At 39.4% G+C, this 72089-nt stretch overlaps 3 protein-coding genes across 5 annotated transcripts in view; 2 read left to right on the forward strand and 1 right to left on the reverse strand.

Annotated features, from left to right (window-relative positions):
- The window catches only part of ctnnd2a (catenin (cadherin-associated protein), delta 2a), a 452693-nt gene extending 439267 nt beyond the window's left edge, over nt 1–13426 (forward strand). For all 3 annotated transcript variants that reach the window (XM_072689814.1, XM_072689834.1, XM_072689825.1), the window contains 3 exons: nt 4517–4648; nt 7242–7318; nt 11281–13426. In XM_072689814.1, coding sequence (XP_072545915.1) covers nt 4517–4648; nt 7242–7318; nt 11281–11541 — 470 coding nt within the window. In that variant the 3' untranslated portion in view covers nt 11542–13426. The remainder of the gene's footprint in view (nt 1–4516; nt 4649–7241; nt 7319–11280) is intronic.
- Nucleotides 13427–34393: 20967 nt separating this feature from the next.
- Nucleotides 34394–59915, forward strand: dap (death-associated protein). Its single transcript, XM_072658045.1, has 4 exons — nt 34394–34602; nt 35382–35484; nt 52562–52604; nt 59345–59915. Exons 1-4 carry the CDS (start codon nt 34548–34550, stop codon nt 59462–59464), a joined length of 321 nt encoding a protein of 106 aa, XP_072514146.1. The 5' UTR covers nt 34394–34547; the 3' UTR covers nt 59465–59915.
- A 3546-nt stretch (nt 59916–63461) lies between these two features.
- Nucleotides 63462–72089, reverse strand: part of ankrd33ba (ankyrin repeat domain 33ba) — a 24423-nt gene continuing 15795 nt past the window's right edge. Inside the window, exons 2-4 of the mRNA XM_072658059.1 lie at nt 70919–71048; nt 67410–67550; nt 63462–65724 (exon numbers count right to left, since the gene is read on the reverse strand). Coding sequence (XP_072514160.1) covers nt 64877–65724; nt 67410–67550; nt 70919–71048 — 1119 coding nt within the window. The 3' untranslated portion in view covers nt 63462–64876. The remainder of the gene's footprint in view (nt 65725–67409; nt 67551–70918; nt 71049–72089) is intronic.

Here is a 72089-nt window from a genome sequence, read left to right on the forward strand (position 1 = left end):
AGAGTAGCATAACTCAGTTATGCTTACTAGAAGAATAGGATTAACAATAGCTAAATTGAAGAGAGAAAGAGTTGGAGATGGTGATCATCCAAAATCCTAATGCTCTTGTTACTAAATGCAATCAAATGCTCACAGCAATGCTCCAACATCTAGTAGAAACCATTTCATGGACAGTAGGGACAGTTACTCTTACAAAAGCAGGACAAACTCCTTTTAAATACTTTTGATTTAAAAACATTCCAAAGTAATAAATGAGCAGGTGTCCCAATACTTTTGTCCTGACAAAAGAAACAAAGAAACAAATTGACATACACTATATGTTCATATGTTTGTGAACACAATGGATACATTTATCTACTTTAAGTTGCATCCATTGTTGACACAGATGTGCAAATGCATATACAGCTTGTATCGCCAGTAGAATAGGACTCTCTGGAGCAAATACTCACCCTATTGATACTAGAGGGGTCAATATATCAATATGTATCAATAATATCCAAGGCAAGTACTACAGGTGTATAGGTGCTTTTCACATGTACAATTACTGACTGCAGTCCATCTGTTTCTGCCACTTTCTACCAAATCCTTAAACAGCAAGGACCCCCTGCCCTGCACATTTTAGTGTGTACCCTGCTCCCAACACACCCGATCCAACTAATCAGCCAACTAATTAACAAGCACCTCCTGAGTTGCAGGTGGTGTGTTAGAGCAGAAAACCACTAGAATGTGCAGGACAGCGTGTCCTCCAGGACCAGGGTTAGGCAGGACCGCCACATATTCTTTGGGTGGTGGGCCATTTTCAGCATGGCAATGACACCAACGTATAGTGTTCCACTTATCTGTCCGAGCCAATGGAAGCACTTTCTGGCTCCGGCATCCCTTTTCTAAAGATAGCAAAAGCTTTAATTACTCTCATTACAGACTCCCATTGGAAGTTTTGACAGCTTAAAAGCTGTGTGTCAATAGTCTTTGGGTCCTACAGTTGAAAGATTTTGAAAACATGCCAAGACGTGGCATGAAAAGTTAAAGAAGACTCTGTGGCTGCACTGCGACGCGTATCTCTGGTGGTATTTGTTTAAAACATCACACCATTGAAGGCCATTAATTACTGATTAGTCCCCCGTCTGCAGCGCAGGAACGGAGAGGTGCATTAATATTGCATCTGTAGATTTATCATCTTCAGATGGCTGTGGAACAAGACAAAGTGAAACCTTTTCAGACGCAACACCATCCAATGCAGAAACATACATCGGTCACGGACACATAATGTCGCTTTCTTGGAGCAACTGCGAGCACCGGCATGTCTGGAGATATGTAGTGGTTTCATTTTCGGCATTTGTCAGGTTGTTTTGTGGCTTCAAATGAAGACAACTGCATCACAGCACAGGCCACAGATGGAGTAAATGTGTTTAGATCGGCATTCCTCTGAAATGTCGTTTTGTCGTTTTCTGGGCACGCTCAATCTTGGGACATAACGATAGAGATATGAAATCCATCAGAAGAGCGTTCTCAAAGCTCTCTGCGGAAAGAGCTCTCTTAGCTTCTCCTTAATGAAGATAATCATTTCTATGCATATTTATGCAAAATGAAATGTTTGTTGATGAACTGTATGTGTTACACATGAAATTCTAGATATGTATGCAAGCCTGGAAGAGACACTTAATGGTTTATGTAATTAGCAACGTATAGTAAGTATATAATTAGAATGCTAATGTTGGGCTTAGGAAGGGCCTCCTAGATGAAATCTTGGTACGTCTAACTGCACAGAAAGGGTATGGTATTGCAGGAGAGTGTATGTGTGTCACAGCTGGGCCCTGGTCAAAGAGCTGTCTGCAATACAGGTGTGTGATAGAGATTTGTGTGCTAAATCCCACTCTGCTGGGCACAAAGGTCTTTCATGGCTGAGTCGATGAGCCCTGGAGCACCTTTGAGCATTGGAGATATTGTGCCCATGTGCACTCCTCAGTAGAAAGCTGCAGGGTGACCGCTACTGATCCGGTTAGCACTGGAGCTGGTAGAGGATTGGCATCCAAAGGGGGTCTCTCAGTGGGCTGGGTTCTCAGTGTTCTGCATGCCAGTGCCACTGGCTGGATAGTATGGCTCGTCAAGTATGACAGTTGTGTCACCAATACAGCTTTAATGAAGCTAAAAGGTTTGTTTTTATAGTTAAACATTAAAGCAACAATATGTAACATTTTATCTTAAAATAAGAATCATGTTGATGCTTCACTGACTGGAAGAGTAGGGCGCATAGTGTCTTTTGTTGCTCCTCTGGGCTCAGCACTGGAGGAACTGCACTATGTATCTCAAAAGAACTGCGTAACCTGATTCCTATTTGTGTACCATATGGTAATATTACTGTACTACAGCGGTACACGTGACTCGTGCCCTTTAGGGGTGTCTCAAGGCGCCCAGGAGCAAGAAATGTGAATTTTCCATAGTGTTGCTTTAAATAGACTTTAATAGGCCTGACCTATATAATAAGTTAAAAGAGGAAAAGGGGTTGGTAACTAATGACATTGGGTGGTAATACATAGATTTATCTGATCATCATATGGTAATTAATTAATGGTACTTTTAGTTAAAAACAGGGCTCACATTCTCATGAGTGTTATTAGTGTCAAACATGATCTTGTCAGTTCTGGTAATACATAAGCCTTTAATAACAACTAACATTAACCCTTTATTAAGCCATTTATTAAATCATTAGTTGTTCCAACTAATGTTAGTTGTCATAACACTTGCTAAATAAAAGAAGCTTTTATTACAACCAACACTTCTTGTAATAAAGTGTGTCAGTTGTTATGAAAGGCTTGTGTAGGTCTCATAGAGCGTTAGAAATAATCTTCAGCTAAATGTTACCTTAGCTCTCTGTTGTGAAATTTCTTAAGCTCAAATAAACTACAGCATTTCGACATTTTCAGTGCTTTACAGGTGGGGTTTTAACTTGTTTTATTAGTTAAATGATAAATTGGTCTTACTGGACAGATACAATTTATTGTTAAATTAGCTAGAGATTAGGGCTTTTGTAATTAATGCATTAAAAATGCATTAGTGCAGTAAATTGTTAAGCAAACTAATTGTCTTAACGCCATTAATACATTTTCTTAGTTTGACCCTTCTCACCATCTGTAGTAGTGCAGGCTGAAACCCAGCTACTCAAGAACTATATATTGCTTTGGTAAAATATACAATCGTATCTCCTCTCTTTCAAATACAGCTTTTAAAAGAACTTTAAAGCAGTACCATCTACACCTGGCCAGGGCTTGTGGGTGGATGGATAGAGATAAATGAATAAAATCAATGAGCCAAAGCAACAGCAAAGTAACAGAAGCAGTAAAGCTCCTGTTCCCTTTGCGAGTCTCCACTGTAGCAAGATGGGCTGTATGAATGAAGCTACAATCACAATCACAGACTGTATATACAGTCGTTGATTGGAACGTGAAGCCACTGTTGCTCTCACTGGATGCCGGCAGGGGTGCTTCTAGGGATTTTGAGCACCATGAAAATATATTACACTGGGCCCCACACCTCTAATAACTCAGAAATAAAAAAGCAGAAATATTAAATTAATACATTTTTGGGCCCCTGTCAGTCACAGGCCCTTAGAATCACCCTAATATTATCCCTTGTATGGCGCCCCTGGATGGCAGAGATGGAAACTGTGTTCACACAATAAAATAATGTTCATGAATACATTAGAATAATAAATACTTCCTAAGAAGGCCCACGTATATGGCTATAACAAAATATGCTGTTTTTAAACATAAATGCATGCGATTAATCATGATTAACTACACAAAACAGTAAACAGTGCAATTAATCGCAACAGATTCCACCAAAGAATGTAAGCAACTCTGATTATTTAAACAAAATAATATGATTAATAGCAGTTAACTTTACAAAACCATGTGAATTCTCATGACTAACTAAACACTAAACTAATTTTTTTTTATTAATAGCAATGAGCTACATAAAATGCAGTTCATCTTTAATGATTTATTTTATCCAATTCACAGTCCTACAGTACTGCGAGGGCATTTTCGAAGTGATAGATCAATGAGTACACTAGTTAAGATTTTCATATATTGGAGTATTTTCTGATGATGATGAAAATTCTGCGGTAAAATTTGGCCATCTGTGTTCCATCTGTGTGTGTTTTTCTTTATTGACAGTGTGCCAGTGGCTGCATTTAACCTTAAAGTACATTTTGCATGTACACATCTTTTGTGGGAATTACAAAGACTGGATCTGGCTGTTGTACCGACCTGTCGGAAATCGCGTTCCTGTTGGCATGCTAAACAGCAGTGCTAATGAAGAATAATGATGCACACCTCTTGATGTCTTTCATCTAACTCAGTGACGAGGAAGAAAGAGGGGATGGAGAAAGAGAGAGAGATAAAAGCTCACAAAGAGACGGACAAAGAGAGTTACAATACAGAGTCGTGTGACTCCAGATGCTCATGGAGAATGGCGTATGTGTGTGTGTGTGTGTGTGTGATGTGCTGATTTACAGCGAGCGCCCCCGCCTCACCCAGAGAGATGATCAGCCTCAAGGAGAGGAAGACAGACTACGAGTCCACTGGAACCAATGCTAGTTTCCATGGAAACAAAGGCGAGCATACATCCAGGAAAGACGCCATGGCAGGTAGGGCTGCTCTGGGGAGGAGGTGGGAGGAGGAAAAAAGAGGAGAGGAGAGGAGGGGGGGAGACATGGAGCATCAGCTACAGCCCTGAGGACCTGACTCCTCTAATAATTCTTTTACCTCATTAGACTGATGCTTTGCATCTAGCTTTGATTTCAGTCTTAGTACCGACGGTGCTGCACTGAAAAAGTGCTGCATTGAATTTACTTATCATTTCCACATGAACAAATTGCATTACATCAACATGTGTTTGTTGTTCACTTTACCTGCTGTTGGCAGTAACTATATGGGGTGTAATATGTTGTATTAATGTAGAAAAGATGCACACATTTGAATTAAGTCAGTTCAATGCATAACTGTTCTCTCCTCGTACAGCATGAGCAGTGCAAAAATGAATGTCTGTATTTTTCCCTTTCAGTTTAACCATGTTGATGCTCTTTCACTGCCCGAGTTAACCTTTGGAAGTCTAATGTTAGCATTGTCCTCTTGTTATACTCTTTAAATGACAAAATCAATATAATGTAAGTTATGCAATTGATACGAGTGGACAAAGTACATACTCTACAAACTACACTTAAATGAAAGTAAAGGTCGAAATCTTGCTCTTAGGTGAAAGTATGGCTCAGACTCTTTGCCTAAAGTGAAATTATGGGTCAGAATCTTTATCTTTAGTAATATTATGGATTTAAATATTGCACGTAGGTAAAAATATGGGTCAGAGTCTTGCTCTTAGGTAAACAAAATTGTAACCAAGTAAAAGTACAAGTGTCTAATTTCAATAATACTCAAGTTCAGATCTCCTTAAATAATGCTTAAGTATAGTAACAAACTACAGATATACAGAGTACATTCCACCATACACTCTTAAAATAAGGTTCAACAGATGGGTATTTGAGTTAGTTAATGAGTTTGTCAGTTAGATCATGAGTTAATTAGTAAGTTAGTTAGTTAGTCAGTTAGATAATGCATTAGTCAATTAGTCAGTTAATTGATCAGACAGCTAGTCTGTTAGTTAGACAGTGATTTAATCAGCTAGTTGGATAGTAAGTTAGTTAATGCATTCACCAGTTAGTTTGTCTGTTAGATAATGAGATAATCAGTTACTTAATCGGCCAGTTGCTTAATCCACTGATTAGTTAGTAAGTTTGTTCATTAGTTCACCAGTTGGCTAGTCTATTAATTAGGTTGTCAGTTAGTCAGTTAGCAAGTTCATTAGTTAGTCAGTTGGATAATGCATTAGTCAGTTAGCCAGATATTTGATCCGACAGTTAGTCTGTTAGTTAGTCAGTAAGTTAATCACTTAGTTGGTTGGTTAGTTAGTAAGTTAATTAATGTGTTCACCAATTAGTTTGTCTGTTAGAAAATCAGTTCCTTAATCAGTCAGTTTCTTAATCAGTTAGTTAGTAAGTTCATTAGTTCACCCGTTGGCTAGTCTATTAATTAGGTAGTCAGTAAATCAGTTAGTTAGTTAGTAAGTTAATTAGTTAGTCAGTTGGATAATGCATGGATAATGCATTAGTCAGTTAGTCGGTTAATAGATCTGACAGCTAGTCTGTTAGTTAGTTAATTGGTTAGTTGGTTGGTTAGTTAGTAAGTTTGTTAATGTGTTCACCAGTTAGTTTGTCTGTTAGATAATGAGATAATCAGTCCCTTAATCAGTCCCTTAATCAGTCAGTTGCTTAATCCGTTAGTAAGTACATTAGTTCACCAGATGGTTAGTCTATTAATTAGGTAGTCAGTTAATCAGTTAGTTAGTTAGCTAGATGGTTTCAATTTGTCTGTTAGTTATTTAGAAGCCAGGTCAGCGAGGTTCTTCACATCTAAAAAAAGATTTTATGAGTTATAAGTGTTAAGTAGCAGACTACTATATCTTATCTAAATTTCGAGGCTGTATTATCTTTGAAAATCAGGTTGGAGCAGTACTGGCCAAACATTAAGGTGCTTAAATCAGTTTGTGAGACAAAAACATAAATAAAAGGTACATCCCAAAATGGAAGTTGAAAATGTTCAGGGTTAAACTGGTTCTACATTTCTACAAAACGTCTTTCATGTGTGAATCTTTTAAAAGCTGTATAACAACTAGCTTCGTATATAAAGGTGAAGAGGGACACAAAATGCTGCAGCTTCTACTGCCGTTGGGCTCAAACGGTTTGAGATCTTTGTGTGTACGATGTCATCACTTCCTGCATGTTTGATCTGTGCTGCAGTAGCTGCTGGCTCTATAGGTGTTAGCTTGAAGCACAGCAGGTTTTTTGCCAGTAATCTGGTTGTCCCTTTGAACTCAGGGTGATGCTAATTATGTTTTAGCAGCCCCTGAATATGCTCTATAGTGCAGGTGGCACTGTGCCGTCACATTTCAGAAGTTTTCTTTCCTTTTGTCAAACTCCTGTGTGTAACACACATACACACACACACACACACACACACACACACACACACACACAGAGGATGTTTTTATTTCACTCTTGCACAAGTCAAAGTAAAGAAATGCCTTGTTCTTGCTCGTTTTGTTGTTGCCTTTGCAAAAAAAAAAAAAAAAGAAAGCAATTCTCAGCCCACCTACTCTTTTCCTTTCTCCTGAAATCTTCCCCACAGTTCAAGTCTCCTGTGGAACCTCCACTCTGTTCCGCAACTCGTATGTGACTCCAAATGAAGAGATCAAACACAACCAGGTAAGCATGACTTCAGCTGAACGGGGTCACCTGCAGAATAAAACTAAATGTTAAATAAACCTTTGTGTTAAAACAGTATGTATTTAAATCCTTATAAAAAGATATAGAAGTTGACCTGGACCAATAATCAGCTTGGACCAATGTTTAGCTGTCCTGTGTAGCAAAGGTTTAGGTCTCACTTTATTTGGATAGCATACATTATAGATTATCTACTGATGTCCAAATTGTTTGCAAACTTGGTAGATACTTTGTGTTTTTCTGTCCACACAGTCTGTAGACTGGGAAATTAGGCTTGTGCAGCAGTTTCATAGATAGCACACAGGCAGAATGAGCCTGGAACTGCTACAAAAGATTAAGTACAACAAGCCTATTTGTCTTTTTGGGGTCTCAAGGCAATAATCAAGTGTAATCAATGTGACAGATACTGATAATTCAACAACTGAGACTGTAAAAGACGTGTGCATGAATTTTAGTTAATGTTACTGTAGTCCGTCTTTTTCAACCAGCCAGTGCATTGTATCACTTTCCCAAATTGATAACCCAATTTCAGTGAATTATCTCAAATTAGCTCCAAATATCAGACCCAGGTGTGCTCATTTGTCCTGGTTCAATGATGATGCTTTCAAATTCCACCAATCATTTCTCATATTGAGATGACTCGAGATTCTAACAGGCTAATTACCTCCAAGGTTCAGAACGCTCTGCTTGTTTTCATGAACAGGCAGCCCAAGGTCTCGTATCACACTGCGTCACGCCTCGTGATCTCGTGAATATTTAATCTCACACCCACACCATCCCTGCACAATATGAAAGTGGTGAAATGAGACACAAAACAATCGTCAAGGTCCTTTTTCTTTAAGTTTAATGAAGCTGGCACCACAGAGCCAAACGTTGCAAATTAGCGTAATTAATGTATGTTGTCAGGAGGAGAGACAGCTGTCCATCTTGCTAACTATGAGCTTACTGACAGGAACAAGGCTGCAGACTGATTATCCTTGCTAAAGCCAGTCAGATGTTGTTTAGAAGACTGTGTAGGCTGTGGACCTATGATAATGAAGACCAGCCACATGCTTTCACTGCCTGTTCTTAGTCAGTTCTCTGGCTGTATACATACTTAAAAATATATAGTGCCATGCATGTTGGAAAACATCCACTTTTTGCCTTCCTGGAAAAACTTTCAGTAAAGGTTTCCTACTTTTTTTGTTTTGCCTGAAATCCACTCATGACATACTTTACAAACAGTGCTTTCCCAAAGTCACAGAAAACAACATTAAAACCGTTTTTCAGGGCTCAGTTTTTCAAAAGCATCATTTGGCCATTTAAAAATCCTGTTTGTGGTAAGATACTTTTTAGAACTCAGCCTGAGACAGTAAGCCTTTACTTACAAGTGAGAAAAACACTAATATTAAAATTAATACAAATCTACATGACCATAAAAAAAAGTGATTTGATGTGTGGGAGTGTGTTAGCCTAACCTCTAAACCTTTTCTAACAGGAATGCTTACAGTTTCTATCCAATACCAAGTTCATCTAATCAAGCCATAATTATATAATTAACTATATGCTGGTAAACTGAATTTCCCTCTCCTATACTGAAATGAAAGAATTAGTGAAGTAGTGAAGTATATGCATGTGTGTTTGTTCAATTTATTGGTCTAATAAAAAAAACAACACATAACACCTATATATCTTATCTATTCAGCCCACAATAATTTAGCCCTGCCCGTCAACAATGAATTATAAGAACCTTTTTCCTCTGCTTTATAAATGATGCCTGGTACAGGGCAGACAATCAGAACACAAAAATAATAACACATAACAAATGTTCACTCTCTATTCCATACAACCCATCTATGCTAAGCTACACAACCAGCATTAATCAGCATCATTAATCAGTAACATCTAGGGAGCTGCTGGTGGGACTGAACTACTCCATACACTGGCTTGAATACCCAAAGAAGTCAGCAACCAATCTTGTGTTCTTTTAAGGAGATATAAAATATCAGCTACTTAAAAAAAACAAGAATGTTTTAACTTTTTATTAAATGTAGGCCTGTTATTTATTATAGAGTCATATATAGTGTTTTTACAAGCAGGAAGATGAATGCATTTAAACAACTTTCTTAAGTGTGTATTCACTTTACACACAACAGTGTCACAAAAATTGTGACAAACAACTGTGAAATCAAATGTAGACTGTATGGACTGGTGAGAGTGAACAGTGTACTTTAACAATGTAAAGAGGATATATTACATATCTCCAAGTATCGTATCATTATAAGAAAGAGAAAACTCCGTTTTCAATAAAGGCCCTTTAAATAATATTTTTTATATGTGAGGCACATCATTTACACACTCACATTTAGCAGACTCATAGTCTCCACAAGAGGGTGCTGTTAACACCCAGATTTTGGTTCTTCACATCAGTAACACTGTGTGTCTGTTTCTAAATGTGTAGGTCTAAAGACCCATCACATATGTAATTATTCTATACCAATATAGTTCTTCCTACAACCGTACATTCACCCCATAAACCGTAGCTTATTTAGATGTGGTAGTGCTATTTGAAGATGTTCATAATGACATTGCTTTGCTCCTTAGCTTCGCTTTGCTTAGTGTTTTACTGAATTTTTCAGATTCCTCTGGCCTTGTTCGAGACCGGCCCGTATGTTAGTTCATATGACAGGGATGGCTACCCAGACTGACAGCTGCAGCCAGTCGGGCCTCTGATAAGCCTGGCACTCACACGCACGTCTGCTACTTTCTCCACTGAGCATGACGCGCTGCATCTTTTCCAATTAGTCACATCTCATTTTTCTAGCCCAACATGAACCAAGTCTCAGATACCAACACCAACAGTCTTCCAAAGCCAGTGCAAAAGGAGGATGAGATACAGTATGATAATATGATCCACAAATCAGTGAGGGCGACTGACACTGCTTTGAGTCTTAGCTGTGTAAAGTATTGTGGACTGAAGTGAGAACAGCATGTGTCTATTCAGTAATGAGCTGATATCATGGAGAAATTCATTTTTTTATATTTTTAAAGGGCCCATATAATTAAAAAAAGAAATGTTGTCACATGTGTCTCTAGGTTCATACAGTCCAAACAGGGAATATAGGCAATTCATCAGTTCTGTGATATCATGAAAAAGCAATGCATCTACATATAACCAGTTTGACCGCCACCCATTCACGCTAAAGCTATTAGGAGTGTTTCTGCCTGTACTGCCTTTTCTAATCAAAATACAATTCAGACAGTCAGAATATGTCCTTTACATAAATCAGCCTTTAATACGGCCTGTATAATTCTACAGAGAGGTGGGAAAAAGGTCATCGGAAATGAATGGTGACCATTTCTGATGCAGAAACACACAAACGCTTTCATATGTAGAGCTATCACAAGTTTCAAAATGTACCATTCTCTCTCCAGTTTGTAAATGGAAACTAAGCTACAAAAGCTACGCGCTGTTTATCGAATCATGTTTACAGCAGTTTTACCCAGTGATACTATACATTTCAGACTGTACTATGTTTTGAATGAGGCACAAGTTGGAAAAGGGTATTGCAATTTTTTTTCTGATGGTTTTTGTTACATAAATCAACACTATGTCATATGAAGACCTATGAGAAAGAATTATAGTAAAAATAAGTAAAAATGTAAGATGTGGCCCCTTTAATTAAACTAGGTTTGGTCTAGTAATCTGACTTTATTAAAGTCTCAAATGTCAAAATATGTGAAAGCCAGCTTGTGTTCAATGACACATTTACAACGGTTTAGCCTGCTCATTCATGTTGATTCCATATGAAATGTTTCTGCATGTTTTGGACAGGGAAGCCAATCAGAAACAATGTTATTTGCATACACATTTACAAACAGCCTGATTAGTTTATTGATAATGAGAATTTGTAAGAAAAATGCAGGATATGGGCCCTTAAATTTACCTTCTGTGCTTTTATCAGATCCCGGCAAATCCGGTTGCACAGGAGAGCGTGCGGAAGGACTACGAGACGCTTCCTCCCTTTCAGAACTCAACCAGGAACTTTGAGGAGCCCTTTTTTGAGGATGCGGTGCACCGCCCTGCTCCCACCACCGATCTCAGTATGCACCTGGGACTAAAGTCCACCGGCAACTATGTGGACTTCTATTCTGCCGCTCGTCCCTATAGCGAACTCAACTACGAGACGAGTCACTACCCGGCCTCACCCGACTCGTGGGTGTAGGACTTGGTGACCGCTACCATACCCCTACCCACCCCCCCTCCCATTCCCCACCTCCCGTCCCACTCCCCACCTCCCCCTACCGTTGGGGGGTGCTGGCGGACAGGCTGGAAAACTGTGCATGTGCATGCATACCACTAAACATTTCTTCAGCCAGTTTTTTTTTTGTTTGTCTCAAAATAAGAAGCTTGTTCCACTAGTTCCGGAGAGCGAGCAAGAAAGCAGGAGAGGGACTGAGAGAGAGACAGGTGCCGTGGCAGAGAAGCAACAGAAAAGAATGCGAAAGAGAAAGAGAGCGAGAGAGAAATAAAGCAAAGGATGAAACATGACAAGAGGGCGCATAAAGAGGAAGAGTCTTGGCCTCTGGAATATGCAGGGGTGCTATAGAAAGGGTTTGGAATGTTGGAGGTAGGGATTGGAAAAGCACACGTAGATCAGAGAAGGAAAGAAAATGTTTGGGTTACGAGGAGGATTGGGAACAGCTTTTCACTTTTAATTTCTGCTTTCTTTAATCACTTCATTGTGATTCATCTAGATTTTCTGCCAAATTTCATCCATATTAGATTTTCCAGCCTTTTTATCTTTTTGTTATTTCTTTCTTTTTCATTTTTTCTTTTTCTTTTTTTTTTTTTTTTACTTTTTTTTGTACTTTTTTTATTTGTCAATGTAAAGTAATTGGTGTACATTACAGAAAACGAGTGCATTGTGTACATTACACTGCTGCCACCCGGAGCCCCCAGTGACTTCGGGTCTTTAAAAAAAAAAAGAAAAAAGAAATAGAACACTTTAGAGAGATGTATCAGCTATCAGTGTCCCATTTTCAGAACAGAGTATGTTTCCAGAGCAAGAAGGGCGTATTTAGCAGTATTGTTCGTTCCGATAACGTGAGTATGTTCGTGGCATCTAAAGCAGCGTTTTAAAGCAGTTACGAGAACATCATTCCACACTCCTTGTCGAAGAAGTGCTTTCTCACTGCCTAAAAAAATAGATGTAGATATTTGAAATAAGTTTTGATTGTTTGTTTATTTATTTTTTAGTTAATTATAATAGATTTTCTTTTTTTTTCCTTTTCCTTTTTCTTTTTTTTTTTTTTTTCTCACTCTTTTTTTGGGGGGTGATAAAAAACAAACATAATGAATACAACTGTTGTCATCCATAACTGCAGAAAACACATTCGTTCCATGTGTATCTCAGTTCCCTGTGCTAACCATGAAGAGATAACTGACATTGTGCCAAACTGAAATTAGCACTGGAGATGTTTTAACCTGAGTTTGACTGAATTTTTACTACTAGTTCTATCCTCTTTATGTGTAACCGCTTTACGTTCATAAATGTGTTTTATTTGATTTTACTTTCTGGAATTAAGCGACTAATCTAGGAAACACTGGAGTGCGAAACTACCAGGAGGGCGAAAAATCTTTGTGAGCTTAATTCCCTCCAAAGATGTACAAAATCTGTCTCTCTATGTTAGCTGAGTGTGTGCTGTATGTTGATCGATGTTTGAGGTGAGAGGCGATGTTTGTTTCTAACGGGTGGCTTCTACTGTTTGACTTTGGCAAAGCACCGTAAAACTACTAGACTGAAATGTTCATAGAGAATGATGAATATATAAATATACATATAAATATAAAATCTATATCATTTTTATGTGCAGATGTCGGTGTCACTAAAAGCAACAAACTTGCAAGAAAAGACTTGTATAAAAGGATTCTGTTCACCTAAATGTTCTGAGAAAATGAAGAAAAAATCAACAACAAAAAAAAACAAAAAACACTGGCAATGTTGACCCCCGGTCTCAGTTGTGTTGTTACCAAGCTACATAGATAATCAGGCTGGATTTTGATGATGTTCTGGTGCCAGGACAATAAATTACTGTTTGCAATCTTTAGTGCTGTTTGGCTACTACCCTCACTCATGATCATTTGGGGTAATTTCATGGTAACATTTTGGGGAGTTCTATATTTTACAAAAAGCTTCACTGTTGGCTCTTGGCACAGCAGCCTTCGTCCCTTTTTTGGATTCCTGTTTTGTTTTGTTTTTTTGTACAGAGCGTTGTGTCTTTGGTTTTCTATAGACACAGTCAGGTCCATAAGTTTTTGGACAGTGAAGTTTCTGTAGTTTTGCCTTTGTAGACAACTTCAATTTATTATGAAGATGAAGCAATCAGGATGTGACTGATTTGAAGATTCGTATTCTGCTTTCAATGGGTTTCACAAAAATATTACAGCCATTTTACATAGTCGTTCCATTTTTCCAAGCTCAAACACAAATGAACAGTTGTCTGACAAATGCCAGTTTCATGGCCAGGAGCCCTGTTGCCTCATTATTTTAATAACAAGAAGACAACTAAAGTGGATGATTGCAGAATTATTTCCTTGGTGAGGAAAAGTCTTTCACAACATCTAGTCAAGTCAAGAACACTGTTGAGGAGGCCTTCATGAATTTAAATACTGAGGGTTTACTTCAAGATGCAGAACACTGGTGACATTCAGGAAGCTCAAGAACAGAAAGCCCAGATTAGACTGATAGAAAGCCGATCAAATCTTTAAAAGCCTGTCCAGCTCTGGAACAAGATGTTTTGCACTAGAGTTACAAGGCTAATGGGGCAAGCAAGAGTCAACCAATAGCATTGTGCAAACTGCATTCCTAAATGTTCATACACTCACCTCAAACCACATTGAGCGGTAAATTAGTAGACTTAGCTCCTGGCTCCTGTGTGTAACGCCTCTCAATGTATAAAAATAGACACCCATATGGACAAAATGTAGACTTTATATAACCGTAAATTATACAGTGTTAGAAACTGTGTATGCAAGTCAGTTTGAGATTATGTAACTTCTTAGCGCAGTGCAATACTAGACGTCAAGAGTCCAGAATGTCTTTGATTAATTACATTTGAATATATTTTTCCCTTTAACCCTTTATGTCTACTGTAAGGAAAATGGCTGATTAGACTGAGGTCTTCATCTAACAGCAGCCCAGAACCCTTTGTTCTTTCACCTCACTCTGACACTTCCTACTGAGCTCCACAGGTGTTTGTACACTCCAAATCAGTCACCATGCAGAGAGTTCTCTGCTAAATGAAGGACCTGAACCAATGGAGGGCAGCCTCCCAACCTCCTGTAATCCACAGCTCAGCAGAGAGCCCAGTGTTAGGGCATTAAATATTTTGTCTCCAGCAGACTCGGCGTGATGTACGACAAGGTCTTTTCCACACTGTTCGAGGCAGCTCACAATCCACATATGGCCAAGCAGGCACAAAGGAGGAACCTATTACTCAGAGTATTCGCAGCAAAGGATCCAGAGCTTTTCTATCAGCACACAATGCGTTTACAGAAGACCGCACAGTCCTCCACAAATAATCCCAGGCGGCAAATTCTCTTCTCTCAGCAACCACAGCCTCCTGGGGAAGTGTTTTTTGGAGGGGATTAAGTTTATGGGTCCCTTAAATTCAGTCCTGCTGAGAAGCTCTATCTGCTCATTTCCTGTCAGTCAGGATATTATTATTTTTATTACCCCCAGTTCTTCTTCTCTTCTTTCAGTACCACAGCTCATCCATCATTTAGTTTCTAAAACAGGAAATGAAGGGATCGCTCAGGTGCAATGTTGCATGCAAGTTTTGTGTAAGTATTGCCAGTGCTGGGTACTGATTACAAACTACATAGCTTTTAACATAATCTTTTAGATTAAAAAAAATGCTTTTTTGCCCAAGATGGCCACCAGGGCCCCACTAGGTTCAGTGATGGGGCCAGGAGGGGTAATCATGGGCCCCATCTTGGTTGTACACTGTACATGGGGCCTTGATGGGACCTATGTGAGATTAGGGTGAACTGTAATGATGGCCCATTTGGAAAGTCCAACTGGGTCCCAGTAACAATACATGTACAAACCCACTCAGAGATCATGCCCACCTGGAACCCACCTAGCCCACATTCCACCCTTGTGAGCCCCACATGAGCATGGTGGCTGGGCCTTTGTCAGCATACGTACTGCTATGAATAGTTAAGTAAGTGAAAGATGATCTGATTTCCCAAAGGTACAAAGATGTTAAAATTAAAGGTAAAGATTAAAAACTGAGCAAAATTGTTTCAAAATAAAAAATTCATGAAATTTCATGAAATTCAGCACCCATACATTTGCTCGCCTTGACTTCATCAGTCCACAGGATTTTTCTTAAATTGCGTCAGGCTTCTTAAGACGGGACTTTAAAAATGTCTTTACCAGAAGGTTATAGTGTAAGTTGTGCTGGTGTTGCTGCACAGTAGAACAGTGCACAACCACTCCAGAGTCTGCTAAATCTTATTAAGGTGTTTTGATTTGCCTTTCTTGCAATCCATAGTTTTCTTGAAAACAGATGCCTGATGGCTGCTGAATGTCAGTATTTGTAAAGATTTGAAATGTGCATCACCCAATGTGTGTCTTTCCTAACGAGAATCAATGTTAATCACAATGGTTCACTTTTCCCATTTGGGTGTTTTCTTCAAATTGCAGAAAACTAACATACTAATCTTCACTAAATGTCTTTTGGATATGTTCCTACTTACTTAACTGTTCAAAGTAACTGTTCACAGTCCCTTCTCAGTACTATATAGAACCCTATGTGAAGTCTACATTCCTGCTGAGTTTACATTTCTCCCTTGTTCTTAAATAATGGTTTCTATACATCCAGTAGCAAAATGCAAAACTCATCCACTTGTCTGCATAAAGTGTCTGAAAAAGCACATGAAGAAACCATTTAAAGATACAACAAAATCCACCCCTTCTCTCTATCTCACAAAACTGAAAGAACACGAAGAACTCCTAAAATTAAAGAACAGGGTGACAGGAGATAAAAAAAAACATATGCAACTACTGATACTGACGTTCTTCAGTGGTCAGGACCCCACAGGACAACCACAAAGCAGGTATTATTGGGGTTGCAGTGACACTGACTGACATGGTGGTAGTGTGTGTTAGTGTGTGTTAGTGGATCAGACAGAGCAGTGCTGCTGAAGTGTTTAAACAATGTGTCCACTCACTGTCCACTCTTTTTGACACTTCTACCTAGTTGGTCCATCCTTGTTGATGTAACGGAAGAGACAGGAGCTCATCTGTTTCTGCACAGTTTGTGTTGGTCATCCTCTAGTCCTTCATAAGTGGTCACAGGACGCTGCCCACATGACGCTGCCCACAGGATATTTTTGGTTGGTGGACAACTCTCAGTCCAGCAGTGACACTGAGGTGTTGGAAAACTCCAGCAGCACTGCTGTGTCTGATCTGAACGTACCAGTACAACACACACTAACGCCCCACCACCATGTCTGTGAGGTCCTGACCACTGAAGAACAGGGTGAAAGGATAATAAAGTATGCAGAGAAAAGGATGAACTAGGGTGTGTAATTACATAGAATTAGTGCTCCTTTATGGTAAGTGGAGCTGATATAATGGTCTATATATGGTATATAGAGTTCATTCCAAACCAGGGGTGCTTGTAATATTCTGATTTGACTGTGTATTGGAGAGTAACTAAATTGAAAGCACTGAAAGTAACAGTAACCTGATTGCATGAAAGACATTATATGTAATTTTGCTATACATAGTAACATCACAAGTGTTCAAATCTACTGTGCTAAGAAGTGAGAAGCAAGTATACTTGTGGGCTTGTGAGCCATATTACCGCTGAAGGCCACAGCAGTGGTCAGCTAAAAATGTGTCCACAAAGAAAAACTGCTGAACATTTCAATACCACTGTCCAGGACATAGACATGTGTCAATAACTGTGATAAAGAGAACTCATAAACTACTGGTAAATCTGAAGAACAGAAAAGCCAGAACCTTGAAGAGATAAGACAAGGATGAGGGTAGAAAAGGGTTTCAGAAATGTCGTAACTGCTTACATCTAACTATATCCTACAAACTCTGGGGATTAGCTTGGCCCTACAGCAGGAGAATGACCCGAATCTTACTATTAAAGCAGTTTCAGAAAGTGCAATGTTGTTGACTTGCCACATCAGTCACCTGACCTGAACTCTACTGAGCATTTCATCTATTGAAGACAAGACTAAATACCTGGAAAAATACCTGCAAGAAAACCAAGCATCTGGTTATGACTATGGGTCTCGCTTCATGTAAATGACTGTTTAATATACAGTGTCTGGTTAATTATGGACTCCAAAAATTGGTGGTAACGTAGACAAATGTCTGCAATTCATATCTTAGCTGTTTTGTCAAAAATAGAACCAACAGAATTGGTCAACCAACCGAATCAACCAACAGAATTGATTAACCAACCGAATCAACCAACAGAATTGATTAACCAACCGAATCAACCAACAGAATTGATTAACCAACCAAATCAACCAACAGAATTGATTAACCAACCGAATCAACCAACAGAATTGATTAACCAACCGAATTAACCAACCAAATCAACCAACAGAATTGGTCAACCAACCGAATCAACCAACGGAATTGGTCCAAAATTGCTGAAAATACAACCATATTTTGTAAACTTCCATTAAACGTTTATACTGTTTTACCTTCTCCTGAAAAGCTTCTCCAATAATTTAGAGATGTTGTCTTCCAACAATGAGGACATACAGTTAAACCAACAGAGACTCTCAATGTATCCTCAAATTAAATCACTTTCCAATTACTTGCAGACTGCTCTACATAAAAGATGTATATTAGATGTGGTACAAAATGTTACCGGTATTACTGTCGTGTTAAACAACTACAACGAAGTCTGAACATTAGCACCCTTAGGGGGGAAAGGTACTATTATCTAATGCTTCCATGTATCACAGGCAGTGAAACCTCAGGAGTTGACATGAGACCCTTTTCAACATTGCTTCCTCCTGGCACCTTGCTTGTAAAATTTAATTTAGAATATGTACCTAATAACTCCATTTCCCTCACACGCTGCCAGTGATTATGCTTGCGTTGTGTTCCAAAGTTCTGTCTGTGCCACCGCACACAGTGGGAGTATAATCTAATGTGGCATGAAAATAGGTCTTTAATTTAACACTGCAATTCTTTTCACTGCAGTACAAACACCACTAGGACATAACACTCTCCCCCTTCCCTTCCTTTTGACAGTCTAGACTGAGAGGGTTTGGCACAAAGGCAGTATCTTATAAAGCAAACATGAATGTTCATGTCAGAGCAACCTAACCAGCATTACTCATGTTAAATCGATAGGTAGATAGATTCATATTTCACGCAACAAGCAACAATCGCGCAACCCCAATTCATTTTCAATAAGAGGCGGGCGGACAGGCAGAGCGATGTAGGTGAAGCTAGCTAGCATTGCAATTGAAATGGTTACCACACGAGAGACGTTAGCGATTTTTTAACTCGCTATTTGAAAAGTGGTGCTGAATTCGGACCTTTCATACAGGAGGTAAAGACAGGCAGGTGGAAATTTGTCGCTTGGCATGTGAAAAGCCTTTGAAACATCAGTGTAAGTAGGCATGGCTGAATCACTGTATGCTAACAAGGTGGGTATTTGTAAAATTATTATTATTTGTGACTAATCATAATGTTGGACTGGTTCTGAACTGTCTGGGGTGTGAATGCCACATTTAGAAATGTACATTACATAGTCCATTAAACTCCTTAATTTAACAGAAGTGAGGAAAATGAGTTTTTCTATGATAGGGGCCCTTTACACAAGCACACAATCCCTCCCTGGCAAACATCACTTCCTGGTTACCTCACTAAACTCATTACTATGTTTAGGAAACCAGTTTGAGACGACTTTTGCGTTGTGACATGGTGCATCACAATCATTAGAAGATTGTAAATTGTGGCCATGAGGGAAAGCACACGGTCAGCAACCATACTGAAATAGGCTGTGGCATGCAAGCAATTATTGATTGGTATTACTGGATCCAGAGTTTGCCAAGAAAACATTCCTTGCACCAATACACCAGCTGTTGACACATAGCAGTTTGCGTCCATTGATTCAAGCTGGCGATGTCTACTATCTGTGTGCCCTAGCAGAAATCAAGATTCATCAGACCAGGCTACATTTCTCAAGTCTTCAACTGCCCGGTTATAGTGAGCCTTCCTGTTCTTGACTGAAAGAACTGGTACCTGACATGATCTTCTGGTGTTATAGCCCCTCTGCTTTAAGGTTTGATGATGTGCATTCTTAGATGCTTTTCAACTTATATGTGTTGTATACAGTGTTTTTCTGAGTTACTGTAGTCATAGAAATACTCCTAACAGCCAGTCTGACACCAATAATCATGTCATGCTCAAAATGACTGAGATCACAGTTTTTCCTGTGATTGTGATGGTTGGTGTGAAAGTTACCTGAAGGAGCTGACAATATTTACCTGATTTTATGCACTGCACTGCTGCCACACAATTAGCAGATCAGATCGTTTCATGAATGAGTAGGTAGACAGCCTTTTTTTAATAAATTGCTTGGTGAGCGTATAGTGCATATATATATATATATATATATATATATATATATATATATATATATACACTTCTAAAGCAAGTTGATAGCAGAATAAAAAACCCTGGCCAAACTGCGAATGTCTAGTGTGACTGCAGCTTAAGTAAAACTCCAAAATGGTGCTTTAATGATGCTGAATTTAATCAACGGAAATGGAGACATTATCATATTATTAAAAAACATGTTTTCAGACACTTTTTAATTTAGCTACCTCAAATATTGTAATAAATCAAGACCACGTTTGGACTTTTGTGTAGAGTTGCACCCTTTAAGGAATAAATTACATTAATAATTCAATGTCTAATGACATACTGCTGAACATTTTTTTATATTACTGTTCTGAAGTTCTGATAGTGGATGCATTTCATTTCTAATGTTGTTATGTTTCTGTTACTATTTTATTTACAATATAATTTTGCATACTGCAATCTTCTCGTCCACTATGCGAGTTGAGATGTAATTTAGATGTATCCCTAAGACGCTAAAATAAAGCACCCAGAGAGCGATAAATATCTCCAACTCTGTTCCAAAGTTCACACACCATATCCCACATACATAAACATGCAGAGGGAATTACTGCCTTTGTGCACTCCCCAGTCAGGCTATTAAGCAATCTGGATCTGCCAATATTCGGCAGGTGATTATCTGTGGCGCAGCCTCATTTAAGCATATGCGTCTAGTTACCCACAAGAGGCAGCTCTTCAGTCTGGCTGTCAGCTATTGTGGACTCCCCTGTGATGACAACACCACAGCAGTGCAACCATCAGCAAGTCTCTTTTGCACTGGGAACACCCTGCAATCCCATCTCCAGAGAGCGCATATCAGGATGGAGGCTGACGTCACAACAAAAGCTACAAGCCCAAAAGTCAATAAACTGGAGCTAATAGGTTCCACTGAAACTCATCTGTAGGATGTGTATTTTCAGCCAGACGTTTTGGCCTGTGCGTATGTGAGCTGCAGCCATGCACAGTCTGAAAGGGAGTCATGTGTGGTTCTGTAAACTCGAGACCATTTGGTGAACACATGTATGCTCAACAGCAGCAGTCTCCCCTCTGGTGGCCATGCTTGATATCATACATGTATGCACACAAAAAAAAAAAGAAAAGAAAAACGTTACAGATTGCTACTGTCAATATTATACCAATTAAATATCAAAATCATCATTTATATTTCTGCTCTATTCAAACAATTACGACATCTCAGCACCAAAATGTGCTAATAAATGGCCGGCCGAGCATGACACTCAACAGTCTCTCTCACCAGTTAAGATGATCTTAACACTAGACTGTGGGAAACTGGGTTGTAATCACAGACATAGGCTGTGTCCCAGTTGTGTACTACATACTAATATTCAATTCAATTTCAATTATTTTTTTTATATGATTCTTTTTAAAACAAATGTTGTCACAAAGCAGCTTTACAGAGATCTGGGTCCAAGCCACCTTTAAGCAAGCTAGTGGCAACAGTGGCAAAGAAACACTCCCTCAGATCGAGAGGAAGAAACCTTGAGAGGAACCAAGACTAAAAAGGGGAACCAATCCTCCTCAGGTCGACACTGGATCATAATAAAAATCAAAACAGAAATAAAAACAATAAAACAAAACTGAATTATAAAATAGAAAATAAAATGTGGCATCAAGCCATACAAGATAAAAATGTGAGTGAGAATGATAAAGTCCATCATGCATAGTCATGCAGTGAGGTGAGGATGAGTCAATGCGAGGCTCCAGAGCAGGACAGCGGGCAGGAGGGTTGTGGAGAGCCAGGTCAGGCAGAACCAGGTGGAATAGTTGGAACTGGGCATCTAATACTATAAGGTACAGACTATACTCTAATCTTAACAGTCTGTGTTGGGCAGATTAGTACACTATATATTTAGGTTCAAATCCGCTTCTTACTAACAGAAAATGATGAAGCGTTGCTATGCCAACATACGTCATTGCAATTTCTCCTTGACGTGAGTAGCTCATTCCTTTCTATTTCTCATTGCCTTGTGGGACAACACTGTCCAGACAAACCATTGTGTTCCTGAGGAATTGTGAAACCTCATCAACTGAAGCCCAAGTACTGTACCATTCAAAAGTACAGTCCAAATACCTGGATGTGTTCTTGTTCAGCCCGTGTTCTCGAAGATGCATCAGGACCTAACTTGTGTGGACTTGGCACAATCAAAAATCCCAGAATTAATTACTCACCACACAGTTGTTCCACTTGCAAAATTACCGTACAACATCCTCTCATCCTCATGAAGTCATACCAGGTCAGGTTCAGGTCAAGTCGCTGCCTCAAGGCCCTGCTACCTAAGCTGTCTCATAAGTCAGTACCTTAGAAGACAGCACTGTGATGAAGCTACCTACAACTGAATCACACTTCAAAGGCAGCAATAAGTCATGCTGTTGCCAGGATACCAACTATAACTACTGCCAGCTGGTGGCATAACTAATTAACATCGTTAGACATAAAAAGTCAAAATTCAGCCAATATTACACAGACAATTTCTCCTTAGGATGAAAATATTAAGGGACAATAATCATAAACTAAACTTTTAATGACATTTCCACAGATTGCTGCTTCCTTCCACCATGTCACTCTTTCTCTCAAGACAAGCCGGTGTTAACCTAGAAGATCGTGGGCTATGTAAGGCATCGAAGGATACATCTGCTCTGCCTTCACAAATGGTCAAGATGAAAGTATCTTTGCAGGCATTTTCTACAAATATTCAGACATGACTTTTTACCTCCCTGCCTTCTAATACTGCCAATATGCAGCTACTTCTGAATACCGCCAGTATACAGGTACTACTTGGACACTGACTTGCCTTGCTGCCCACGCTGTCTCACAAGTCAGAGTTACAGAAGGCAGTGTAGTAATGAGGGTCTCTGTAACCGAATCTCGAAGGCAACAATATGACATTGCCATGGTAGTGACAGCTCACGGCTAGATATGCTAGGTATATTTTCACCCAGTGATATAGAAGGCTAGATTACTACACCTCAAAAACTCTGAACTCTGTCTAGGAAGAATCATTTCTAAGAAGGCAGACACTTTATTTGTACTACATGCTCAAAATCAGGATTACTAATTAGGGTGTAATTGGGACACACCCCAAAGTAGTAGCTGTCACTGCCAAAAAAACCTAATGGTGAACTCCTCAACCGTAATGCTAATTTAGCATCAGCACCCTAATTCATTTTTCTGTTATGTCAGCACTAAGCTAGCTGTGTTTTTTGATGTCTTCCACATATTGAGTGTAATGCTACTTATGGTAGCTTGATGATGGGACATTTGTTTTAAGCTTGCTCCTGAATATTACTGGAAGAGCAAATCTGTTAGCGTGTTAGTGTCTTACACTCTCTAATATGTGGCCTAAAAGAAAGTCTAAAAGAATAGTTTCATTTGTTGTTTGTTTGTTTGTTAGTTTTGTTTTACCAAAAAGCATTAAATTATAAGTTGTCTTAATGTCTTATCTAACATTTTTATATGTGTGTGTGTGATATAACTGGTCACATGACTAGTGCCATATTCTTCAAACATGCAACAAGAATAATTTCTGCATTAAAGCTCTACAAAATGAAGTGGTTATACATATCGCTGCTATCCTATGAAAAACAACAATCTCAATTTTTGTCAGTTTTTAGTTTTCTCCATCCTTTGAGCTGCTCTGTACAGCGAGTAAATAAATCTGGATAAACGGACCAATGGAACTTCTAAAAGTGCAGTGAAATAGCAGCCATCAACAAGTTTGAGACCATATACAAAATGAAAGTTCATTGAAAATGAAAGTTACATCAAGGCACATTTTGCGCTGCATCTCCTCAGACACACACATCTGGCCTTGACAGTTCGAATGCTGTTGAAAGAGTGCTGCTCTTTTGGGAAATGTTCTTTCAGCACATCTTCACAGCTCGTGTCTCCCCTTAGCCCCTGTGTCTGCTATTGTTAAATGAAATTTCCCAGTAGGACAGCTGCAAAACCACCTGCCGTTAATTAAGACATTGCAGCAAATTAACACCTGGTTGTAAAAGGTAAATTTTTACATTGTGCTGTACGTTGTGCTAAATTTGCGATTTTCCCAAACGCCACCAATACGTCAACTAGTTTAGCTCACAATCTTCCCACATAAAGGTTACACTGAGACAATGACAATGACAATGACGACCACTTGACTTGACCTGATTTGACAAATCTAACCTTTAGCATTATGATAATTGTATAACATAAATTGCAGACAAAATGAGCTTCACTGATTTCCACCTATTATGAAATACATGACTTTCAAATGCCATCAAGGTCTTGAACATATTATGTGATTATATCTGTTCATAAACATTATCAATAACTACTTAGTTATGGCCAAGTAAGCAATTTATGAATTATTTAACTAACAGATCTTTAAAATAATAATAATACACATTTTAAAAATAATATATAGTGCACTACTTATACTACTAATAATAATTTTGTAGTGGTGTCCAAACACATATAATGAGGTACCTGAAGTCGTTCACTACCATGTCGAATTTTGCTCCTTATAATAGTGCTCTATTTAGTGAACAGGGCACAGTTCCAGACATTTAAAAACGGACATGGAATGAGTGGACTGAGGAGTGAACAGCCTGTTTTAAAAGAGCAACAGTCTTAAGTTTTTGCTGTTCAAATCAGAACAGAGCTGATATGTATTACATCAGTCTTAAAGACACAGCAGCAAAAACAGCCTGTTTCATTCTAAGGGATAAAAAAAGTTGGTAAAAAATGGTCATATAAAAACTAAATTATAGCTTTTTTTTAGAACATGACCCTACAGTGGTGCAGTGGTGGCTCAGTGGTTAGAGTGCCAGGCTATTGATAACAAGGTTGTTGGTTCGATTCCCGGGCTTGGCAAGCTGCCACTGTTGGGCATAAACTATCTGTCCTAAACATATAATTCTCTAAAACCTGTCTCAGTTCTATAGGATGTTGGTAGGGACTGTCTATGGCACTTTTTAAACAGTGGAGTAAATAGGGGGATCGACAGATTGCCACTGGCACTTCGCCCTCACCCTCTGCTCCCCGGGCGCTGGACTTGGCTGCCCACCGCTCTTGGTGTGTGTGTACTCACTGCCCCTAGTTCACTAGTGTGTGTGTGTTCACTACCACAGATGGGTTAAATGTGGAGGACACATTTCGCTGTGCAGTGTACACTGTAAAGGGACAAGTACATGCACCCTTACAAACATTATACATGGACCTCAATTAAACAAATAAATAAGAACCTATTTTCAGGATATGGACCCTTTATGTTTTATCCCCACTCCTATAAAACATCTAACATTATCATTGCTTTACTTACTTACTTATTTCTTTTAATATGTTTTCTTCTGTATAATGATTTGCCAAGTATAATTTCTTGGACTCCCAACCACAAAAGGCTGTATTATCACCAGGGATTAACTCTTGAGAGTTTATATATATTGTATCACGCTTCTGAAGCGATATTTGCAAACCGCATAAACAAATGCTAACCTCACAAAATGAAGTATTTCCTTTATCATTTACACTAGTACATCTAGAGATGCTGTGAAAAATAAATAAATGTTGAGCTTCATTAAGCCTAGGACTTCACATGTCGCTGCCAAAAATGTGGTAGAATTATATGTGCAGTGCAATTTCTCCTTAATGCAGAAACTACATTCAAATTGCATTATTTCCTCGGAAACTCATTCATTAAATTGGTTAAATTGCTATATACCAAGGCTTCAGTCATGAGAAATGATTTATAATATTCCCTCTTTAGAAAGGGACAAGACGGGGTCTCTTTTTCCCTTCTCATGTTTGCTCTTGGATCCTCTGCCAACAGCTAATAGACTGACCAATAGAAGGATAATATTGGAGGGATTAAAGGGGGGGCATCTCCTACATGTTCTCCTTATTTATTTTTCCTATTTGTGAGGGTTTGTGCACCACACAACAGCCTAATTCATTTTTACATGACCCTTTTTTCTGACCCTTTATTTATTAGAAAGCAGAAAGCAGACCAAATTGTGCCTTTAACTTTGATTACTTGCTACTTTACTTGATACTCAACTAGATCCTGAACCATCCATACAAAAGTTTGCACATCTGTTTGTATTCTATCTTTTTTGTCATTTGATGTAGGAAAATGGAATTTAGATGTGAGAATGGATCATAAAGGCTAACAGTCTTCATCAAAACAAAGCATTTTTCAGAGGCCAATTTCTTCATAAAAATATATATATATATATTCTCTTGCATTTAACATTTGTGTATTTATTTATTAATGAGATTTTGTCATGTGAAAAGGTCTGGGCACCCTTGTCAAATCTTTGGGGACCTATGACACACTATTGCTGGTTATTTGTTTATTATAACACATTGAGGGTGGGGGGGGGGGGGGGGGGGGCTATACTGGGCATGTGAAAAGGTTATGGCACATTTTATACCTTTCAGTAATTATCCACTTTTTCTGAGTAGGGTTGTGGTGGGTCCTAACAGCCACTAGAAATGGCACCTGCCCATCACAGGGTGACATGCCCTTCCATTTATATATATATTAATATCTACAGACAATTTGACATTGCCAAATCACCTCTTATGTGTGTTTCTCTGTGGAATCCAGAGCACCCCTAAGGACACAGGGAGAACACACCTCCTCCCAACTCCTCACATGCTTATGAGGAATGTATCTTCTCACTGTCCTCAGCTTTGATGTATTATAATGGGTATTAAAATGCATCCTTTGTTTGCTTTAATCTATTAAAATATTCATAAATGCCTGTGTGTACTGAACTGAGAAATGCGAACGGAACGATACGCTGTTATTTTAAAATCATGTACAGATTTTACCTCTAGACACATGTAAAACCATTCCTAATTTTTTCATATTTATATGCAACTGAACAGATTATATTTTATTAGGAAACATTGATTCAACACCTTGTTTTAAAAACATTGTGTGAGGACCTCTGGATTCTTTAGCCTTGCAGGTGGACTGCATTGACCTCATTGTCTCTTCTGACTGGTACGGTTCTCTGAATATTTCATGCCACCAGATCGGGCCACATGATGAGTCTTAAATGAGAAGGAACTTACTGAGTCATACCAAATGCAGGCCTTCATTACGCAGACAGATGGAGAAATCCCCTGCAGGACTCTAGTTTTGGCATTTACCAGAGTCCTGCTTTTCAACTTCACTCGTAAACCCTCCATTTGGCATGACAGATTACTACAAATGAACAAGAAGTGAGTTCACTGGGCCAATTTTGTTAGGGCACATGTTGTGTATATTGAATGGGGACTCTTTAATTACTTTTATCAACTTTCTGGAAATATCTACCAAACTGAAGCTAAACCATGGCATTAAAAGGGATTACACCGTTCCTTTTTACAGCAACTATTCAGAACAAGTAACAAACAAGCTAAAAACAGAAATAAGGTATATCTGTATATTTTACACATAAGACCAACTAGCCAATCCTGAAAAAGCACTAAATTTAAATGTACACTCACCAATCAATGTTTTAGTAGCTGTCCATCTATTCAGAATACTACAGCAAAGGAAAAACATCTCGGAAGAGCCAGTTTTGCAATGTCTTGTCAATGAGGTATGATCTGACAAAAAAAAGCTATGGTGATTCAGATAACCGCTCTGTGCAATTGTGCAGAGCAGAAAATCAATCTAAATTTTAGGGTAGATGGGCTTATCAGTGGAAGATATCAGGTTCCACTTCTGAGGCTGTAGTGGGCACTTGTCTTCTACAGGCTACTTTCAGAATGATAACGCACCATGACACAAAGCAAAAAACTTTACAAACTTGTTTCATGAACATGATCATCATGACCATCGAGTTGTGTCCATCAGTAGTTATACCAGTCACCAGATCTGAGTCCAATAGTACACTTATGAGATGAGCTAAAACAGGAGATTCTCAGCATTGATTCTACCCAGTATTAGTATAGTAATAAACAGTCCTTGTCACAAAGCAGTCTAGAAGTATTCCGGATCCGGGCTTCTAACGAGCAAGCCAGAGACATTAGGAAGAAATCTTAAGAGGAACCACCAAGACTCCTCTAGGCAACACCGGATAGTGAAATGAATGGTAGTAAGACATGTGAAGAATTAAGAGTACTACTCTAGCAGCTCAACTCAATTAGAGTAAAGATCCCTGTGAGAGGTTTCTCAGACACGTATCGTAGCTTTGGCGGACTACTAAATAAATAGAACATGTAATATTTGGTAAGTAGTACCAAAAATCTGGTGGAGAAACAATGTCAAATTTGATAAACAAATGTAATAGAGTAGTGGTTCTCAGCCTGTCCTGAGGATCCAGAACACTTCACAGTTTAAATTAATTAGCAATGCATTATCAAGCCCATAATTGGATGGATCAGATGTGTTGGGCAGGTATCAGTTGCCACTGTTGGAACTAGTTCCACTTATCCATTATACTGTAGATTTCAATATTGTAAACACATTCAACTGAGCAAGATATGCATAACAGCAGTCACTGTAGCAAAGCAAAAGTAGGCTCATAATGAGCAAGCCAACAATATCAGTGGAAATGAAAGAACCCTGCAAGAAGCCTTAAAAAGAAACAAGACTCAAAAGGGGAACCTATCCTCCTCTGGTCGACACCTGACAGTGAAGTGACAGTAACAGAAGGACTACCAGAACCAAAGCAGGTGCACCTTACACTGACCCTGCCACAGATAGCACCTTGGTAAAAAGACCAAGACAAGGTTTTGGCATGACAGTGTGATACGATGGATAAAGTGACAGTTAAATTCAGCACCCAGCTTTAAAAGAGGCAATCAGGCAGTTGATGTCTAGCAGGCTTAGGTCCAAAGAAATGCACCTGTTTTTATTTTTTCAGGAATTGAACAGGAAAAGGTTCAGCATCCAATCTTTTGTATACTTCACACAATTTACAATTGTCGGATTTAAAGATGAGGACCATTTCATGGCTCTAATGGATGTGCCTTCAAAGGGACAGGCAAGTTTCCAAAAAACTGTACTGGCTGCTTGATTGCAGACCTTACTAGTTAAAACTGTGTCTTCAGACAGTACACCGTACAGCTGACACGGCTTTAGTACAGATTCAGCATTGAAATCAGAATTTCATTTACCAGCAATTCAGATACTGGACAGCAGGGCAATTTCCTGCTTATAATAAAGATACCATCCATATCCGCAAGGTTCCTCCATTACCTTAGATTTTATACTTTGTGTAATCTCAACATCACTGATGTATTTCCTTGGGAATGGTTCAGTCACTGGAGCAGTAAAGTATTTTCAGTGACTGTGTTCACAGCACTGATGGCAGTCAAGCTTGCTTTTGGTGGAATTACCCACTTGGTTGATGCTTCTGATGACTTTCATTTCCCATTAATCAAAAGCAGCTGGAATAAATGGTTTGATTATTGCATTCAGGTCTTCAACTGACATCCTTTCCTCAGAGTCAGGTCAAAATTCTTTTCAGATCTATTGGGGCAGACAAGCAGGACAAGCTTCAGGTGAAAATCCTGGAGAATCCATTCATCTAATGTTACTCTACCCACTTTATTGTTCTTGCATATGTATCCTTACTGGAAACGAGATGACAACACAGTCTGTTAAGACTACAGTCATAACCATTGTGTGTTTTTTCAGGTTACATCAGAAAACGTCTTCTTAGGTTCTGCAGAGAAGCTGTCAGAGCTCTTACTGCATATCGCACAGTGTGTAACACTGCTCACAGCTTTTTTTAGGGCAGGTGCAGACAAAATGGAGGACAATTTCCTGACCCGGAAGGATCTGTGTTGAACAGGACAGGATGGTTTTGAAGGAACTCACCATTTGAAGCGTTTTTAGATGATACAAAGTCAAAGTCAGTGCCTAGGGAGCAAAGAGGGTGAAGGGCCTTGCTCAGCTTGCCGAGCCCGGGTCTCGAAACCTCAACACTGTCGCCAATAGCCCATAGCTCTAACCAGTGCACATTCCTGGCTGATCCTCCATAATCTCAGATTTAACACTTTGCATCATTTTCACCATTCTGATGTCTTTTCTCTGAAAGTGTAGATGGCTTGTCCTGCCAAAGGTTTCCATGTTTTTGCCTTGTCAATATCATCTATATGACTTGTTAATCTGATACTGTTGTCTTCCCTTAAGGAAGCAAGCACATGTTCTAAGACACCATCAGCTATTTCCACAGCTGTTTTTGCTTGCTATACTTGAAGGAGCATATCAGACCTGACATCCTGTAGGACATTTTTCATAGATGTTCATGGGTGCTTTTCTGGACAGTGGACTCTTGCCAGTATCATATTTATGACCAGTGAGCATGGAACTGTTGCTTTCCATTAAGGCCAGCACACACATCTTTAAGGCATCATCAATTATTATTTTAGGACAGATGCTCACTTGCTTGTTTTCGAATGTTGAGCCAACCAGGAGAGCAGCAGTACTTTTTTCATTTTAATTTAAACTTTTAATGTGAAGATGTACATCCCTAGATCCTCCCCTGGTCCTCTATTGCATCATATTCAACACCCTGGCTATGCTTAACAGCACTGATCTCTTTTATCAGGGATGTTTCAATCACCGGAGCAGCAACGTTAAGAACACTAGAGCTGCCAAACATGTCCATGATTTTCCTGCATGTTTTCACTGACTCCCTGTCAGAATCACCTTCACTACCAGTTATCCTGACTGTTGCTTTCCATTAAAAAAGCAAGCACATCTTCTAAGACCTTGTCAACTAGTTGCGCAGCTGTTTCATTCACTTTTCTTGAGGAAGCACCAATCAACTGGGGAGACTGCAGCCTACATTTTATAATTACATCAGCCCAGACATTTTGTAGAACAGTTTGCCAACATACTCATTCAAAATTCAGGGAATCCTTAACTTTTCTGCTGACCTCTTGAAGTCATTAATTTAGGTTCTTTCACCTCATCAGACCTGAGCAGATCCTCCAGATTAAACACTCTCACCCTTGGAGGCAAGTTTCTTGTATTGTTTACCTTTTTTCTGGGCTTCCAATCTCAGGTACTTTGTTCTTGAGTAAAAAGGAAATTAATATTTTTTCATTATAGACCCATGACCCATGAGCAAATGAGTATTCTATATATATATATATATATATATATATATATATATATATATATATATATATATATATATATATATATATTAGATGTTTAAATGTACATGTTTGCCTGATTCAGCTCAACATCACTCTCTGATCACTCATGTTACCCCATAGTGTGCCCTCTCTTCTGATACATTGGCACTGGGGGGCAGTGACAAAGCCAATGGGACAAAGCCAGGGACACAAGTGGAGTATTATATTCTCAGCTGGTTTCTCTACAGTTTTCCTCACTACAAATTTCCTTTTCTGCAATAAACAACAGATCACGTAACATGCCTTTATATGATTGTGGTGCCGTATCAGTGGTCTATATATAAATAATTTATCCCTGATCAGATTCTCTACTTATTCTCACATCTTACTACCATCTTGTGTTGGAAACATTCACCTTGAGACTCACCTTCCTTTTGTCATTGTGCCGAGGGCTGGCAAGATTCTCATTTCCTTCAGGTTGCAGACCATTCATCTACAGTTAAATTTTATGGGAGATGCCTAAAAAGGACATGAGCTTTATCATTCCTGACAGGAAAGATCACCCAAGCAAAACATCCCTAGCAACCCCTGGTTTAGGTCTAAGTATCTCTTGTATGTTGTTAGGAGGGACCAAAAGGTAAGAGTGAACATTTGTGTAATGTAACCATGACAACTCAAATAACCATTCATGGTCCACTTTTTGAAGATTCTCCACAAGGGGGTGCTATTGGTGCTTTATTTTATATTAGTACTTTGCATCAACAACACGATTTGTTGATTACTGAAATGAGCACACTTAAACATTCCTGACCGTTGAGCTGGCATGGCAATAAACATTATAATGAATTATAAAGACTGCAACACACTGAGGGTAGATTACAGGTTTGATCTGTGGTGATGCCACAGCCATTCGTGGCCCAGGCGGCATAATTAGCCTTGCTCTTGCTGGATGGGTTGGGTGGCTCTACTGGCTACACTTGGAACAGGTGAGTATTCAGTCTACGTTTGAAGACAACAAGCGACTCTGCCATTCAGACACCCAGGGGACGTTCGTTCCACCACTTTGATGCCAGGACAGAAAAAAGCCTGCATGCTTGTCTTTCATGGATCTTAAAGGATGTACTTGAAGCTCAAAGGGCTCTTGGTACTGATCGGCTTTTGACCATTGTCATCAAGTACGGAGGGGCTGGTCCATTCTTGGCTTTGTAGGCCAACATCAGGGTAGGAAGGCAGTAAAGAGAACGCAGCAGAAGAGTGACATGGCTGAATTTAGAAACGTTGAATACAATCCATGTTGCTGCATTCTGGACAAGTTGCAGGGGCCTGATGGTGCACAAAGGAAGATCAGTCAGAAGGGAGTTACAGTACTCAAGCCTTGACGTGACAAGAGACTGAACGAGCACCTGGTTGGCCTCTCTAGAAAGGAAGGGTTGAGTTCTCCAGATGTTGTACAGGAGAAATCTGTATGCAAAGTTGTATTTGCAACATGACTTGAGAACCATCCATGACTACACCAATACTTCTGTAGATGCTTCTGTAGATGAAGTGACCAGTGAGTTCTCAAAAGAGATGGCAAGAGTTGGAAGTTTGCCCAGTATTGAGCCCCTACTATGGAAATGGGAGCCTTGGCCTTGTAAGAGTGGATAAACATTGCTACATTCTCACATTGGCAGAAATATTCAATTCTCTGAATATTTCACAGCACAAGATCGATCCGACCACGTCATGAGTCTAAAATGAACAGGAACTTACAGAGTAGTGCCTGATTCAGGCCTTTATTAAATCGAAAGATCCCTTTCAGGAATCCGGTATTGGAATTTGCCTAGGAAACGTGGAGAGCTCCTCATTAAAAACAGTGTTGAATTTGAACTCTATCTACATTTGGTTAGGCAAATTCGCATGAATGAACAAAAATACAGGACTAAGCTGTTTGGGTTTGTTGTATATTTAAAGTGAAAGTTCAGTGGTCAAGTAGTGATTTTAGCATCCTGAAAGTGAGTACAGCTCAAGTGCTAATGCTTATGTGCCAGGTTATTTTCTTTTTAGGTAAACATTTTTAGGTTAGCTAATTTTAAATCATACATCAGGTTCATTCATTTGAATAAAAAAGTGGTCAAGTAGCAATCTGAAAGTGGGGACAGCTGTAACGCTGCAAACACAGCAAAATGTCAGCCAGTTGTGAACCTTTATTATACACCTTTATTAAAATATTTTAATAATAAAAATAACTTTTCTGACCCAAACATTTTTCTTTTATTTTCTAATCTCCCAAATCCTGCTGGACAGGGTAGACTTCAGTCACACCCCTGTGTGACTCAAATTACACCACAAATCCCTGTTTTCATCTCAGTGTTTGTACATTGAATGCAATGGATGCACAGACAGTTCTAAAATAGTTCGCTAATAAAAGAAATAATCTGAACATTGTCTTATATCTTATATGTATGTGTATATTTACAGTTTCTTAACTTTATAATGGTAAAGGTGCATGTATTTGTCACTGTACAGTTTACAGCAAAATGTGTCCTCCACATTTAACCCATCTGTGGTAGTGAACACACACACACACTAGTGAACTAGAGGCAGTGAGCACACACACACCCAGAGCGGTGGGCAGCCAACTCCAGCGCCCGGGGAGCAGAGAGGGTAAAGGGCCTTGCTCAAGGGCCCAACAGTGGCAGCTTGCCAAGCCCAGGAATCAAACCCACAACCCTGTTATCCCTGAGCCACCACTGCCCCATACACATTTATTTGTATCTTGTTGCTGTCACACGAAAAAGAAAACAATCTTTCAGTGGATGTCAGTGCAAAAAGTACTTTTGGATCATTTCTATTGGTCCATTCATCATTACACATATACACACATAAAAAAAAAACCCTTAAACTTTGTCAAAGTGAAAAATGGCAAAAATGGAGATGCAAAGTTTTATATTAAGCAACATTATATTTTTGTACTGTATGAATGTTTGCAACGTGTAAAACAGTGAACAAAGAGAGAGATTTCTGTACTAGCAGAATTATTTAGCTAATTAAGCCAATCCACAAACACCATGCCACATCCACCATCCTTCTAATCCCGTTTAACAGATAAACGATCTGTCCCGCGGGTCTCACACCTGGGACCACGCAATAAACGTGTGGGCTTTTTTAATGACTTTTTCATCGCACTGCAGTCCGAAATAACGGGCCGCTAGAAAAACAGCCGTTTTCCAAACCCCAGTTCTTGGTCTGTGCGACTTTCCATACCGAAGAAGAGAAGCGTCAGAGCTCACGGCGCGATCCTATTGGTTGGAGCCGTGCGCGGACGTCATGACGTACCTTTGCCAAACAATGGGCAGGAAAAAGCCACGTTGACGAACTCGGTTGAAGTCTACCTGATTTGTTTCCCGTCGGGAAGATAAGTGTTTATTTTCTCCGGCTAGCAGCTGTTTCACATTTTTGCCTGAGACGCGATACATGAGCCATGTCATCGCCGCCGAAAGAGAAGAACGACACTCGAGCTGGACACCCCCCTGCAGGTATTTACACGACACGACTGCTGTTTTTCCTGCTGTAAATTCTGGTCAGTCTGACAGGAGGGGTTTTTCCACAAAGCAGAATTCATCACATATCCATAAAACTCCAGCTTCAACTTGAGCTTCTTAGTTGGAGACAAGCTAAGGCACATTCGTACTGGTGTGTCCTCACTTTTGGCTGTAGTAATCCAACTTGGGGAAACCGTGCATTGGAAAATCGCCCCGAAGCCTCGAAGCTGGCTGGCTAATGTTTACGTATAGCCATGTTTTCATTTCAGGACACTTCAGGAAGATTATACTGTCTTATCTCAATTATTATTATTATCAGTATATTTCAATATGAATAATAATGAGGATATGTCTCTAGAATAAGCGTGTTGCAGGGTTTTAGTCTTTAGCTAGCACTATAGCATAGCTGCATTAACTGTATGCCTTTCTGGATTTGTCTCTTTAGCAGATTGGTCAGTTTCATTTGGGCTGAAATGGAAAAGTCGTGTTCCCACAGTCTGTGGAAAGTGCCTGAAAGAGATCTGATGAATATGTGGGCTTAAACCTAGGCCCCAGGCTTCCCTCGTGCAGCCCAAAAGCATAGATCTGAGTTGGCAACTGATTACCTAATAGCAGTGTCATGTTTCAGACTCTAGTTTGATTTGATTGCTTTAAGATCACATGTTGAGCTATCCAGAGATCACTGCCAAGATATTTCCCTGAGATTAATTGAAATGTAAATAGGACTGCTCCACCCTGATTTCTGGCATTATCTCATGGTTGTGTTGGAATAGTCAAAGCAGGAGGGATGAGGATAGTCCAGAAACACCAGTCTACAGGAGATTCAGTGTCCGACAGGAAAGAAGACAAGGACAGCAAAGAGTTTGAGAGCTGCAGGTAAGAAAACGGACTTTGGTCTTTCCTCACTATGTATAAACAGTAGTGCCTGAACATGACATCTCACTTTTTTATCAGCTTCAACTCTGTTGATGTGATTAAGTAACATGGAATTCACGCAAAACACTAATATACAGATATATGTAGCCACTGTACACTATGTCCAAAAGTTTGTAGACAACTGTTCATGTATTTCTTCTAAAAAACAAGCGTATTTGTAGGAAATCTCTGCTCCTTAATGATGGCTTTTCACTATATGCTGTAACATTGCTGTAAATATTGAGAGAAAATATGGCCCTTTCTAACATTACTTTCATGTGGTTTCAAATGGTTATCTTAATCCTTTGTCTCACCTTTTGTTACCCTTCATCTGCTGGCCTAAAGTGGTCACTCTCTCTCTTTGTATGCAATCAACCCCCCCTCAACTTCATCCCCCTCCTACCCCTCCTTAAACTCCTCTTCATCAACCTTTCTCCTCCCACAATTTCCAATGTATATAAGGCCCTCTCAAAATACCCCTAATCAGACTGGGTTGACCGTGACCGATCGAGTCGTACATCTCTGTATGTGTATCAATAAACTTATCAACACTGAAGATCCAGTCTCCTGACTCCTGAATCTGTCTCCTGGACGCCGGATTTCTAACAATATGTGATTGCAATATTTAAAAGCATTAGTGAAGTCAGGTACTGGTGTTGGATGATTGTTGCAATGGACACAGTAATCCTGCTTTAGAGCGTCTAATTCTGTTGACAGTTCAAGTTGGGGTTTTCTGAGGTTTGGAGCAGAAGGAAATAATCGATAGTATTACATTCAAAAATTTGTTATAGGAATGAAACACATAAAGCATTACACGATGCAATGTCATGATCTAAATCTATAATGATGAAGATAAATATCGCCCTATTGCCAACCATTATTGGCAGAGATTTTCTGTCGAGTGTCCTCGACAGAAAGTTGGTGGTTTGGTTCAGTGGGTGCGCCCTAAAGTCAGCTCACTAATTATGAGGCATGTCTCTACTTTTAGTGATGACTGTTTGAGTGTTAACAGCACCCACTTGTGGAGAATTTTCAGCCTTCTAAGTGTGAGTGAATTACAAGCCAGGTTCATCAATAATATTACCCTATTTTTTTGTATATTTTAGCACATCTATCTGATGTCAGTATATATTTTTTAAATATCTGCTGATACAAATATGATTTGGATGTTATTAAATGTGTCTAGTTGTGTTTCTATCTAGCTGCTTCTTTTTCTGTTTAAAATAGGCTTGTGTATTATTTTTAAAAAAGCATCTCAGAATTGTAAGGTATGATGATAAGGCTTGTATCCTTGTTGGCTCATAAGCTTGTAAACTTGTAACCTTGTAGTCTTTTAAACTTGTAACCCTGTAAGATTGTAAGCTCACCTCGTTTTCTTGTCAACTTGTGATCTTGTAAACTCGTAACCTCGTCATTTTGTAAACTCGTAACATCATCAATCTAGGCCCGTAAGCTTGTAAACTCGCAGCCCCATAAGCTTGTAAGCTTTTGAACTCACAACCTTGTAAGCTTGTAAACCTGTTACCTCATTGTCTTGTAAACTCATACCAGCAATTCTCTAAGGATGTTACCTTGTAACCTCAAGCTTGTAAACTCCTAATGACCTTGCTCTGAGCTTGTAACCTTGTAAACTCGTAACCTCTTAAAATTGTTACTGAAGTCGTTACTTCATTGCTTGCCTTGACTTTAGGCTAGTACACTCCTGCATGACATCTAAGAAGACTGTTTGATTGTGCAAACTGCTTGCTCCATGTGAAAGGTGAGATTGAGTCCTCATTGTGCATTTTCCCAATTGCAGGTGAGCGGTTCTCATCGGGTTGTTGAAAAGCAGACAAGTGTGAGTGTGTGTGTGTAAGTGTGCGTGTGTGTGTGTGGCACAGCTCCAGAAATGAACCCCATCTGGCACTCTTGCTCATTTTGCATTTAAAGGACAACTTTTCCACACTTACACACCAAAGCAACCAGAACATTTCCCACCACGGCAGCATTTGCGCTGCCCAGCTGCCACCATTCAGCCTGATGAATATTTCAGCCTCTCTCAGGACCATGAAATGGTGACTGATTTCTGTTTGCTCTGCTGTTGGTACTAGAGTGGTATTTAGTTTTTTTTCCCCTCTTCTTTGACGATGAGCTGAAGGAAACATTTGTGCAGTCGGGTGTGTCCTCTCTGCATGACTGCCGGATATGATCACATCTTCCTATTTTTCTTTGTGGTTTAGGGCCCTTTAGAGTCGAGTGGTGCTTTTTTTTTTTTTTTTTTTTTTTTTTGCGCATTGTAGGACTTGGCAGTACTCTTAAAAGATAGTGAGTCACAAGTCACATGTTGCTGTTCAGTGTTCCTCTAAGGCCCTTTGAACCCTGCTAGTTTAATCTTTAGCACTTCCTATATTGATATTATTTTTATTTATTTATTTGGTGTAAAAAGCTGTGAGTCAGTATAAGGAACATGGTGGCTGCAGGTCGTTTGGCAGGGCGCAGAGGCTGTTTAGCTTAGCCTTTCAGCTCATTGCCTGATTACTGACCCACATCTCATGTGAAGTAGAGCTTGCAGATGAGTGCTTATCAGTGTACAGTGCTAGTTGTCCTCCAGCCTTCTGGAATGCCAGTTACTCTCAGAAGCCTGTGTAATATGAGGAGTTTTACTAGATGTCCTGCTACTATGTATAAACTTACAATATATAATGTATCACTTAGTCACTTCATGCCACATCACATCACTGTCCAGCAAAAACCTTGTATCTACATGTTTGCCTTTCTTCCCTTTTTTACACTGTCTCAAAATTGGATCAGTGAATGGACCAATAGAAGTGCTCCAAAATTGCTTAATAAAATGTTTTTACATCAACTTCCATTAAAAGTTAGAAGGGCTTGTTGCTCTTCCTCTGTCTAGTTGCCATTTTGAAGATACAACGCTTTTTGTGTAAAATTGACGACATGCTGTAATGTTGTCGTCATGCTGTAAGCAAAATGACACCGTGCACCTGACCACACTCACAGCTGCACAGATTTGCTAAATTCCAGACGCCTCATCTGTTTAGTGAATTCAGCGGCTTTAAGAAACAAGCAATCAACTGCCCTCACATAGCTTTTATCATCTTCATAGAAAAGCCTTCCCACTTCACAACACTAACAGTAATCTAATTTAACTTGCTTAGCAATGTTAATCTATAAGTATTCATCGTAGCTTCTTGTTTGTATCAAACCCATTTGATAGCAAACCCATTAGATGACTGCTCTGTGTAAGGCTTTAGAATTACTCCAGAATTAACAGGATTAATAGTCGCAAATTAGGCTTTTTGAGATTTGCGGAGGCATAATGAAGTCTGAGCAAATAAGTATTTTTTTTATGGTTCAGTGAGTCTGATTGCCAAGTCCTAGACATAAACTGAAACGCATAGAAAAAACATTGAACAATAGAAGAAGCATCTGAGACCTGGCTCAGGTACTAGTACTAGGTCATTCACATTCCAAATAGCAGGATTTTTATTTACTGCAGAGATTTAAACCCCTTTAGTATTCTCTAAAACCTGTCTCAGTTCTATAGGATGTTGGTAGGGACTGTCTATGGCACTTTTTAAACAGTGGAGTAAATAGAGAGCAAACAAAGGTTTGGCAGTGGATCACGTTTTGAAGAGCTAATGACGGACATGTGAAATACACCTGAATTGGCCTACTTGGACTACTTTAAATTGTCACATTGGGGCAGTGGTGGCATAGTGGTAAGAGGTCTGTGCTATTGATGACAGGGTTGTGGGTTCGGTACCCGGGATCGGCAGATTGCCACTGTTGGGCCCTTGAGCAAGGTCCTTCACCCTCTCTTGCCCCCGGGCACTGGAGATGGCTGCCCACTGCTCTGTGTGTGTGTGTGCTTTCACTGCCCCTAGTTTACTAGTGTGTAAATGTGTGTGTTCACTTCCACAGATCAAGGGTCAAATGCAGAGGACACATTTCGCTGTACTTGGTGCTGTGATAAATACGTGCACCTTTACCTTTACATTGTTGATTCCCTGGTTTCCAAGGTGTTTCATAGTTACAGCATGTAACAGAATAAATACAATATTAATGTTTTTAGCTGCTGTTAGCTGCTCTTTAACATGCCATACAAAACATACATGCATGCATCTTGGAACAAGACCTTTTAACATATTAGAAAAGTTAAGAAATGAAAAAAGGTTAAGGGTAGTGGCTGGCCCCCTGTGGTTTTGACATTGCCTCAGATTTCTGGCAAGCAGGGTGGAAATTGCAAGTTTTCCTGAGTTGGCGCTTTGCGCTGGACTGTATAATCTTGGTTTGAATCTGGGAATGCATCAGGGATTTAACTGGTGAATGTGGTGTTTGAATCCATCCAGCATGCCCCTATTGCAACTGTGTACAGTGGCATTTTCTTTCTTTGGTGTTTGAAACCTTGCTTCAGCCCTTGATATGTCCAGCAGTCCAACTCTAAATATAGTAGCCCAAGATTACCATGGAAACCTAACCAACTCTGTGATTTGATTTGGAATGGGTGGATGCTGTTCAACCAGTCTATACAGGAGGAAAGGGAAAACGGTTTTCTGGGTAATGTGGAGAAATGCAGGGGAATCCAGTCAGTCTTGTGTGTGTGTGTGTTTGTGTCAAATAAGGATAAACACATCAGATGTGCTAGCTAGGAGGCCAGTGTCACACAGCTTTATCTCAGCAAGTGCACTGTGTACTTCATAGTGCTTGTCATGCATCAGTCTTTGTTTTCTCCTGGGTGAAAGGGTGTCTGTGCCAGTGCATGCTTCATATGTCAAACCACCTGCCCCCCTTACACACATGCATACTCATGTACGCACACACAAACACACGTGCCAGCCACCCCCCTTCTCCTTTCCTCAAGCTGAGTGCAGTGTGCCCAGTGTGGGAGCGGTAAGCAGGTGGCTTCTGGTGGAAAAATTGCGCATTTGTCGCAGCAAGTCAAGCAGGATAGTCAGGGGACTGCCTGCCGGATGCAATTTGGGCTCTTCAGATGGATGGTAGGCCGAAATGGAATTGCTCCGAGACGCTGATGCGATCTGCCATCAGGCCAGGCTCACGCCACGCTGCTGACATCTGCCCGCGGTGCAGGGTTGCACCAAACCACCCACCCACCCTTCATTTCATACCCCTATACCTAAGCCAGTCCAGTGGGCCTGTTCCTCAGAAAGGGAACCTATAACAGAGAGTGATTTGCAAGAGGGTTTCATGCTGTTCGGAAACAGGCCGAAGCATTTAATTCATTTTCAGGGTCACTGACTTGTCAGATGTTTGCATGCTTTTGCATAGGTCTTGTGGTCTGGCCTCGACTGTGAGCAGTTTTTTTTTTTTCTTTTCTTTTAAACTGTAATCATAAATCAGTGGTCAAGATTTTTATTGGCCATGCACCAAAACTGAAACATTGCTATTTACGAGCAATGCATTATTAAATAATTTACAGCACTGTGCAAAGAGATCACCCATTGCTTATTGAGTTTCCACTCAAATTGGCCATTAAACACAGCTGAGGAGATTAGATATAGGAAGGAGAATGTCAAAGGAAAAAACAGGACTTTCCAAATCTGGAGGTCAAGAAATTACTGAGACATGCAAAGAAAATGAGCTTCGTAAAAATCATGCTAGCCCTGATATACCATCTAAACTACCCTCCATCAGATAAATACACTTTAATCTTTCAGCTTTGAGAGAGAGGAGAACATCAAGTTTTAGTGTTTCTGATCACCCTTCCACTGTGAGAATGTGGAGCTGATCTAGAAGCTTTTACTGCAGAAAGTAAACAGAAAAAGAAGAAATCGGACTGATGATGCTGCTCTCAGAACAGCGGGTTCTCCAGACCTTAACATTTTTAATTGTATCCTTGACGATGAGAAGCAGAAAGAACTCTCCCTGAAGATTTCAGCAGAAAAACTCTTAACTGTTAAAATAGGGTTTTCTTTTACTTATGTTTTTTTAATGAATAGAGTTTTGACTTTTGATTAAATAAATAAAGGGTGGTCTCTAATTTTATACAGTACTGTACATATTACTGTCTGTTAACTGAGAAAACAGAATTGGTCAACTCACATTCTGCTCCATGCTTGATGAGCTGCCCGATAATATTTCGTGAGCAGCTGTTCTTTTCGACAGTCTTTGACCGTGGCATTATATCTTTGGTTTCCCCTACAAAAAAAAAAGCAAAATAAATTATACTCTATAAATTCTTTTAGTGCTGCCGTAGAATAACCATATTTGTCATAGAGGACTGTGAGTGTAATGTAAAGATTATTTACCAATTTACAGGCCCTCCACATGCGCACATCTCCTTTTAACCCTTATTTGACCTTGAAGAGACCCATTTGATCTCATAAATGACCTTGTTTAAAGGAGCATTTGTAACATCATTATTTTTAAGAGTGCAATATTATTCAGGTGGTAGAACCTTGAGTATGAATAGAGCATTGCACCCTTCTCTAAGAGCTATGAAGGTTTTCCAAACACATAACAGCTGTACAAACATCTAATAAAGCATATGGCTATAATATGACCGCATATAGTTGCTCTGCACATGAAACTCTACCTTGTTTGACTAAAATGCAGTGATCGTATTTCTTATAGTCCATGTCAAAAATACCATGCTTTCTAAATGTAACAATATGCTTCGTTATTGCGTATTTGTCATATGAATATTGTCCGAATTATTATTCTAGAGGTACATGTGCAACATAATCAAATACATTTGTGTGTATGTGTGTGTGTAAATACGGCCCTAGAGTGTGCACAGCGAGTGGTAGCCAGAGTTGTGTCACTAGCTGAACCCTGCAGCAGCTCTAGGGTTGCCTCCTGACTCGGTGCTCTCTCTCTTATACACACACTGCATTCACTGCCCTCACTTCACTGACTCTGCTCGGTAAGCCTCATCTACCCCTGTAGAGCAACCTGCATTGTACATTTCTCACAATTTAGTCACCTGAAGGCAATCTGCAACCGCTCCCACTGCGCCAGTTTCACAGATATAGAGTACATTCTCATTTCTGTGCTGCTGTTTAGTAGAAACGATCATTCTGATTGTTTCAAGGTGAGTTTATTCACTGTAGGCACCGGTGCTAAGCACAGCTTCATACATTGTTTTAGTGCGACTAAACCCTCATTGTTTAGCAGACCTTGAATTTTTCTGTGATTTTCCAGAGTGCTTCAAGAACTTTCAGCTGAAATGTGTTTGTCGAAATGTTTTATTGCAATATTACAACAAGCTGCGGTATCTTGTTCTCGCACAGTCTTACAACGTGCATAGCCTTATATAACATCTCTTCGCAGTCACACAAAAACCTTGTACTTATATATGTACTTTATATGACAGAAAAAAATGTTTTTAATGGAATTTTAAACTTTTAATGGAAGAATTTATTCCAACAGCTACCAGATGTCAAAAAATGGAAATACAAGTTGTTGTTTTTTTAATTAATATTAAATAGAGTTTATAAATAAAATAAAATTACTGAGAACTGTAGTATGAATAGTCTAGACTGAACCACCAGAGATATGTTAATGTGTTGCACCTTTGTTTAGTGACTCAAGGGAAAATAAGAGCACTTTACAGCTCGAAGGATGTATAAGTGTTCCTGTCTACTCTCTGCACACATTCAGATAGAGCAGGGGTTGGCAACCGAGGGTCGGAGTCCGGCACAGTTTGCTGACCCCCCCTTTTCTAACATACTCTACTACACCTGGCACTTACTAAACAGGTAAGTTGAATTTACGATAGCTTGAGCAGGAAAAGCACAAAGCTGTGCAGGACTCTGGCTCTCCAAGGCCCAGTTGCCCACCACTGAGATAGAGGGTATAGTTTTAAATGGAGTCTTCGATTTGAATTGCCTTGTAAATGCTATACTTTCATGTGAGTGAATGACAAATTATTGTACACCTCAGTTAGAAATTCTCATGAAAAACTTGCATTTCTACCATTTCTTTTGTTTTACTTAAGGCTCAAAGTGTTTGAAGTTTGCCACCCCTCTGCATTGAGTCATCACTGTTGCTATCCTTCCTGCTGCTGTTGTACAATCAGCAGGTTTGTAAATGTTCACACGATCAGTGGCGCTCTTTTCTCTTTGTTAAAAAGTCTAAAGTCCGGAGGGAAAAACTGTGCCCAGTTCCATGCTCCCTCATCTTATCTTAAACTCTCACTGGCAAGATAGCACTGAGGGGTGGGGCTGTAACCTGTTGTGCATGGACACAGGTGCTTGGGCCCTTAACATGTTGCATCATCTAGTGTAAGTGGAGAGGAAAGCTATGCTGCAAAGCTCTGCAAATTATGAAAGGCTGGTGAGCAGTCATCTTTTCAGCACTGACCAAAAATAAGACTTGCCTTTTCGAAACGCTTTGCTGTGTGTCGAAGTGTAACAGGCTGGTAGTCATTATGACATTAAGTTTATTTGTAGTTTAAGAGGTGGAGATGTGGAGAGTAATTGCAGAACATGCAGTCACTTTACACTGATTTAACCCTTTAAAGCCAAATGTATACACATTTGATTTTTTTGAGACCTCTGCAACACCCTGAAGTACCCTAGTATCCACCTGAAATACTAGAACACCCTCTTCGAAACCACCTGAAACACCACAGCCACTGCACAGCAACACCTGGGATACTATAACCACAGCAGCCACTTAGCAAAAAAACAGTTTCACCTTAGTGACCATGTAGCAACAGCAATATCATAGCAACAATTTGAAAAACCAAAGCAAATGTTTAGCAAAAACCCAGAAACCTCATGGGATACCATGGCCACCACTTGGCACATCTTAGCAGTTAGCAAAAAACAGTTTCACCCCAGTGATCATGTTGCAACTGCCTAGCAACTGCCTGGAAGTAGGAACCACCTGAGCTGTGCTGCTGCTGTTTGTGACAAACCCAACTTTTAGCCTAAAGGTAAAATGGATCAGAAAAATGTCTGGTCAGAAAGTTCATCTCTGGTGCTACATAGTCTTTAGGATTGAGGACATCTTAGAACAGATGTTTAAATTTACGTTATGTAGCAACCTTAACATCACATTACTACTTCAAAAGCATGTTGATTGTACACTGACTTATAACGGGTGGAATGAAGTCTCTGTCATTGCTGCTACTGCATTATGACCTCCCATGAGAACCATGCAAATCCTGTAATTACTCTCCTGCCACAGTCCACATGCTTCTGTCACTTTCTGTGACGGTTCTGTCGGTATCTCTCAGCGTGTCCAGAAATGCATGTGTGAAGCTGATCATGTATTTGTGACAGTGGTATAACATTGAGTTACTCTCCACAACTGTAGAGGGAGCCCAGGAGCAAAAAAATGCTGCTCCTATATATAATAACATGCTATAAAATACAGGATTTTAAAATACAAATTAAAAATTGTCAGTGGATCTTGATGGTCTTTGTTATTTAGTGTCTTAAAATCTGTATCTGTATTAGTATTAGACATGCAGTTTTTATATGAAGTGACTTTGTGTGTGTGTGAGATGTGTTATATGGGTCTTTTAAAGCTTGCCTGTCTGTTCTCTACTAGTCAATCCTTCATTATGATTCACTGGGCGTGATTCTAAATGAAAGGAATTTAATGCAGCTCTTTGCTAATTGTAGAGGTCAGAGGCCTGATTTTGATTCACATTCAGTGAATTGTGCTGCCGTGCCTTATTGTATTCCTGAATTAAACTCCAAAGAGCTTGGTTTCTCGAGGGGAAGGAATAAGTGCGATAAGGGGTGAGGGAGAGAATTGTTAACTGACAGTTTGATGACCATTATTTCCATGCTAGTTTCCCCCTCGATGAGTTGTGTGGCGAAGTGTGTGCATGCCGTTGGAATAATTGCATGGTGGTATAGCTAATCTGCTCACATTTGCATTGCTCCTGTGTTGCTCGAGTCCCTTCCTGAGTAACTTTCTCATTACTGCAGCAGAAGCGTTCACAGGGTTTACCTGTCAATCAAACGGGATGCGCCGCTGAACTAAATGAGCACTTGAGAGTGAAGTTCTTTACACCTAAACAACCTAACAAGTCCACCCTCCGTGCTGTCACACCTCATTGTGGGCCGCGCTGTTTGTTGTGGGGGGTACAGCGTAATCCAGCAGAAGGTAGAACTTGTTCACATCAGGAGATGGCTGTGGGTGTACAGGTTCAGTCCAATTTAGCTTTGTTAGCTCTACTGCCATGGCTCCCACAGATGGCTTGTGATTTCCTAACCAATAGGTTCTAAGCAGCAATGTGGACAATAGGAATATTCGGAATGAGATGTGTCTCGAAGTTGCATAGGTTAGTGATGCCTTGTTAATTGCTAATCATCTCATTTTCTAAAGCGTAAGCCAGAGGCAGCCTAGATTTTACTTCTTCTGCTCTCCTGCTCGACTGTCAGGCAGCTGCCTAAAATGCTGCAGTATTTATTGCATCCAATCTTTCATTCTCTTCAGGAGACTTTTTTTGCTTTTCACCATCCAAGTCATTCCCACCACTTTTTAAGAATATTAATGTCTGGACTGGAGTGGTCAGTCCACACATGTCTTGTTGTGATTTCTCCACTAGACTCTAAGCAGATATGCAGACCATAAATAAATATAAAGCAATATAAAGGTTCTAATTAATGGCCTAAGTAATTAATTGCTAATCATTTCATTTCCTCAAACTGAACCCAGAGACAATCTAGTCTCCCTTTATCGCTCTTTCTAATTCTTCTGAATAACTGACCAACCAGCTAACTGACAGACATACAGAAACCCTAAGAACTATATACAGTAGCTGCAGCATTTATTGCGTCCACCCTTCCACTTATTTTTGGAGACTTTCAGTTCTTCTGCAGAAATCTGCAGGGAGGTTTTTTTTTCACACCTCCAAAGTTCAATATAAAAGTGAGGTTTTGTTTTTTTGTGTAGTGTAGTCTAAAGTCTTTTCAATGACTTTTAGAAATGTAATGTTATAAAATCTCAATTTATTATTTTTATTATTTTTTAAGGTTGTGCTGACAAGAGTCACTGTCCATTAGGCCTGGGCGATATGTTAAAAATTCTATATAGAAAAATTCTACAGTGATTTTTATTCAACATCTGCTGCTCTTCATCTATTTAAACCGGTCTTATTATGCTGTTGGTAATGAAACCTGCAGTTGATCAGTGTTTTAAGCACTAACAATATCCTCAATACGCTTAGAAAATCATAGCATGATAACATTTATCACAAAACCATAAAATATCATCATATTGCCCAGCTCTACTGTGCATAAACTATTTCTAACCAGCCAGACTTGAACTCTTCAGCCAAGAGCGGTCCTGACCAATCAAAAAGCGAGCAGTAATAAAGTTGAGGGACTGTACAACTGATTTTCAAACACACTAAGAAGACATTTATCATGGAGATCATTCAAGCTGTGTACCAGGTTTCATTATGAGAAAAACCGAATTTCATAAAACAGATTTTAATACTTTATTGGGTTGAGGTCTTAAAATGACCTTAGTAGCCACTAGAGCTACTGTGTATCGGCAAGGATCTAGGGCTACAATATGTATCATGATCATATATAAAATATGAAAATGACTTTTTATGAAATCAGAACAGTGGCATCTGAAGGCTGAAGAGTGCTACTATTGTCTAGTGGTCGGGTTTTAAACGCTACACTAAATTAACCGCTGTCTGACACATGTTTTTGCATGTAAACCACTAATTAAAATATAATAATGTGTTTGTAAAGTATTGCAAAATAAACATATCACAATATTGTTAATATAATCAATGTTTTCTTATACCTGCGTGTGCGTGTGCGTGTGCGCGTGCGTGCGTGCGCGCAACCAGTGAGTGGTTAGTCATTTGCTCTAAATGTGAGACAATTGAGTTCTGTTTTAACATTATAGACAAGGATAATAACAGTATGCTCCCACTTGCCTATTTACATTCCTCTCGACCGGTGTATGTGTCCAGTCATGGCATACCTTAGCAATGTGCTTCTTATGGAAAATCATGAACTAGTTAGAGATAGCGAGAGAGATCTGTGAAGATTATGTGTTTTGCTCTTTTGCTGCATGGTGAAGGAGCAGAAATATGTAAATACATAATTTCTCTGCAGGAATTTTTCTAATTAGCTTTCTCTGGGCAGGCTGTGCCCTCCCCAATCATTCAGTTCCACCTCATGTGCCTCACAGTGTTTGAGAGAAGCAGCTGATTCAGTCTGCATCTCATCCTATCTCTTTTCTTTTCTCCAAGCCGAAAATTCATATGTAGCCCAGAGGTAACAGTCCTTGTTATTAACCTTGACGTTAACATTATTTCAGGGTGTTTTGGGGTTTTTGTTTTTTTTGCCTTTCCTCCACTGAATTTGCTGAAATTAGTGAAGAGGGTGGGCTGTATATTTCAGCGAAGAGCTAGCACGCTGCTGCCCCCCTCAGACCTGAAATGGCATTCCTCCTGTTGAAGACAGTGATCCAGTAAAAAGTGATTTTTTTGTGTGTTTGGTACTCGTTGTAAACTTTTCAGACATCCTGGTTTAAGTTTCTGAAGATGTCAGACATAGCTTCCGGTCTGAACTGTAAAAGATGTGATAAGAGGTTACACTGCCTGTCTTACCTCAGCCTGTTCTCCTCTCCCCATCAGATAATGGCTGTATAGAATTATAGCCTCCGATCAACATAAAAACATAAAAAGCTGTGTTTGTGTCTTATTATTGTGATTGTGTGTGGTTCAGTGGCACAGCCAATGATCAAGATGGCATTTTTAAGTGTTGATCTGATTGTAAAGGACGTGACGTCAGGGCCTTTTAAGATTTCCCACACAAGTAGGGGGGGAAATGTGGCAGCTTAATCTGAGATTACACAGTCCTCTCATTAAAAAGCCACGATGCTGAGACAGGTTCTGTCAGCCGAGCAGCCCTCTGATGCTTCTGGAAGGGGATTATCCCTTTGGCAACTTTCTCTCTCTCTCTCTCTCTCTCTCTCTCTCTCTCTTTCTCTCTTTCTCTCTTTCTCTTAGCTGTCTCTGGTGCCCTCTTACCCCGTCACACAAAAGTAAGCCCCAAAACCCCTGACACAAGCCGGATTTCACAGCGTCACAGTAACGGTTTGTGCTTGTCACATTGATATATTCACTTTTATGCACTTTTCTAGAGTTCATTGAGATATTAAGATGTGCTTCACAGTAGTAGCCACTTTTTTCCCTTTCACATAACGATTAGTCCTACACTGACTGCTGGAGGAGTGAATAAAAAGCAGGACTCAATAGAACAAATTTTAATTCAACCAAAATTTATGTAATTGAACTGCAAAAGCTTGCTCTATAGGTGGAGCTAATTATAACAGACTAAGGGGCTAGGGTAAAATTATGCAAACACAGCTGTATTTCAGTGTACTTCTATGTTAAATATGTTTTCAAACCCTAAATGCATATCATCGCTGTTGCGCAAAAATCTTCTCTCCAAAATGGCAAATTCACAGGAAACAGAAAATTAATTTTAATCGAAGCCGGTATATAAAAAAAAAGTTTATTTCAAAGCATTTCTATTGGTCCATTCATCGTGAATGTGAAGACAATTTGTCGTGAGGGGGTTGTGTGAGATTGACTAAATACGTATAGTGAAAAGAGGCTGTGTCAGATAATCACATATACAAGAATATTCTATATTTGGCATTAAAAAACTTCCAAAACTGAACTTTTTAAAATGTATATTGGGGGGACATATTGTTTTGTGTACATTAGCCTGGCTAGCCTTCACTGTCTGTTGTTTACATGCTTCAGAATTGTGCTGTATTACAGCCAGCAGGAAAAAAAAATGTAAGTAGTAAAGGTGTGAATTCTGTGACTTGCACACAACTTGGCAGCCAATTACAAAGCTTGTTTGATGTCCAGCAATTACTTCTTTAGCTAAAGCTGCAAGGCTGAAGGTTATGTACAGCAATTATTGTAAAAATGGCAGGCCGAAATCATCACCCGTTTGCCTCAAAAATCTGTGAAGTTGTTCATTTCACCTCGACGTACTAATGTGGTTGATGTTGGCTCAGTTCTGTTTTCAACATGTTTCAGGCCTTGTGATGCCTGCAACAGCTGGTTTTAGCTATGAGGCAAGCTATTATCCACTTTTTTTTAGATAGCAGCATGCAGTTTGTGCAATCCTAATTACTGTACATATGCTTCCATTTTCACCAAACTATTCCCTAAACTAACAGATTCCAGGTATTGGTTCAGATAAATTCCTACTCTATACAGGACCTGGAATAGAGATGTTTTTGCATGTACTTGCAGACTCTAGTGTTCTAGTGGACAACTGACTGAGCAGGTGGCCCCAACCGCAGCGCCCCGAAACTGAGTTTTCAGATGTTCTTCTCTTTGACGGACATAATTTCATTTTGAACTGCGACAAGTATCATTTTTCACGTCAAGGTCAATTATCACTCCTGACCCTCTCCCATGGCTGCTGCGTTGAGGGGAAGGTTTTCTCTTGGAAAACAAACGAGAGTAATTTCCAGAGCTGACGGCTGCTTGGGTCCAGAGGCATGGTTCGGCACATTGCTCCGATGGAGTCAGGCTACTCCCACAGCCCACAGAATTTTTTTATAGGTCATTTTGTGCTTTGGCTGTAGCTTGACTCTCCTGGTTTGACATCACCCAACATGGATACACATGCATGTTAGTTGTCGACTAGGATCGGAATAATAATTTGCCATTAGAGTTGTCCAATATTTCTTTCAAACACGTGATCTGCAGTGCATTGTATTTTTGTGTGCTCGGTATACACTTACCTAATCACTCTGCTAGATGGGAACGGTTGGGAACCCCTGGTCATGACCTGTATTGTGGATTTTTAAAGTAACAAATAAGTTAACAAATCCTTTCCAGAGAACATACTTCTACACACTGTAATGCACGATTACTATTGACTGTAAATGTACTAAGGATAGATAGATAGATTGTTAAATAGATAATTAGATAGATACATACACACACATACATACATACTTTATTGATCCCAAAAGATAAATATATACTTTATTGATCCCAAAGGAAATGTAGCAGCCACTAGCAATTACACAGTACAGCACAGTAATACAATACAATAAAGTTTAACATTTCTAGGGGGGTAAACTCACACATACTTCATATGCACTCACACACATGTCTCTATTGATGCACCCTACTTGCACACCTATCAGGATACCAGCTGCTAAATACTGTATTACATAAGAACTGTTCTTTTTCACCTCACAAGCTGCTGTGTTTACATATAAGCTGACTGCATATATCTGTCATATCACATTACATACCTCTGCACCTTACCTTATCCCTACCACACATTCAGTGCTGAGTGCTGTGTCATCGCTGCACTGTATGTTTACTGTGTCTGATGTCTGTTGTGTTGATGGTATTTATTGTATTATTCTGGGTTCCATGTTTGATACAGAAACAGATACATAAAGTACAATAAGAAATGTTCATTGGTTTTCTTTCATGTTGCACCATGGTCCACAGATGCCTCTGGACTTGTCTTGTCCTAAACTCAGTAAATTGTGTTGTTCAATGTGCAGGAAATGTTTTGAGTTTTTTTGTTTTGGTTTAGTTTGTTAGAATTTCCAAGTAAAACGGATAAGGGATCAATATCAGTATTGAGAAACAGATATGTTCACACATTTCTAATAACAATTAAAAGTCAGGAAAAACTGAAAATATGAAAGTAAATTATGTAGCATTTTAAATTAAACTCCATTGATCTACTAAATTGTTGTTTATCGTGTGCATTTTTGTTATGCAAATGACCGATATCAATAAAAAATGCTGTGTAAAAAAAAAAAAAAAAAAAAAAGTAGGAAACATCAATATCGGCCTCATCAATATCTTCCTAGGAGGAGAAACGTCCTGACAAGTTTACATCTGATTTATTATGTTTTCAAATCCAAAGAACATTGTTGAATGTCAATCTTTTTAAACGCTTTAAGAACGGTTGGTGAATAAGGCCTAATGTTATTAACAATGTTAAATTATTTTTATTAATAAAAATATTAATTAATTATTCAATTTTTATCTGATTTGATTTGATGAAAAATTAATGATATCAAAAGACGTCTTTATGACTTTGTGCAGCTCTAAAACACCCATCCGTTTAAGTACCCAAGTCAACACCAACTCCTACAGTGCTGCACAATTTTACATAAATGCTCTTAAATCTGTAATTGCCTTTCATGTCACCAAATCCTTGTGCATGCCCTCACATAATTCTGTCTCTCTCCACCTTGCTTGGCTTTTGAATGAGACTGTACACCTTCTCAGGCTATTTTTAGCCCTGTCTGTAATTACACCGATAATAATCCAGCCATTAGCCGTGGTGGAATGAGTGTGCTGCCTTCCTCATGGGCTGAATCTGAGATTAGCTTGATCTAGTGATGGACACACTAGGGCTAGCCTTTCGTTAGCATCCTGTCCACGCAGCCCATTATTCACACTTGAATGTGCAAGTGGCCGGTTCCTGCTGTTGATTGTGGCGCTGGATGGGGGGGCTTGTTCCACAGGGGAGTGGGAGAAAGCCCTAATTGAGCGTTCACAGGACAAACGTGACTGCCAGGATAGCAGCACTTGTTGACCTTCAGCTAACCAGGGAGTGTGTCTGTGTGATTAGCTGCGGTACGGCCTCTCGGCCACTGCTGTCTGCTCTGTGTGGGTGGAAATAATGAAATCTCAAGACACTTTATACTGACCGTGTAGCCTTGAGGTAGCCAATTCAGCTTGGTTTAATGCAACCATTTGGAGAGGCCTAAGGTGTGCTGTGCCATTTAGGATTGAAAAGAGCTGTTTATTGTGCATGGTTCTGTTTAATTTGTCATCACTGCTGTCATGTAAAATCCTTGTATCTCCAACTTTACTGGTTTTCACATTTTGCAATAATGTGAATCTGGCAGTTGTTCTTTACAGTGTGTTCTTTACATTTTCTTTACCTTGACTTTTGACTTTTCTTCTCCTGTAAAGTTGCCATTTTAAGGATACAAGGTTTTTGCGTGACAGCAATTATATGCTTGTTAGCAGATGACCTTCTGAGTTTTCATGTGCAATTCTCCATTCTCTTTTCAGCCCACCAAAGCCAACAGTTGTGGTCTCTGGAGTGGTGACTAAGGTAAGCCACATTTTATCCATTCACAATGATGTAACTACTCTACTCCAGATCTGTGTAATCTAATGCCTGATGTGATTAGAAGGTTTTGATTTATGCAGGTGGCCGGGGTTTACCAGGCCTTGCACTTTCTCCGAAATGTCCTCAGACATATGCTCACAAACTGTACGTGATGTATAATTCAGATGCTCTGTGACGTGTCCTCTGGGTACCTGCCAGTCTCTGTAAATGTCTAGGCTCTGTGTGGGTGTGTGTATATGTGGGTAGGTAATCTGTGTGCAGGTAGGGTACTGTGCTTCACCCCTTCTCTCTGGAGAGCCCAGATGCTTACATGAAAGAACAGAGAAGGAAGGCTGTGCTTCACTTGAAGGATCAAACAAAGTCCACAGAAGGCTCTGGAAGCACATGCGCAGTGTCAGAGCCACATCACACAGCTCTTGGAGATTTCTGATGGATTGAACACGTTCAGTCTGTTGTATGGGGAGGGAAGGGTTTGCAAGGGTGCAGTAAAGTAGCTAACATTGCTGTATCTGAAGATATGGGTGTCTCCAAGGCTCCATTCACAACTTGATGTACTGTATAAGTGCATTTATTTGGTGATCCTGTTATAAGTGAGCAGCATGTAGGACATGTCTAATGCATCTTAGAGCTGCGTTGCGGTCTGACCAAACAAATCACTTTTGGAGGGGTCAGGGATGCATGTGGTCAGTAACTGTAGCGTACCATCATTTCTTTAAAAGTTCTGTTAGCAGTGCACAAAATCGAAACATTCCAATCAGAAGTAGGCGCTGGAGACACATTTAGGACACAATGAAAAGGCAGGTGTAAATAGCTCTACCTCTTGCTGGCCACTTATGATCAGACCATTGGAAATGGATGGTAATTCCAGACATGAACAGGGCCTGAGTGACTAGCGGACTTAAATTTCACTTAAAGAAACCATGATTTGATTTGTTTTGTATTCTTCACAAGTACGAATATAGTGCATCAGCCAACACATGTTTGGTGTCTTAAGTTGCAGCGAAGCTATGGGCCTACGTTTACATGTAAGGCATTTGGCTGAAGCTGTAATCCACAGTCTGTTACACAGAGGGTGAACCATGTTACACATGGAGGTGAATGTAGAGCCACAATTTGTAGGTGTAGCATTGTGTCCAGCCAAGGAATCGGACCCTAATGTGGGAGAGCAGTGGTGTTACTCGCTACACTATTACCACATTGGCTAATTTAGTCGACAAGTACTAGAAGCATAGAGTAGTGTTAGGTAGGTTTGGTAGCACACTGCTAACTGTAAGCATTTAGCAGGTTATTTAAGACAAGAACCAGCTATAAACAAGGCCTGAGTAACAAGGCAACGGACAAAGTTTATACACTAACCAGTGAGCTCAACTTTGTACAAAATCATAACTCAATTTCGGTGTCTGATTTCACTTCTAGCACAGGAATGGTTTTAATGTTCTTGCTTCTGAGCAGCCTACAAAATTGCCTTTCTATCTGTGCTATCTTGTAATTGACATCGAGAAGCACCAACAGATTCTTATCAAACACGCGTCTATCCCTAGATCAACACAACAAGCAGCAGTTCAGCAGTAGCCTGAGGCTGAGGAGCGAGGCTGTTTGCTTTGGCATGCGCTTTGTTTCACCCCAGTTATTAATATTGTCAATAGTCTGATGCATAATGTTTTACGCTCTGCCTAGAACACACTTCCCTGTCCTCTTTTTGTGTTGGTGTCTCATAACCAGATCATAACCTGAGAGGATGCCCCATTAACCTCCATTGTCTCCACTGCAGAACCCCTGGGAAGACTCACTGCTGTAGATAATTACAGAGCAGTTTTAAAAGGCCTCATCCTTGTAATATGTGGGTGGGTGACCAACAACATGTCATTAGTGTGAGAAAAAGAAAAAATTAAAAATAGAAAAAAATAGTTGTGACTTCTATTGGTTATTTTAATGACTGCAAATGTTTTAGAGAACTAGACTCCAGTTAAGGCAGAGAGTGTGAGAAGAGAGCCACGCTGACCCTAATATCCCCCACAGTGTGGGATTGGTCTGTCTCTCTCTCAGCTTTTAAGCCGGTCTATGACATAACGCCCATCGGCTGTATGGGGTTTTAGCGATGGGGTTGCAGATTAATATGAGTGAACAGAGTAGTATTTTTGTAGCTTTTTTTGTGTTTTATAGTATTTGGAAACACCTGCTGCCCTTTACACTGAGAACATTTCATGAAGAATGGACCAATAGAAATAGTCTGTACATGGAAGCTACGGGGCAGTTAGAACTTTTGAATTCTCCCGGATTGCCCTACCAGTGTTGATGTATTCTAGGGTAAGAAGAGTAGTTGGAAAATGGTCAAGCAATATAAATTACAACTGTTTATAATAAGTATAAATCCCACAAACAGTGGAGTAATATGGGTCATGGAGCTTTAAGAGGTTGGACCATGGTTGTGTAATGTTAATTATAATTGTAATGTTGACAAACCGTACAGGTGGTTATAATTCAACATGGCTGTGATGTCAAAATAGAATGGTATTCCCTTTCTACTTGTATATTTGGGAATAAAGAAAGTTGGACCATAGTCACGTAACCTGAATTATGACTGAATTATCATTTAGTACATTAAGCCTTGCAGACATTATAAATGGACTATAATTGTGTTTTGATGTCATAGGAAAAAATAGGGTTCAAAGATGTACTATAGGGTGGAGAGAGCGGTTGGAAAATGGTTGTGTGATAGAAATTCTGACTTAAAATTACAATGGACTACAATTCATCATGTTGTGATTTATAGAATACGATAATATTGTATGGGAAAATGGAAACATTTGTAAATGGATGTGTACTATGAATTATGACCTCGTGAAGGTTAGAAGTGGACTGTTATTCATCGTAATTGTCAAACTTATAAAACTCATAAAATTGTCATAAAGTTGCTCATTAAAAAAGAATGTGATTCCATGATGTATTCTCAGGAATGCAGAAAGATATTTTTAAAAGCATTCGTTATATGAAGGATGACCATTTTTGGTACATAAAACTTAGTTAGGAAGATGGTTACAATGTTATTAATTCTTCATGGTTGTGATGTCACAGATAAAAGGGAAGTTGGTAAATCGATGTCTACTATGAATTATGATCCTACAAAGGTTATTAGTGGACTACAATTTGTCATAGTTGTGCTGTATTTGGTTTCATAAAGTGTTCTAGGCAAAGCAGCAAGATTTGAGAAAGTGCTTATGTAATATGAATAATGAATATATTTGGTACATAAAAACATACACACTTAATAAGAGGGTTGTGATGCTTAAGAATAGGAAAGTGTTCCATGATGCATTCTCAGGCCTGAACTATTATACTTCTATGTCCTCTCAATCTTTCCAATCAAAATTGGTTTTATTTGAGTTGTGTTTTTGGAGTTGTGTCCTCTGAGGATTTGTCCATGTTAAATCATTCATTTGATGTGTTTTTTTTAGTCTGAATAAGAAAAGTTCTCTAAGTGCACATTACATTTACATTAAGCATTTAGCAGACACTCGTGTCCAGAACAACTTACAATAGTGCTTCCATAGCTTGTTTGTAAAGACTAGGATCCAAAATATACCTCTAAGCTTAGATGCTAATAAATACACAAGTCAGTATGAAGACCACAGTACTCAACACACCCCGCACTTGAGAAAGCAGTGAGATTGGAGAAAGTGCTTATATAATATAAATAATAAATATGTTTGGTACATAAAAACATGCACACTTAATAAGAAGGTTGTGATGCTTAAGATAAGATAGGATAGTGTTCCATGATGCATTCTCAGGCATAATGAGAGATATATTACAAAGGGGTTTCTGTGCAACATCATCAGAGATGTGCAGAAAGCAGCACTTTTCATTCTAGATAGCAGCAATGAGGAGGGGATGTTGTGCAGTGAACTGCACCAACCGTAGAGAAGATGGAAAATGTTTAATATTCAGAGAGAATCACATCCCACATCATAGAAGATGGAAAAATGAGCAAACTGATCCAACTCTGAACCTGTATTTTATTATTGAGTCAACAGGACTTCAGACTACAGTGCATAATCTACAGAATCTACAGAATTGGTTACAGCAGTTGGCTAATGTTACAACCTACTGACCAGCCATGTTCCCCAAGCCTTTTTGCCCCCAGTCTGTAAACGCACCCAATAATGTTTGTAAACAAGAAACCCATCTGTATGTTTTCTGACTATTTTGGTAGCATAGCCATTATAAGTGAACTTAAAATAGAACAAATAAAATGCAAGAACATTGCTTTGTGTATGGGCCCTTTAAGTAATCCTCTTTAGCACAGAAGAATGTTGGCAGGGTATTATGAGTAGCACATAAAATTATTGTTTCTCTCTCTATCTCACACACACACACACACACACACACACACACACACGCACACACCCCTGCACTCATATGGTAAAATAAAGCTGTGTGAGTTGTTCTGTGACCCCCTCTTGCGCTGGGTGTGTTTGTGTGAGCACTCCGGTTGCATTGTGAATTCCTGCTGTGTTTCAGAGGGATTTCATGTTTTATTTATCTGAGGACCTGTGACTCCCGCCCAGCAGAGCGCTGGTATTAATTAGGCTGAAGCTAATCGAGCTCCACCAGAATGTGTGTGTGGGGTGGCGGGGGGGGGATGCTTGCTTGGGGAACAGCTCTGAACCCCGGCCTTGCTCTGAGCCATCATGCACCTTTTGCCTGTGAAGTGATCAAGATCTACACTTGTGCTTAAGCGTCTTAATCTCCTATTACAGCATGATCAGAATACTGCTGCAGAATTGGTCTCGCTTCTGTCTCCTAGAACATCTTGCATGACCGCCTTCCTGAGTCACCCAATGTATTTTGGCCCCAAATATTACCTAGCATTTCCTCTGCAGATTCTCATATCTGAGGCCGTCTTCATCCTGTGACCCTGCCTGAACTATTATACTTCTATTTCCTCTCAATCTGTTTTGGTTGTTTGCAAAATTGGCTTTATTTGAGTTGTGTTTCTTGGAGTTGTGTCCTCTGAGGATTTGTCCATATTAAATCATTCATTTGATGTGTTTTCTTAGTCTGAATAAGAAAAGTTCTCGAAGTGCACATTACATTTACATTAAGCATTTAGCAGACGCTTTTGTCCAGAGCGACTTACAATAGTGCTTGGCTGTTTACTCTGAAAATATCCATAGCTAGTTTGTAAAGACTAGGATACAAAAGATACCTCTAAGCTCTGAGATGAAGACGGCGAGCAACTGTGCCGTTCAGACACCCAGGGGAAGTTCGTTCCACCACTTCGGTGCCAGGACAGAAAAAAGCCTGGATGTTTGTCTTTTATGTATCTTAAAGGATGGCGGGTTAAGCCAAGCCAAACTTGAAGCTTGAAGGGCTCTTGGTACAGATCTGCTTTTGACCATTGCAATTTAAGTAGGAACTGGTCCATTTTGGCTCTGTAAGCCAGCATCAGGGTATTGAATCCGATGCGGGAAGCAGCTACAGGAAGTCAGTGAAGTGAACGCAGCAGCAGAGCAGTTTCTACTATTCCGAGGAGAATCTTACAATCGACAACCAAAACCCCTCCCCAATCCGACTCAAACACCTGTAATAATTGCTGTGCAACAAGAAAATTTGCAAATTCTGCCCCACACAGCAGTCTAATTTCGGTCTGACTAACCAGAGACACATTTGACTACCAAGTGTAAATGCACATGGTTAAACAGGTGCCAATGGGGTCTATGGCTTCTTTATGCTTCTGCTGTTTTTCCCCTCATCAGGACAGATTCACATTGGAGCTCATTGCTAACGCTAGGTTACTTCTGATCTACAGGGGATTTCCCATTCATCTAAAAAATGAAATTACATTACTCTAAAATAGGTCGCTTTCAGGATGAATCTCATTCTGTAGGAATGCCTATAAATCAGCTTAGCTGGTCCAGGTCAGTTTTCTTGGACAGCAAATAGCTTCGTTGTTTGTACTCTCTTTAAAGAGATTCAAAAAGACATTGACATCTGACACTGATATTTTTCAAAAATATCACAGCATCACATGGTTAAAGTTAGAATTAATAAAGATTTCTTTTCATTGCCTGTTTTTAACTTGCTTGGCCAAGGAAATCTACTATGCATTGAAATTGTATAGATTTTAAACTGTAATCTAAAACACCCTGTAAATGACATACACTGTATGTCCAAATGTTTGTGGACACCCCATCTAATGAATGTATCAGCTTATTTAAGTTGCACCCATTGCTGACACAGATGTGCAAATGTGCACACACAGCCTGTCTAGTCGCTATAGAGAAGTACTGCCAATAGATTAGGCCTATCTGGAGCAGACAAGCTGGAACCGGTTGGCACCATGCCTAATGCCAGGTATGGGCTAAAGGGGTATAATCAGCATTGAGCTGTGGATCTGTGTAATGAGGATGCTTCCTTCATTTCTTTCATTATTATTCTAATGGTCTCTTGTTGCAATTGCTGCCATTGTTTTGCTGTCACTCAGAAGATGGATTCACCTTTTAGGTCTTTGGTTTCTTCCTCTTGCTCTGAGGGAGTTACACTACAGCAGCTCTTGTAAAAAGCTATGCAAATAACTTGGAATCGAATAGAAACTGAATTAGTTTGTCAATACATGAGATTTTTTTTTGTAATTATAGAAATGGACCTAAGTATCTTGCTGTCTGTACTCTTGTATGTTTTTAAAACTTAACCCAGTTTCCTTGTGTGATTTTACTCAGGGGGATAAGGACTTCACCCCCGCTGCAGCTCAGGTGGCCCATACAAAGCCTGTGCCAGCGGTGCAGAAGCTCCCCCCTAGCCACCACATCAACCAGCACATCCACCAGCCCCGCAAGTGAGGCTCCGCCCATCCTCCCCTCACACCTGAACCAGTGCACCGGCCGCGTCCAGGACCACATCCGCCAACTCTTCCCCACCCCAGCGCTCAGGTTATCAGGGACCTCCTGGCTTAAAGCATTCCGCAAGACCCCATCTTTGTTTGTGCCTGCAAGCGTTCTGCCTTGACCAATATCGGAGAAAAACTGCTCTACCCTGTTCTGTTCTCGTTCTATAGATCCTTACGACACTAAATTTTGAGGGCTTCATCACCAAGCAAGATTTGCCTAGTTAATTCTCTGGGTGTATTTAATGAAAGGTTAAATTGAGCTTTATTTTTTCCTGTTTTAGAGCAGTTGTTTCTGGAATTATGTAAATTGAATTATGTAAATCTCTTTTGTGACATCAGTGGAAGATGTATGATGTTAGGCATTAGGCACTAGGTGTGGCTGTCTGAATAAAGAGTTAATACAATCTGGTCCCTTTTCTGAGTGTGTGGTTCGACTTCTGTCGGTGTTTTCAGTGTTGAGCTCATCAAAGCCTAGGTAATACGAATTTGGCATTTCAAGTGGCATGATCCCTGACTAATGCGTATCAGCCAGTCACGTGTGGTAGTTGTTTTTTTGTGTGTGGGTTCAGTTTCAGCAGAAAAGTACATTTTTATGCAGTAATAGACTCTGGGTGAAATATTGGCATTGGTGTACCGTGGTTAAAAGATCAGTACACCAGTGCCAATGTCTTAAGTGTATTTATTTATTGTCAGATTTTAGGATAAAGAGGACGGGAAAAAAATAAAAAATGATCAGCATCCGCCACGTAAAATAGTCCCAGTCACCCCGATGCTATGACGCATCACCACACTGTGCCCTTTAGTCATAATGGTGGAGGAACAACTCATAATTTCTCCATCATTAGGGTTACAAGCAACAGCCTAACCATTAGGCGATGTTATAAGTTGTATTATTCCCATGGCTACACAGTGCCAAAGCTAGTCGCTAAGTATTAAGAACTTAATTAAGAAAGTACAATTTGTCATTAATTGCCAAAAAAAAATCTATCCATCTAGGCCTGAACATCTTACACAATGAATGCATATGCATAATTCAGTGAATGAAGATGCACGTATTTGTCACTGTACTATGTACAGTGAATTGTGTCCTCTGCATTTTACCCATCAGTGGTAGTGAAAACACACACACTTACACACTAGTAAAGTGTAGGGGCTGTGGGCAAACACACACACACACAGCGGTGGGCAGCCAACTCCAGCGCCCAGAGAGCAGAGAGGGTAAAGGGCCTTGCTCAAGGGCCCAACGGTGGCAGCTTGCCAAGCCCAGGTATCGAACCCATCAAGCTCTAACCGCTGAGCCACCACTGCCCAGATGTAAACAAAGTCATTCAGAGGTATAGTATGGAATAGTGCATTGTAGAGACACTTCAGGGACATAATTGAGTTTTAGAAATCTTAAATGACCAGTGAACTTTTGAGTGTGAAACTGAAGAAGAACAAAACTGTTCTAGGCCAAATCCTTCTCCAAATTATAGTGAAAAACAATTTTCAATTATGTACGGGTTGGGTCCAAATTGGGGAGATCAGATATAAATGATTAAAATAATAAATAAAAGAAAAGAGTTGGGAAAGTCTCTTTGCTCTTTTCCTCAAATTAAGCCCTAAATCCAGTCTAAACTTTAGCCCAATTAAGGGTTCTGAATGTAGTATTTCAGATGTATGGCCAGGTTTACTGCAATCGCTATACATAACAATACAACCCCAATAACATGATTCTAGCCCACTAAGGCCGCTGCTGCTATAGAACTAGGCTGGAAGAATAAAGGTTAAGCACTGTACACACACACTGCTGATCAAAGGGCTCTCCAGGCTCAGCAGAAGTTTACAGGTAAGCCTCTGGCCTACTTTTCCTCAAACTCAAGGCTTGGTATCATGCCTGTTAGCTTACATCCCCTTGCTAGGCAGCCACCGCTGGCTTCTTTCCCTGCACACTGCCAGATGTTTTCTCATGCTGGATGTTCTCGCTCTTTCTCCAACACTTCCTCTCTTTGTCCTCACACTTTATCCTTGCAGAGCAGGACTCAGGTGTTCTTTCCAGCTGCTCTCCTGCTCCAGACCCTTCCTCAGGCCTCCGGTCCAGCTCCTACCTGTGCTAAGTCTTACAAAAGCCGCTTTCATTCAGGTCAAGGTCTTGCTGTTCCACAGCACGTTATCTGGTGTTTACTTGCCCTGACTTTGAAGTAAGTCCAGGGTTGCCGTAGCCTCGGGACTGCCTGACCCGAAGCCCCTTTCTGTGTTTGTCTTTGATAACATGTAGTGCAGAGTTGCCAGGTCAGTTCTCAGAGCGTCCACTAGAAGGCGCTGTACATGTGCACCTACACCTGAGGGAGATTTGCAGAGGAGAAATGCTGACCCTGCAGCAAAGCTAAGTCCCTGAGCAGCTGTCGACTCACTGCGGTGACCCCAATATACCTGAGGGCTTAATAAAAGCCGCGTTTCTCTTTTTATGGCGTTGACATTTCTTCTGAAAATAAAGGAGAGCAAGGATCTCACTCCTGATTTTCAAGTGCAGAACTGCCAACTTTATTTCATGTTTTGACAATTATTGCTGGTCATCACATTTGGTTTATGTCATCAAAGCATGTAAACACAGGTCGATTTGCTTGACCCAGGCCAAGTTGGCCCAGCCTTTAAGCCTTGTATGTGTGTGTGTGTGTGTGTATGTATGTAGGTGTGAGTGATGCTGTTATCAGAGGAGGCACAGTGGTTCTGTTGTGATAACCATGGTGTTCAGGATGAGGAATAAGGTAACATTTCCATAGTCCATAGCAATTCCATAGTTTAAGTAGTTTGTGGATGTGTTATTTCCAATTTAAAAAAATAAAAACCCTTGCATATCATATGGTCTCTTTAAAACCTGAGCTGACCATAAAGGTTTAAATACATTTAGTGATGTCGCAGTATTTTTTTTACATTCTCTAGTATGAACTGATGGTGGCACAGATTATTCTTTATATATCCTTTAGTTTCTATAGCAATTAAAGGGGAATTCAAATGTAAACAAAGCCCATCAGAGTGATTTGGTGTGAAATAGTTAATGGTGGAGAAGCTTACAGAATGTATTTACTGTAGTGGTGACAGGAATCAGGGATTGTGATGTCTAAAATGACTCAAATATATCCGTTTCATTTGCTACCTAAACCAGCTATGTAACTCGGTAAACCTATGAACATATAGGGAAGAAAAGCAAAGCACCATGTATAAAACGTGCTATTAATTTTGTACCTCTTATGATTCGATTATCTTGCTTGTTTTGCATCAATATGTTAAAAACAGCAAATAACCAGTAGTGTGCATCTAATAATAAGATGTCATTTATTTTGGGGGTGTCCAAATCTTTGCATACAGCTGCATCTTTTAGAAGCGTTAAACATTTCAAACATGTGATTCTCATCACCACTATTATTATTATTATTATTATGAACAGCTCTGAATAGAAATGTTTTACATCAAGCCACTCTGAACGACTCTGATCTAGGGGTGTAATGATGCACTCGATTCAATTAAATTCATGATGCTGATTTTTTGATTTTATATTTACTCTATGGCTGCACAATATCCATCTTTTCAGTGCTGTCATCGCAATGTAGGCATGCACAATAGTCAAATTGCAGGAGGTCATGTAAGAGGCTAGTGGAGAGCCAGCCAAGACATGACAGCTGTGATTGGCAGTCAAGGTTATTTCACCATAGTGATTTCTGAATGCTCTCAAAGTTCAAATATAAGTACTGCATTGTTTACATTTAAATAATAAATTATTTGTGTAGAATTATTATAATTTCTTTGCATTATTTGAGCAGCTGTTATTATTGAAGCAGTTGTCATTTCTGCAAATAAATGCTCTAAATAGCAATATTTTGTTATGAAATACAACACAAATGTTAATTCCCTTAAACACAATTTCTTATAAATAGTACCAAAAAAACTGATAATGTAGGGGGGTCTCTTAATTCTATCAAGAGCTGTTTAATAAACCAGAACAACAAAATGTTACTTTTTCCCAATATTGTACAGCCCCAATTCACCCCATGTTTTGAACAAATTTTTATTATAAAGAAAAATGATGATGTGAGTCAGTAGCAGTACAGATCATGATCAGACTACTGGAATGGGTTGTTCATTGATTAGTTGTTTAAACAATGCATCTACACTGAATATCATAATTAACAGAATTCCCATTCTCTGTAATGCACATGTGTATTTCTCTTATTGCGATTTCACATTTTGTTTCACCCTTATTTTGTTCACATATTTCAAAAATGTAATTATGAAAGAAATCCCCCTTTAAACAACAATCTGTCAAGCCACCTTTTACCTTTTGATTGTTCAGAAACCCAAGTGTTGCACCTGCTGGCTTTTCTTAATCTAGATTTAAGGCAGTTCTAAAGTACTCCTGCACTCCTGGGTTTACTGTAACATAAGAGCATTACTTCCACACAGCTAGCTTAACAGTCTGTAAGGGCTTTATACAGGATATTCGTGCATAATGTAATTTTATGGATGGCTCAGTACTGTCCCGTGGTTCTGCATGTGCTCCTGCTGTGACACCCCTGGATATGATTAAGTATATATTGCCAAAAATATAGCAGCTTTCTCATAATAAAAATGTGTTAGTGAGATGTGTAGGAATAAACATTTGCATAAAAACAGTCAACGATAAAAAAAAACCTGTCCCATGAGATACTGTACCATCTACCCTTTTAGTACATTCATCTGAGAAGGCCTTTCAATCTGAGATGAACCCTGTATTTTTGGACAGTTTTCTAAGATATCAATGACATTCAGTCCTGTTCATGATAGTGTATACACACACATACGGTTAGCAAAAATTCTACCATTCTCGTACCCAAACCTCTACGAATAAATGAAATGTGTTTTAGTTCGGTTTGACTCTGTGGGTCAAAGCTTATAATATTATTTTAAAAACACGATCATGCTTTTAAAATGATAAATATGAAAATAAATTAGCATTCCATATTTCAAGTATCGAATGACACCTGTGGCTTGGCCCACAGATGTGTAGTGTGCTCAGTTCCACTGTAGGGAGAATAACTGACGCTGTCAGAAGTTCTCTAATTACAAGGGTGCAAAAATCTGAAATCCTTGTTGACTGAACCCCTCAAGCACTGGAGGCACCAAATGGAAACTGCATGACAGCAGTTTTCAATGCAATTCTGAAATAATTTGCTATTACGTTTGACGTTATGCCCAGCCTTTCAATCTAGCTACGCTAAACACTGGGAGGTGAACCACAGAAAGATGCAACCAACTTTGTACAGAGTCAAGTTTCAACATAGACAGTTTTACACATCCTGCAAAAATCTCACCTCACTTTCTAACAGCGTCAGATATTCGTAACACCCAGTTACTTCCGTTTGCGTTTCGAGACCTTTTTCTTGGTGAGACCCTCTTGCTTTTTCTTTTCCGCCTCTTCTGCTTTCTTCCTCTCCTCCTTCAGCTCTTTGTACCTCCACTTAGGGATCTGCAGGAACTGCCCGCTGTTGTTGCTGTTCTTGCGCCTCTCTTTCTCGGGCTCATACGTAGGCGGAGGGGCCTTGGATATACGTAGTTTGGGCACCACCAGGCCAGGCCTCACGCTGCTCCTCCTGACCATGTGGAGAGGCAGAAGACTGGCTCTACGTGCATCCAGGGCAGAGGGGTCCAAGGAGTCCCTGAGGGTCTGAGGCTGTAAGCTAGAACGGCGGTCCTTGGGTTTAGGCACCAGCGTGACGCGAGAGTTCTGGAAGTGACGGCTGTAGTTTTCTAGGTGTCCGGGCCCGAGGCCCTTTAGGTGTTGCACCCGGTGCTTCGTCAGTATCTCCGGGACAGAGTACCGCCGCTTGCCAACACAAGGTGGGCTGCCAGGGCACACTGTCCGGCATGTCACAGCAACGAAGGGGCTACCCAGTCCTGTGGTCATGCGCACCATGTGATCCAGAACACCGTCCTCCGAGGCTTCTGTCACGTTGCTAATGTCAAAGATGTCCCGAATGGCTTCAGAAATCTTCTGAATGCAGCCTTTGGGCTGCTGGGCTTTGGAGACCAATGCAGGCAGCAAGGGCCACTCGAGACGGTAAGCATCGGAGCACTGCTCTGGACACGGACGCTGAATCAGCCGCAGCATGACGAACGCCACCTCGTAGCGGCTGGTGAAGATGGCCCACTCACGAGAGGTGAAATTACGGCCGTGATCTCTGGCCTCAAGGTCCGCTCCTGACAGACAAACAAAACAAAATCTTTTACATGCAAATCTGTGTATGAAAACATTGTAGTGACATCAGGTTATATCAGGTTAAGTATTTGGACACCTGCTCATTCATTGTTTTAAAGAGGGTTTATCCTGCTTTTGTTGAAGTAACTGTCTCCACTGTCAAGTGAAGGACTTCTACTAAATTCTGGAACATGGCTGTGAGGGTTACTGACCAAAAGGCAAAGATAGCTCATTAGCTGATCTGATAGGGCAGTCCTTCCTCCTAAAACATTTGACTTTCCTTTGCTATTTCTGCATAATAAAATACTTTCAAATGTTTTACTTTATGCTGCTAAAATATTGTGCAACCTAGCTTAGCCTTCTAGTCCCCTAGCGACCACCTAAAAAGGGCAAATCTACACTGTAAAACCTCTCTGCCCTACTACCTGAATTAATAAACATAAATACTACAGACTTTTGGGATCACCTAAGCTGAACTCAAACTAAATCAATATAATATTTGTTATATAACATACTTATGTTTGGGCAGTACAGCCTTGATGAGTAAAACTCACGTCTCTCCCCATCTTTTTGCATATTGGGCATGTTTCTCCACCCCACAAATTTACCATTATTGTGTAGTCATTTCCCCCTAGGCTACTTCACCCTATGTGGTCAGTCGTTATCTATACTGTGGTGTCGCTGCCCGGCCTCAGTATTGAAGGTTGTATAAGCAAGTTTACACTTTCACAGGTTTGAGCTTTTTCTGCGCAGGCACACCTTATCCAACTCACCTGTTAACTAGCAGGATTAGAAGGTCTGTTTGAGCAGGGAAATCAGTAAACTGTGCTGCACCGCCCCTCTGCACAGATCTTCAAATTTGCACTTTGAATTCAGATTTTTGAAACTTAAGTAAACGTAGCGTAACACATACAAATGATTACAAGGTCCAAGACTTTGTGGATTTAACTGGATTAAATCTAGATTTGAAGTCTTTGCTTAACTACAATTTACTTAATTTACTACATATAACACTTCATACTCAGTTCAGGATGTTTCCTCCAGCCATTTTTAACTCGTCAGTTATTTTAACTCATCAAGTTTTACAGTGTACAGTCTTGTGTTCATTTATTTATTCATTATTTTTGTCATTCATTTGACCTGGTTAACTGAATATCCATTCATTGACTCGCTAACAAAATTAGCCAGGATGCAGGTCTCTAAAACGTGATTATTTGACAGTAACCTTGATCCGATTAGCACTTATGATGACACATTTTGGATGCTAATTTTGTGCTAGGAACCTCTTTCTTCTACCATTTTTAGGAACTGTACATGCGTGGATCTACAGCTTCATTCATCATGTAATGAACACACCCAAAGTCTTTCTTGTCTTTCTGCTAATTGTTTAAACCCACAGTTTTAAGCATTCACCTGCAGCCAATTCGTTTTCATATTAAAAACATTTCAGACTTTCAAATGGGGATGGTGTGTGCCACTCGATGCTCTTAAAGCTTCCTACTTTAAACTGGCATTCGATACTAGCACTAGAGGCTAATAAATGGAGTGAGGGGGAAAAAAAAGACTATGCTTTTCTTAGAATGGCACTGCTCTAAGAATGTCACACATCATCTCCACTTGAAATGCATCTAGAGAGAAGCAGGCATTAGGCAAGGAGAAATTATAGTGTGCAGGAAAGCTAGAGTACCTGCCATCATCAGAGCTCGGACACAGTCCACTCTGCCCTGCATAGCAGCTTTCATCAGAGCAGTGAAACCGTGGCAGTTCCTCTTCTCGATGTCAAGGCCAGGGAAGTAGTTGAGTAGGTAGTTTGTGATTGTGATGTGCCCTGCAATCATCGAGGTGAATCATGCACAAGTTACAGTAAAGAAGCACCTTTTTTACAGCTGCAATGCCTTGTCTAAGCTAGGCTTTAAGAGTCTCATTTCTAATATTCTTCAGAAGCTGCTGCATTTTTCTGCTACACTCTCTGAAAAAGAAAAGAGTCATTAATTCAGTCTTAATGTTCTTGATTGTCTGAACGTTAAGAATGGCCTGATATCAGAACTACTTCTTTTCCAAAACTGATGGTGAAACCTTGAGTATCAGCAGATATTCAATTGTTTTGATGAAAAAAACAACCCTTTAAATTAAGCATTTAATATGAACATCAGTGATGCTTAAACTACTTAAACACTACACAGGAAGAAACACACAGCTAATGTCACATCACATAGTGTAAGTGTGTGCAGTTTAAGCCTATTTTCTTTTTTACTCTACTATCTGATCCAGCATTTTTTGCTGATATCGACTTTAGCCTGTGCTACTTGGTGGCTCTGCGCATGCACAGACCCACATTTTTTTATGTTTTAATGATTCTGTTTTCCTTTCTGAGGCAAAAAAAAAAACATTAAAATTAGATTTAAAAAATAAAATTACAATTATTCAACAAAAATATAACACATAAAACACTTTTGATCTCCCAATGTAATCAATAATAATTTCTTATGAATTAAAAGTTAATTGCTTTATTATGATATTATATTAGCATCATATGAGTGGCAAAAAATACAATAATATAATTTATTGTAATATTCTATTTTACGGTTCAATAAATAACAACTATACCATATTTTTAATAACCATATGTTAATATGTTTAGTTATTAGTTTAAAAAAAATTATATATTAAGACGACTGAACAACATTAGCATTCACCTGCCAACAACTATATATTATTCTGTATATATGAGTACTATATTAATATTAATGGTAATGAAGCAGTAAACATTTAAAGGTGTACATGTGTCAACAATACATAAACATACCTGATTTTACAGGACAAAAACGTAACTTTTAACGATAGTCAGAGCAAAAAGATTCCACATTATTTGGAGAATTTATATTGATTTAATATTATGCACTGATAAAATGAATTATATGCATGTTTTAGCCCCCTTCATTTTAGCTGAGCATAATTATTGTCACATATGAATAAATGATGCCTTAGTAGGTAAGATGCTTCAATGTTTACTGATTCAGCACATGAAGCAGCAGGCATAAACCAGCCAACTCCACAGAATGCTGATGCTTTCAAAAGAAGAGAAAAATAGGACATCATTCAGTTGCATTCAGTCATCATTCAGTTTCACTAATAAACACATTTAATTCCTGTAAGTTTAAAGTTGATGTTCAGTACTAACATCTTTCAGTACTAGTTTCTTTATGTATTCATATAAATTTGACTGGACATCTTTTCAACCAAAGGTTAAGGTACTTGGTCTTTCAGATGCATTCTAAGCAGAACATACTGAGGTTGTCCTTGTATATAAAGAACTGGTTTACCAAACAATTTTGTTTAGACATTCAGATGGTTCTTTGAGTTATGCTTATGCTTATGTATAGAATCATTGCCTGTACTAAAGAACCTTTGAAAAGCCACCATTTCACCCACAAATGATTATCTACTACACATATGCTTCCCTAAATAACCTTTCAGGTGGTTTCAATTGAGTTCCCTAAATAAACATCCACTAAAAGGTTCTTTAGAGAATCAAAACCTTTGGTGTCTTTATTCTTAAGACTTTACACTGGTAAATATTACATTTAACTAAATCAAGTTGTGATGGGGCTCATCTTTTGTATCATCATGTCTTCCACTGTAGCGCCAGTTGATCTGGATGAGAGCATCTGCTAAATGAGTGAATGTAAATGTAAATTTAGAAGTTTGAATGGATGATGAATTCCATTAGATTAAGCAATTCAGGCAGATCCAGGATTTGGGAAAATGTGTTCAAATGACTGTAAAAAAGCAAAGAAACCAGTGGTGCAGCAGTCAGAAAAGAGTAGGTTGTCTGAGAAGAAGCGCCAGTTGATAACAGACAATTACTGACTGCCCCGGGACAGCATGTCTAGTGGGTTTAGTTCATCCACATTTTAAACTTACCACCATTGTTATAGATGTTTGCCACTATTAGGCACACAGGAGGAACAATCAGGAACACAGGTGCTTTGCAAAAGTCCTCTGTTTGAAGATGCTGTTTAAACAGAGGACTTTTGCAAGGCACCTGTGTTCCTAATGGTTCCTCCTGTGTGCCTGATGGTGGCAAACATCTAAAACAATGGTGGTAAGTTTAAAATGTGGATGAACTAAATCCACCAGTCACAATGCAGAGTGCAGTGTTTCATATCTGATGTATTCTGGAGGTTATGTCATGGCCTTGGTATGCATGATCATTATCTGGACCTGCTTCAAGTGTCTCTACTGACCAAAGAAATTCAATATGACAGATTCAGTTGGATGATATTGAATCAATAAAATCTTGTAGAAAATTTGTAGAAAAGTGTTTCCAGACCTTCGGGGTTGATATCATTTTACAGCATGATAATGACCCTCAAAGTTCTGGACTGCCCCTGTCAATTTGTGTTTGCATCCAATGAAGCACACAACTTGCTGTAGATCACACTAATACAGGACATATTTAAAGCACATATGTAAGTGGACAGTGGGGCAGATTTATACTAAGAATGCCCCTTTAAGGAAATTATGGACCAATGCCAGTATCCCATATTTTTCTGTTGTGTGTCAGTACTAATAAAATTGCAATACAAAGACACTAATAACATCAAAATAACTAATACGTCAAAAGTGAGATCATATCTACATGTATTAGCATTACAAAGAAACATAACATTTAATTGCAGACTGCAATAAATACATTCTCAAATATTGGTTTAAAACATTGTTCAAATCTAAATGTCTGATGCAGATCTTTTTTGTTACCAATGATGTACCAATACCAACATTATCTATACAGGGATAAGATACAGTTGCAACTGAACACTTTTAATAGGGGTCCAAGGGCTGGTTTTATTTTTTTTGGATCTCTATTTAACTTTACTTTGTTCTAATAGTTATGCTCACCTACAATCAGGGGGCTGAATGCATTTAACAATGATATTCATGCTACGTTTTAATACTTAATATTTTCAAACTTTTTTACTCAGTTAACTCATAATGATTATACAATATAAAAAAAATATTTTATTACATTTTGATTATTATTATTATTATTATAATGTTTTATCATTATGCTATGTGTTTTTGTTTTCTATATTATTTTAATTTATATGTTTTAAGTTCAAGAAGGAGTTATAATATTAGTACACATACATGCACTATATGGGCACTATGGCCCTATAAGACAGGAGGGCTTACCTGCCTGGGCAGCTGTAATAAGGGCTGTGTTGCCCTCGTTGTCCTGCCAATTTACATCCAAATGAGGACACACTGCGAGTGCCATGACCACGTCCACGTACCCCTGATAACAGGCCACCAACAACCCAGTCTGTGGAGTCAACAAACACACACAATCAAGGCTTTACTGCTTGAGAAAATGACAGATCGTATTTCAGAAAAACATCTGATTACCTCTTGTTATATAAATCATACAGCAAGATGGTTATGCATCAGAATGGGCAACTCAAAGTCAAAGGTGCCAAAATCATAACCCCAATATAATTTGTGATAACATCCAACCTCTGTTTCTTTCATACAAATGTTTAAAAAAAATCTTTTTAGCCTAAAGGTGACTAAAAGAGAATTTCAGAATTCAGAATTGACTTGATAATGTTTCCCTCCACTTCTAACAAAATCTAATGGATGCATCTGCATTCATTTTTCTGCTTTAGAATTTTTGTAACACATAGTGTGATCATATGTGGCAGTAGCCAGTGTATTGATACATCAGTAGTGGGGAAACACATACAAGCCAGTATCAGAAATAACACAACCTAGCTTTTCAACCAATCAGATTGTGTGTTTTGTATAAAATATAACTTTTGTATAAAATGAGCTTAAAATTGGGCTCCAAAATGTTCTTTGTATTGTTAGGTCATGTAACTGTCCATCAAAATGTAATGGTCCACTACATATCAATGGAATAAGAAAATTAAGCTAACCATTATTATGATGTTTCACCTCTATATCCCACCTTTTTCATGTAAAAATAATTAATAAGAACAATCAAAATATTGAACATCAGCGGCCTACATTTCCCAGACTGGTAAATAAATATTCTTACATTAATAAAGTATTTATATGTTAAGTGTTTTCTAAATTTGTCAGATTTGAGCACTGGTGTGTTGCAAACACATCTATTAAAAATCTCAAGTAATATAACTAGTTGTGGTAATTGAGGACACAGAGGAAAAGCAAAGTTACCACCTAATATCAATAATGAGCCACAGCTATTGACTATGTCAAGTAGTAGTTCACAAAATCCAACCCAATTCTTCAGATCTAACACCATTTTACCATCAGCATTACATACAAAAGCACAGAAGACATTGAGGGTTTACTGCTGGTTTTAGATAGTACATAAATTTGT

This window comes from Salminus brasiliensis, chromosome 1 (genome assembly GCF_030463535.1).
Source record: "Salminus brasiliensis chromosome 1, fSalBra1.hap2, whole genome shotgun sequence".
NCBI lineage: Eukaryota > Metazoa > Chordata > Actinopteri > Characiformes > Bryconidae > Salminus > Salminus brasiliensis.

Excerpts from the sequence above, each read along its gene's own strand:
- dap (XM_072658045.1), top strand. The coding sequence starts at position 34,548 with ATGTCATCGCCGCCGAAAGAGAAGAACGACACTCGAGCTGGACACCCC. Across the intron at positions 35,485-52,561 it reads AAAGAGTTTGAGAGCTGCAG|CCCACCAAAGCCAACAGTTG; the intron begins GTAAGAAAACGG and ends TTCTCTTTTCAG. Across the intron at positions 52,605-59,344 it reads TCTCTGGAGTGGTGACTAAG|GGGGATAAGGACTTCACCCC; the intron begins GTAAGCCACATT and ends GATTTTACTCAG.